Here is a 72089-nt window from a genome sequence, read left to right as displayed (position 1 = left end):
GATTTATAAAGTTAAAAATGAATAAATTAAAATTAATTAACTATATTATTATAAAGTTACTCATACATTTATAATAGAGAATGATAATTTTGAAAAATACCAGTTAACATATTCTACTATAAAATATAGGCGAGTGAAAAATAAAAATAAAATATATAAAACTTAACATATGAGTTTTGGTCTAGTTTTCCCATATTTTTATATTTTTTTTAATAATACTTTTTTTCATGTGATGACAAATGATTGTTGTTACTTGACGTGTTAGTCTAACTAAGATCTCAAGTTGCATAGTGATGCCAACATGGAAGCTTTTATTTTTAAAAAAATATTTTTATCATTACAAGAAAATCATTAAATAGAAACTAATACTAGAGACAAAAAATAATTAATTGTTATAATGACTAAATTAGATATCATTATAGAGACTAAAAATTTATTGGTTTCTAAATTAATTTATATTATTTATAAACAGTTTCTAAATTGGTATCGATCTAATTAGCTACCAAGTTTTTTGCTACCAAATTTAGAATTTAAATAATTGGTAGTTAAAACCTTTATAGCTAATTAGATACCAATCTAAAAACGGTTTATTAATAATAGAAACCAATACTTTTTTTAGTTTATAAAATGATCTCTAATTTTTTTTAAAATAAAAGTTTTCATGTTAGGCATCACTATGCAACCTAAGATCTCAGATAGATTGACACTTCAACTAACAACAATCATTTGTCATCACATGAAAAAAGTATTATTGAAAAAAGAAAAAAAAAGAAAATACAAATGATCTCTAATTTAGTTATTATAATAACTAATTATTTTTGTCTATAAAATTGATTTCTATTTAATGATGTTATTGTATTGGATTATCTAAAAAGAAAAATATAATTTCTTACTTCGTAATCTAAACTTTGCCTTCCTACAAATTACCCAAACCAAAGTATAGATTTGGAAAAAAACTTAAAAGAAACACCTAAAAACTAAAAACAAATATTATTTTGAAAGGGGCCATAACAAACAAACCCATATATCATGAGAAAGATGTGTTAGTGTCAACGTATTAAAAATAATTAATTAAGAGGTGTGGACCTAAGTGTGCACAGAAAAGATAAGGGTGTAATTAATAAATAAATATATTTATTATTATTATCATGTGTGGTGGGGATAGCAATGTGATGTGGAAACAAAACCTCATAATTATTAATATTAAAAATACATATAGTTTTAATTGTTACAGAAAAGAATTAAATTTGAGAGAAACACATTAATGACAAATTTAAAAAAAAAATGCACTTCATTGAAGTTGAAAACGTTTCTGAGTTGATTAATTTTGTCATTTTCTCAAGTTATAGAAGGCAGATCCTTGATATGCTATACTTTAACGTTCCCGTTGAAACTAATTTCTCTCTCTATCTTTAATATTTAGCAGATGGGAAGGGAAAAAGTGGGGTGCAGAAAGAAATTACAGCCAAGAACTGGGTGGCTATGGAAAGCATGTGTGATTTGCATGCATTGCAACCCTTCTCACTTCTCTTTAAATTTCACACTTTCTCTTTCTCTCTTTCATAATTATCACTCTTTTCTTTCCTTCTTCACCTCTCTCAGGTGAACTTAGCCATTTTTCCAAGGTTAGTTTCTTATTTTTCATGCTTCACCATCTTTTCAATTTTATTTTTCTTCAATTCTCTTTGTCATTCATCTTTTTCTTTCCATTTCCCATGGTTTTTGTAAACATGCACATTTTTCACAATCCCATTTCTTATTTTATTCTCTGATTTTGTTGACCAAGATCAATTGTTTCTGTCAGTTTTTTCTCTTTCTTTAATTACCTGTTATAATCCACTCCATGGTCAAAGGGGTGGATTTTATGTTTCTTCCATTACGATTTTTTGCAAAAGTTTCAGCCTTTAGAATACTCAGTATTAGATTCACAGCATCTCTTTTGTAAGAATGTTCATATGAATTTTTTTAAAAAAATTGTAAATTGATGTTTTTTTTTACTAGAAAGTAACAATTTTTTTTAAAAAAAAAACAAATAATTCTTTCCTACATGCTAAATCAATTTTTTTTACTACTTTTTGTCTTCACTCTTTATCCGTCTATTTTTTTTCTTAGATGTTAATCGGAAGATCTATCAAATCTCGACTAAATTAAATTTGAGTCAACTTATTTTTATCCGTACATAATTTTATTTATACAAATATATATATTCGATTGGACCATCTTTTAATAATATTTTTTTTTCTCTTAGATCTTAATCGGAAGATCTGTCTAATCTCGACTAAATTATATTTGAGTCAACTTATTTTCATCCGTACATAATTTTATTTATACAAATATATATATATATATATATATATATATATATATATATATACGATTGGATCATCTTTTAATAATCGGAAGATCTCACCTATTATGTTGAGATCTATCAACTCGTGTGTGACTATATATTTATGGATGATTTGATAGCAGTCAGACAACGGATAATTTCATAAATACAATAAACTCTCGTTAAAATATACTATAAATATCTCTTATATCATCTTAGGAAATAAAATTTAAGTTTAATTCAATCTTAAAAATCTTATCGAGATTTATACTTACTTATAATATAAAATATCTTTATTTCTAATAGATTTTATAACAATAAAGCTAAATTATTTTCAAAAATATATAATTTTTCATTCTTTTTCCATTTTAAATTTTGGAAATAATTCTAATTAACATGAAAAGTGATTCTATGTGTAAACATTTCTAGAATATTCGCTTATTGTAAATATTTTCTAAAAAAATATATTTGAATGTCATAGTATTGCATTTCACTCTTTAAAAACTACACTATTCCGAAGATTTTATAATATATTAGATTTTTTTTTTACTATAAAGTAATAATTTTTTTAAAAAAAACACATCATTCTTTCCTAAATCAATTTTTTTACTACTTGTTGGTCTTCACTCTTCATCAGTGTATTTTTTTTCTTAGATCTTAATTTGAGGATCCGTTAAATCTCGACTAATTAAATTTGAGTAAACTTATTTTCATCCGTACATAATTTTATTTATAATATATATATATATATATAATTAATTGACCACCTTTTAATTTTTACTATTCATTTTATTAAAACATTATAGTAACTGTGTTATGAGCTTTATATTGTATTAATATATTATTGATCGATTGATTACTCCAACATATACAATTTGTTGTCATGATTTGAGTCTTTGATTTGTACATAAACAGTGAGTTTATTAAGGATGAAATCGAGTAATCTCCGAAAGAAAAATGTTGTTGAAGACACATCTTCAAAATCAGAAGCTAGTAAGAGCAGTGTTGATTCAGACAAGGTAGAGAATACAGTAAGCTTCGTTTTGCCTTTTCATTCTCCCCTATGGGCTTATTATTTATATGCTAATTTTTTACATTACTGCTCAAGATTATTTGTTAATTCATGAAGGTCATAGCCTAGCAGATCTGCAGATAAATAATAAAAAATTATCAATTATATATTTAAAGAATCAATTTATAATAATTTTTTTTTTTTTTTACTTGGTGAAGATGATGCTTATTCTTGATTTAAGTTCACCTAAAAATGCTGTACAATGAATTTGGAAGAAAATCAGATGAACCCTAATCTAGATACAAGAAAACGTAATAAGAGGGTGGGAAGAAAAGTCGTAACAGAGAGAAAGAAAATAATCCCCCATTAATCAAATAAACACCGTACCTAAATTGTATAAAAGCACACATAAATTGTATAGAGGGTATGTATATATGAAAAAGGGACTGCCTAAGTGGCAGAAAAAGGATTAATGGACCTATACATTAAGACTGACCCAATCTTACATAAAACAGAAAAAGAAAGCATAATTTAACATTTTTCATTTTTTATTAGAATTAAAGATATGAAAATGTTATTTTAACAACGCTATATTAAAAACATCAATTTACAATTGTAATTTAATTAATATAATTTTAAAATATTTTTTTAATAAAAAAAAATATTTTTTCGTTCTAATATAATAGAGGGTTATCAACTTATATCACTCTTAAAAATAATTGTTGAAAAAATATATGCATTGTTAGAAAATTTGGGAGGATACTTTGATAAACTAACTGCATATTCTAAATACATAATATCAATGATCTTTCAAATACTAGTGGTTAAATAAGAACAATGTCCCTTAATACATTTAAATTAATATTTCCCCTTATTTACAAAATCCTCATTAAATTTCATTAAATTTTATGTATGCTTACCGACTTTTGTTCTAGATCTTTATACTTAAAAACCCTAATGAATGTATCCCAAAATTGATCTTGTGTTTCACATGAAATAACTTCACATCTTGTCTTGACATATTAAAATTGTCGAGCTTCAATTGTTTCACCATCCTCAAGAAGTTTTGATTACTCCTAAGTATCATTTTTTTCCTAATGACTTTGATTTCTTCCTTTGACAAACTTGCTATATGGATTATGTTCATTTTTTTATTTAGGTATTATAAGAGTTTTTTGTAACTTTTTTTTTTTATGTAATAGTATTATAATTTCTTTTAATAAAGTTAGATTGTTCTCAAAATATTTTTCATTAATTCATATTTTTACCGATAAAAAATAATAAATAATAGGTAATCCTTAATTAGTAAATAAGCATTCAATATCCTAAATAGTCAATACACATTAACATCCAGTGGTTATATAAAAATAATGTCTCTTTAAACATATTAACTGAATTTTTTATTTTCTTACCTAAAAAAACCCTTTACTTTTCTAATTATTTTATGTTCTTCAATTACTTAACTTCTACATTTCATACCATGCTTTAATATATATATTTTTGGAAAGTTTCATAATTCATACAGAGGGTCGGTTGTTTAATAATTAGTTGCCATGACTTATCGCAATTATAATCAAACTTATTATGATACCTGAAATATTTTATTTATCTCTTAAGTAAACAGTTATATGTTATATCACACATTATATAAACCATTTGATCACGAGTGTAGCATTCTCAATATTACCTCGTAATTATGCTAAAGAAATCATGAATGAGTACTATATTAAAATGGTTTTCAATTTTTTTTGAACTGGTTTTTTTCTAGAAGAATAATGATAATCAAAACTCTCTGGGGTTGCATATAAATAATTTTCAGAAAAACATGTTATTATAACTTCTAAAGTTACCCTTCATTTCCATTCATATCAACCAGCATAATCAATATTTGTCAAAATAACAGAATGTTTTAGAAATGTTACTAGCATACTTGAAATGCTTGTGAATATTATTGTTATGGGCAAAATTAGTTTTGATTTCTTGAAAATATATACTTGCTTTTATTTGTTTCATTTGAAGCCTATTCCTGATGGAGAAAAAAGTGAAGATCTTCCAAAGTCATCAGAGAAATTCGAGAGAACTAAGAAGCAAAAAGGTTCCTCCTCCAGGCATTCCAAATATGCAACAGACAGAAAGAAATTAAAATTGTCTAAAGATGAAGCTGCTGAGTCAGAGTCCTCCAATTTCACCTCAGTTGATGAGGTATGCTTTTAGTATCAAATTTCTTTAACCATTTTTCTTTAACACTGGTCAACATAGTTTGCACCCTCTTTTACTTGAGTTTTGATTTATATTTTTTCTGTTTATTGTTTTGCACTTATCACTGGAGAAAATTTTGTTTTACAATTCCACTTCGCACATTGTTATATAATTTGTGTTTGAAAATAAGTTAGAAAAGTTACTGGACTAAACAAAAACTTAAGACAACACAAACAAAGAATTAATATTAAGAGAAATGAAACCTTAATCATCTATATAGAAATTATCATTATTTTTAGAAAATCTCCCTGATAAAGAAAGCTCATATTTAAGCAAGCAATAGCAAAGTTATTCATGACTAGAATGGAAATTAAAATGAGAGAAATCTTAAGTCTTCAATTCAATTTTTCGTGCTTTCACATTAAGTTTTATGGTTATTAATAGTATCATGAAAGTGTTTACATATATATTTTCCATTGATAATATTTGTTCCTGCTATGCCATTTAATGATTTTTATGCTCCACAATCGCAAGCTGGATGAACCAAGTGAAGTTGGAAAAAAAGGGGGAACTTCCGACGAAAACAACATTTCGGAACCTCTTCTGCTTAGGTACTAATTTCCCTTCTTTCAGTAATCTGTAGCTTGGTTTATTTAGTGTTTTTTAGTTTTTATTCTTTGGTTGCTCTCTCAAATATTTGTTTTCTTTCATAATTTATGTCAGACCACTTCCTTATTTAGCCATGTCAATACCTTTTACCATGTCCTCTACTCAGATTGTTTGAGAAACTTATGTTAGAAAATCATGCACAGACACTCATGTCGTATCCGTGTAATGTCTGTGGTGCATAGATATAGAACCCGTTGCTTATTTTGTGGAAAAAATAGTAAAGTTTGGTATTCCATGAATCAATCAACAGGCCTACCAACTCAGAGGAGAAAAGAAATGTATCAACTATTGCTGATCAATGTCTTATACACTCTTCGTCACAAATTCAACCGCATGGAGCTGAAATGGATCGAACAGAAGCAGCATCTGATGAAGACGAGCAGAACAAAACAAGGAAACTGTAAGTCTACTACCTAAGGGTTTGTTTTGTTTGTGCTAAATAAAATACTGCCTTAAGTCTAAAATATGTTGCAGCAGTGATAAGCTACCTATAAGAGGGGGGAAAAAACTGTCTTGGATGAACACAAAGGAGCCCATCGAGAGTTCAGGTTTAACTTCACCGAATCAAACTACAAAAGGGAAAGAAAAAATGAGTTCGATGAACATAGCCCTTACAAGTTCAGAATCAGCTGTACCTAATCAAACTACAAAAGGGAAAGAGGTATTGATTAACGCAACCCTTCGAACTTCAGGACCAGCTTTAAATAATCTCTATGACTTTGAGACAATTATCCGCAATAAACTTGGTGCAGTGAATAATGCTTCTGCGTCTTGGAAAGGTAAGGAATTAACACTTTGACATGATAAAAGCTAAATCAAATCCAGTGATATCATCTTAAAACTGGGCACTAACTAAGCGGAATTTTCCTTTCTAGGTGCAAGTATTCAATGTTCATCTCCATTGCCAAAAGACACTTTCAACTCTTCATCGAAATTAGAGGTACTGTGATCTTTACACCTATTTTAAATCTCTTTACAAAGATTACTTCTTATTGTGGAAACCTTTCATCATCAAGCTAACTAGACCAAGCTCTTGATTTCTTTCAGAAAGGTCTCGCTCTAGGTTCTGCATATTCTGGAAACTTTGGCGCTAAAACCTCAAGCACATATTCATCGTTTATTAATTACAAAGACATTGATGATGATTGGTCTGAGATGGAACTTGAGGCTTTGTTGAGTTTTGTCAAAAAATATGGTCTAAATAACTGGAATGTCAAATTTGAAGATCCAGATTTGCAATTTATAAGGAACAAAACTGGAAGAGAATTAGCTGAGAAGTGGGAAATGGTGGGTTCTAAAATGTTACCATATCTTCCAAACAGCTATATGCCTGCAGACACAGCTGACAGATCAGAACTTCTTGCATCAAAGGGACATCGATTTCAGTCAGTCTACAAGACCCCCGCATTTCAGTTTCCAAGTGCCCAATCTCCAATTCATAGGCCTAGTCCTAGATTTGACATTCCTCCCTTTCATGTTCAGAAGGGTAATCAAGCTCTCAACTGGGGAAGGATCAACCCATCCTCAAATGGTATCTTTGGTCCTCAGTTTCAAGGCTCTTCAACGGGAGCTTTTAACTCACTTCACCCCTTGGCCAGTGCTCTTCCAAGGGAACTGAGTGCCAACTTGAACTCAATGAATGCACAACTTATGGCTCAACTTCAGAATGAGAGGGCTAATCAGCTGGCTCAAAACTTCAGGCCAACCAATGTTCAGACCCCACAAACTCCACCATTATCTCTCAGTGAAACAACAATTTCTTCTCCACCCAATGTTGGAACTGAAGCTCGCTCTCAGTTTCGGTTCGGTGGTGTCCGTCTTCCGAACAACGTGAGACTGAACGAAAATGGTGGTCATGACCCCGACAATAGAAAGTGAAATCCTTTTGGGATTGAAGAAGAGGGTAAAGGTTCCTTTCAAAACTGCATGTCTAATAAGGTTTCTGAATATCCTAAGTGGCTCTTTGTTCTTTAGCAAAAACCGCCTTAGGTCAAAATCATAGTTACTTTAAACTATTTCTATTTCTATTTCTATTTCTAGTTGCGTGGTAGTTGTTTCCATTACAATAATGACTGATTATTGGAGAAATAAACGGTTGCTTTCTTCATACATTTTTTTGTTAATTCTATTATCTAGCAGCAATAGATCTTCTGCTGCACAAATTCCTCACTGTCTTGAATTAGTAGTAAATATTTTCCTCTTAGTTTATAACGTTAATGAGCCTTAGGTCAAACTCATAGTATGTGATTAAAAAAGTTAACAATTTTTATAAATTATGTATATTTTATAAGCATTGAAATAGTTTTTTGGAAAAATAAATCTTGTTGATAACTCAAATATATATGTCAGAATTTAAGAACCCAAAAAAATAAAATATAGTTTTCGTAAAGACAATCACATGTAAAGTTTGTTATACGCACTCTAATCCAAAATCAACCTGATTTTGCTTTTTTTTATTATCAATATTATGAAAATTTTAATGTTTATGCCATTAACTGGATGCTACATATTATAATTTTTGCTTTATAAACAGTTTTACTATAAATTTTAATATTTTATGTTAGTATTTACCTGTTAAAGAATAACATTGAAAATATTATGAAAATTTTAATGTTATGCCATTAACTGAATGCTACATATTATAATTTTTGCTTTATAAACAGTTTTATTATAAATTTTAATATTTTTATGTTAGTATTTACCTGTTAAAGAATAACATTGAAAATATTATGAAAATTTTAATGTTTATGCCATTAACTGGATGCTACATATTATAATTTTTGCTTTATAAACAGTTTTATTATAAATTTTAATATTTTTTATGTTAGTATTTACCTGTTAAAGAATAACATTGAAAATTTTAATGTTTATGACATTAACTGGATGCTACATATTATAATTTTTGCTTTATAAACAGTTTTATTATAAATTTTAATATTTTTATGTTATTATTTACCTGTTAAAGAATAACATTGAGCAAGAAGTGGACATAAGATTATTATTATTATTATTATTATTATTATTATGAAATATTCATTTTATATTATTAAAGCTCAACATGTTAAGAACTTTTGACAGATTTCATTAATAAAAAATATTGATTATAACTAGTATATAAATTACTAATAATTATCTCCTATTCTCATTTAATTTACTTATTAGATTATAAACTCAAGTATTTTTTTTTTTACTTTTGGTTATGAATTTAAAGTTATTACATTACAAGAAAATAATAAATTAGAATTAAAAAAAAAAATATGCAAAGAGGTAAGAACCAACGCTTATATATTGATAATGTTTAATTTTTTTTGAGGAATGCTAAAAGTGTGTAAGCTATTAAACTTACCTAGTGACAGGATAAAAAACTGATGTAAATAGCGTGCACCAAACCTACGCTAAACATAGAATATTATAATATTTTATATTTAGTATGGTTGCACCAAAAGCAAAAGGAAGAAAAAAAACAATAGCATCCACGATGCAAGTTAAGAATTTTTTTTTTAAATTTTTTGGTTAAAAAAATGTTAAGTCGCATATTGTATCAAAAAAACATTACAATTTGGAGCAAATCAACTAATATAAAAAAATCTTAAACAATCCAAATTTTAATTTCGACCCATCAATTGTCAATTTTAAACTATCCAATTTTCCATTTTAAACCATTAGCTAATCATGAATTCAATCATCCGTATTTAAATTTTTAATTGTAATACAAAATCTAATAATAACTTACAATTCAAAATTCAAATTTAACTATAAAATTGTAGTAAATGAGGCTTCAAAACACTAAAAAAATTGATTTTTCAAGACGTGAGTAATCACTACGGTAAGGACTTATCCGCAGTGTATTGCACAAGTCTATCAGGATACAACAAGAACTTTCCAAAAAATTTCGAGGATCGCAAGTTACTATGAAAAGAGTAATAATCCAATAAACCCGGAAATAGTATAATAAAGTAAAATATTAAATGATGAGAGAGAAAGAGAAAAAGGAGAAAAGGTAATAGGAAGAAGAAAGGTTCCACAGTGGTGGGTGAAGAAGATGAAGAAGGTGAGTGCGAGAGATACATCTCCAGAAGCAAATGGATGCGGTATTTATAGATGGAGAAATCACAACTACCGCACTTTCAAACCCTAATTGAGCGTAACTATTCCATGGTCATGGCTGTCGGAAACAGAGCAACCGCCGATGATGGAGGAAGACCCGCGTGAATGGAGGAACCAACCACCCAAGACTTGCAACGTTTTCCGAACTGCTCGAGAAAGAAGGGAAGTTGAGCGTAACTCCCTTCCGTTTCTTCTTCATTTTCGCAAATGTGGTTTTAGGGTTCAAACCCCTTTTGTAATATCTTCATAGTGCCGTTCGTTTTACAACAATCCCCCACATATTGCAAAAGATAAAACATAGAGATAAAGAAAGAAAAAAAAAATTGGGTTCATCTAAGATGTAATGCATTAAAGCTGGTATAGCAAGCTATATGAACCAGTCTTAGATTGATGAACTTAACACATAGTGTAGTTGGTATAACAAGTTATATGAACCAAGACACTTAGTATGTGTTAAAAGTTTATCAATCACAATACACCCCCACATTACTTGTTGTTATCATTGTGTTGCGCTACTAGCCATGCGTGTGCCCGGTATTCATGAGTTCTATAGAGTAGATCTTGCCAAGATCTCATGCAAGCGGCCCCACTTGACACTCATATAGGTGATTTCATCAAGCGTATGCTGCAAATCATACACCACCAATAAGGGATATGAAAATCATTAAAAACTTTGTAGATTGTTAAAACTTTTTTACCTCAGAATTTTAACCACAAAGTTTATCCTCTCGATAATGCAGTATCAAACACTTTCACACACACCATAGGAATGGAGAAAATTGATTTTAAATTAATATTAGTGCTAGCAGAACTAACAAGTGACTTGTTTTTACACATATGAACTTTATTCATGGGATCTCCAATCACAAAGGTTGGGTTTCCATCACTTGTTTGTTTGCAAGTGACTTAAGTCTCATTCCCCTTGATGTTTCTAAAATCATTTTTCTCCCTAGGGGTTTTGTTAGAGGATCTGCCAGATTTCGTTCTGACTTGACATAGTCAATAGAAATCGTTCCATTCTTTAACAGCTGCTTCACCAAATTATGTCTCAATTGTATATGTCTATTTTTTCCATTGTAACTTTTATTTTTAGCTATAGTTATTGCCGATTGGCAATCACAATGCATTGATACAAATGGGGTTGGTTTCATTCCTAAAGGAATGTTTACTAAGAAGTTTTTCAACCACTCAGCTTCACTACCAGCCATCTCGAGAGCAACAAACTCATATTCCATTATTGATCTTGCAATAATAGTTTTCCTTATTGATCTCCATGTAACTGCACCACCCCCAAGTGTAAATACATAACCACTAGTGGATTTTGTCTCATCTGAATCAGAGATCCAGTTAACATCATTGTACCCTTCTAGCACAACGAGAAATTCACTATATTTAATGGCATAATCAATTGTACCTCTCAAGTATTTCATGAGTCTCACAAGTGCATCCCAATGATCCTGACTAGGACATTGAGTGTATCTACTCAGTCTACCTACTGCATAAGCAATATCTGGTATAGAAAAGATCATTAAATGCAATAAGCTCCAAATTATCTGGGCATACTGAGTATAAGAAATAGATTTTCCTCTATTCTTTTTTAATTTAAAGCTAGCATCATAAGTGGTGCTCCTTGACTTAAAGTCATTGTAACCAAACTTCTTAAGAAGTTTCTCAGTGTATTTTTCTTGGGATAGTAATATGTTATCTCCCTTCCTTATGATTTTAACTCCTAGAATCACACTTGCTTCATCCATGTCTTTCATCTCAAACTTAGATCCAAGAAACAATTTTGTTTTAAAAACAATATCATTGCATGTACCAAAAATTAACATGTCATCCACCTACAAACATATAATAACACATTCATCATTTTCAAATCTAGAATACACACATTTATCAGCATCTTTGGTAGAAAAATCTTCACAAAGTAAAACATTATTAAGTTTTTCATGTCATTGTTTTGATGCTTGTTTCAAACCATACAAATATTTTAAGAGTTTGCATACTTTTTCCTTTTGACCTAGAACTACACATCCTTTAGGTTGAGTCATATAAATTTCCTCTTCTAGTTCACCATTCAGAAAGGTTGTTTTAACATCCATTTGGTGAATTACAAACTTATGGATAGATGTTAAGGCTAGCAACACACAGATTGAGGAAATTTATAAAATCACAAAAATATGTTACGATTGATAATTATAAATCACAAATCTTTAGACTAAGTTGTCATGTTATTACCTTTTAAATGGGTACATCCACCTATACTAGATTGTTCCACCAAGTCTCCCTTCATCTACTAGATGGACATCGAGATGTTCCATAGAATTGAAGAATGTGTTAGGAAACATTGCTTCCAATTTCAAGAGAATGATTAGAATGCTTTGTTTCATCCTAGTAAGCTCATCCTCCTTTAGGGTGTGTTTGGATTTGGGAGTGGAAGTGTAAGAATGTGAGAGAGTGGATGTGTGAGGATTTGATAGGAAAGTGTAAAGAAAGTGAGTGTGTTTGGATTGAGATATGTTAAATTGACTATGTGAGAAAAGTTTATTGGAGTTTGTGAGTGATGTGATGATTGATAGAGGATTTATAATTTTTTTAAAATGTAAAATGTAACTTTACAAGTTTACCCTTGTAATAAAAAATATATAAATAATAACGAATTTGTGTGTATATTTAAGTTAATCATAATTTTATAAATTATTTTCAATACATGTAATAATTATTTCCAGAAAAGCATGAATTCTTTATCATTCTCATAACATAAATTCTTTTCATAAAAATAAATTTATGATTAATGTGATTGAAATTTTAAATTTTTTTAATTAATAAAAAAATAAGATTACAAATTTCTCCTTATATATAAAATTAATTAATTAATTTATATTATTTTTTTATGATTAATAATAATAATATTATTACTTAAATTTATTTTTTATATAAATAATTATATTTATTTTTATTATTATTAATTATTATAATTATTTTTATTTATTTTATTAATAATATTATTAAATATTTGATAAAAATAAAAGAAAATAACAGTAAAAATTATTAATAATGTTATTATTTAATAAATTTATTTACTTATTACTAAATTTATATTTATTATCATTATTTTTAAAATTTATTTTAATTAATATTATTATTTATAATATTATTATTGTTTTATAAATTAATTTTAAAAAATATTATTATTTTAATATTTATATTACTAATATTAATAATATTTATTATTATTATAAATATATTTATATTATTATTATATATTTTATTATTATATTATATTATATTTTTATTATAAATTATATTATAAAATTAAAATACATATTATCTATATTATATAATCGATTATGTATAGAAATCGGTAACATGATCAATTATATAATATAGATAATCGATTATGTATTTTAATTTTATGTTATAAATATTTTTTATTTTCATTAATATGAGATCATATTGGCATTATGTATATATATTTTTTTTCACAAAAATGAAAAATGTGATGTGTGGTTTTCAGTTTACTTCTCTGCATATATTCTCTGCATATATCATATGTATGTGAGGAGAAGATTTCAATTCTCTCAACACCTTTCCACGCCTTTAAATTTGTAGATTTTTCGTTGATCCTGACATGAACAATTTCGTAATTCGATTGTTGATAATAATAAAAACATTTTTAAACATAGACTCGACATAAATCTTTGAAAAAAATATTTATTTTGATATCGAAATTTAGAACATAAGTTGGTAATAAATTGAATGCTATAGGAGGTAAGCATTCGATGAATATTATGACAATCATGGTTTTTCATCTTTCTTGTTCACATCATCATATCTTATCAAGTTAGAAGAATATCCATTAGACATCTTAAGATCTTTTAACCGACGAAACATGTTTTATGTGCTCAGATTTAAGTGTGTAATATATTTTTACTTGAATAATTTTCTATTAGGATGTGACTTCGGCTCTAGATCTCTTCACCTACAATACAAACTTCCTTATAACTTCAGTTCTAAGTCTATTTCGACTTGATGCATTATTATCTTGCAGAATAAACATATGTATATGTAAAAAGTTGTTTCACGTAAATTTATTTATTCTATTTGAAGTGAAATCTCATTGTACATGGAAGGAAGCTTATCATGAGTTTTTTTTCCATAACCACTCTTAAGAAAAAAAATCAAATCAGTTTCTTTATAGCATGAAACACCTTATGCAAGTTCTCTCGAATATTTTCTTTAAATTCTTCTAACTTGTGCTTATGGACAAAGTTGTTAAAAAAGTCCTCAGTTTTTAAAGTTTTATTGTCCAAAAAGAAAGGAATGTGATATAATCTATTACTATGATTGCTATAATGATCTCGAAAAAGGTCCTCTACACCTTAGGCTAGTCTTTAGTGGTTGAAGTTTTTTTCCATACCCTTATACAAGAACAACAAATCAAAAACATAGTTCAACTCCTACTTATTTTACTTCCCCTTTATATTGAGGTCAAGGTACCAATCTAAATTTTCCTAAACTATTGGAATTGCATCTTAATACCATGCTTTGGTACTCTTGGTTTAAGATTGGCTAATCCTTACAAAATACTATTGAATCAAGAGTGGATGCACCCTTACTTTCTTACTTTACACAACATCACTTTCGAGGACTTTAATTTGATTAGAAAACATGTTTTACATACTAGTTTAACATTTCAAGTAACATCATCTACTTTGTTAATTTTTTTTCTTCTATTTTTTTTATAAAAAAAAACAAATAAATAATTGAGGTATTCTAGGGACACCTCAACCCTTATACAAGCAAGTCAACCTAAGGCTTCAAACTCTCTAGCACATAAGACAGAGTTGCAAATCAAAACAACCACCCAAGTCTTTCACTACCCCACCAAATACTTTTTTGATAGATTTCATGCAAACTAGAGGTTCAAGACACCGGTCAGAGTAAGAAAAACTAGCTAAACGAACTTTAGACCAAACCCACAACCATACCTTTAATTTCACTATTGTGAAGATTTCAATGTGATCTATCATTTCATTCCTAAAAATCTTCTGATTTATATGTCTCCACAATTCACTAACTACTGTTATCCACACGCAAGCCCAAATTTGATTCACAACCTTATTGACCCTAATGATCTTAAAATTTGAAAAGTGTTTTTTTGGCTCCCGATGGTCTGTCGAAACCAATCACACCCACTCGTATCTTAGACCACACCCGCCAAACTATTTTACACGTACAAAAAAGATGTGACATTGTTTCCTCTACCTCCCCACATAAACCACACGTATTGCTTCCTGAACTTATCCCCTTCTCTCTAGATTTGCTTTAGATGCAATCTTATCTTCCATGACCCTCTATGCTGTGAAATGAGATGATGGTTGTGTTTTTATCCTCCAAAAACATTCAAACTCAGGTACCTCGTCCCCCTGAGCTTCCTCTTTAAGTATTCTGTAAGCATATTTAACTGTGAAATCCTTTGTCCCGCTTTCTTTCCAAACCCATTTGTCCACCCTATCCACCTTTAAACTCTTCTCTTCCAGAAGACGAACCAACTGTTGCTTCTGATTCCTTTCCCATTCAAACAGACTCCTCCTCCATCCTATCTTCCAGGACACTCTAGATTATTATTCCACTCCCCTCCTTGCCACAATTTGACTTCCTTATCAAAGAAAATTGAGAAAAACCTCAGAAAATTGTCATTGAGACTCACGTCTCCCACCCATAGATCCTCCCATAAACTTATGTCCCTCCCATTCCCGACCTCCCATTTGAAATTATCCTCAAACTTGTCTTTCCAACCCTCAAACTTCCATACTTCCTTCAAATCTCTCCACCAAAATGAATCTGCCCTATTATGTTTTTGAGTCTTGAAATCCCTCCAGCCTCCGTACTTCGATTCTAACACCTCTTTCCATATATCCATCTTGTCATTACCCAATTGCCGTATTGATTTTCCTAAAATAGCCATATTGAACCGTATGTAAGAAAATGACCTAGCATTTGTGATTGGATGACCTCATTGGAAAATGAAGCTAAGAATATTGTTCCTAGAAATCAAAGGGTATGTGTTACATTATGTCTGCAATATGGAGGACCAACTTTTTAGTTCATTCTCATTCCTAACTTTTTATCAAATTGAATGAGTTCGATTCAAATTATGCAAACTTTCATTCATTCAAAGAGAAACTAGTGTTGGATGTAGGTTAAAGGTGCTGGTAGTGGTTTTGGTTTTTTCATTTTAAAAGGTGCTCAAAGGCCCTCTAAAGCCCAATAAGATAAAATGGGTGTTGTTTTATTTTTTTCAGGTCTGGTAAGAGAGGCAGCAAATGTGTTGGCTAACAAGCTTTGGTTAGCTAGCCTTTATACAACTGAACCAGAAGCAGCCAAAGTAGAAGCAGCCTATCTGTTTTCTATGTTGAGTTTTAGTAGGAAGAAGTTTGATCATGTTGGCAGTTTGGAAACAGCTTTTGAAGCATTTTGTGTAAGTATACAGCTGATTTCTGGTCAAAGGAACAGCCAGGAAGAGGAGGTGCAGATTAGTAGGGTACTTTGGTGTTTTTTTTAAGGTTGCTACATAATTATGCAGCAATAGCTGTATTTCAAAAAAAATCTAGTTTTGTTGCCGGTACAATTTGAGCAGATGCTGATTTTTTTTATAATGATTGAGACACCTCTAAAATGTCCTAGTTTAATTAAATTTATTCTTTGTCGATAAAAAAATGTTAGGTTTCTAACCCTTAAATGAGCTTAAGTTCAGTTTTAACAAGTTGATCACACTTCATCACTATAGTAAGAATGATATCAATCACATAAAAAACAAATTAATTCCTTGATTATGAGACCTGGTAAGGTTACTTCCTTGACACTTTGAAGGTTGCAAGTTATATTAATCAATCTCTTAGGTTCTTTGGGTAGGGTTGTATATATATGTTTATCCTCTAACCCTAAGTCATTCTTCTTAAGAATCAACGTTCAATTAGAGTCATTTTAATAAAATTATTACATGATCCACGTACCTACACTTAGATTTAGGTGTTTTTATCAATAAAAAATAAATAAAATTAAAAAAACACATATTCTATCCTTATACAAAATTTGATACCACATTCACCCACAAAATCACCTAAAGGCTGGTTGACCTTAATTAGTAGAGACCGTAGCTCAACGTTGCAGGAAGATTTCCTCACTGAGTAGAAAAAATCTACTTATAAATTAATAAAGTTACTCGCAATATTTAATGTAAATAATACCCTTAAACAACTAGATGAATGTCCAACCAATATAAAGGTAAAGAAGCATCTTTTTGTATGCAGGCGTAGTTGTTCATGTTGAAGATGGTTGCTGCCCCTTCAAGATTGTGTTTGATGAAGACTTGTATGTTGTGTTTGATGAAGACATTTATGTACTTTCCATGTATTTGTGCTTTGCTTTAAGTGTGTCTTAGTTAGTGCTTGAGGTTGTCTAAGAGTAGCTTTTTGCTGAGTAACTCACCTCATAACCACTGGCCATGTGTTAAGAACAAGCATGAGTTTTCTAAAACTGTTTTTCACATGTTTTACACAAAAACACAGTTTACTGCATAAAAATAAATCTGTTCTTTTCTAAATAAACAGATTCATTTTCTTCACTGATGCCTTGGCTAAAGTCTTGTAAAAATTTGATTTTGTGCATCAGGTATTTTGACTGAGTCTTCTTCTTTTCAAAACGACTGAGTTTCAAATAGTTAATCTTCCTCTGTTTTCGTTTTGAAAAATAAATTTGTTCATCTGTAAATAAATAGATTCTTTTTTTACCTCTGGTGCCATATCATACTTAAACGTTTTTTCAGTTTTATCTCAGCACCAGAATGGTTGACTAAGTCTTCTCACTTACAAGATTCTCTAACTGCTTTTGAAAATAAATCAGTTTATTTTATTTTCAATCTGTTCATTTTATAACAGCTTTAACTGTTTTTCAAAATTCTGTTATAAGCTGGCTTTCTATAAAATGCAAACTTGTTTTCTGAGTTTAACAACAATTCAAACAGTTCATACATTTGCAAAAAACAAGTTTTAACAGCAGAGAGTTAAGTGTTTTCAAGGATTAGCATTTGTTCTTCAAAGATTTCAAAAATCACAAAGTGCTTGTTCTTGGTTTGGTTCCAAAAGCTTGGTGTGAGGTGCAGCTACTGTTCTAGCAATCTTGCCTACTGGTTTAAGGCAGATCTTTGTTACCTCAATCAGGTGTAGTCGTTTCACTTCTTATTGCTTGTAATAGTTTGGTTGAATCCTCTTCTTGATAGGTGTTCTTGGAGAGTGGATGTGTGTGTATGAGTGCTGAAATAGGTTTTTTCAGCAAGAGTACCTAAGTTCTTGTAGGTTTCAAGAACAGTGGGAAGTGTACTTGATTGTACTGTGTGTTAGTGAATTCCACCTGTTGTTGGTGAAGACTGGATGTAGCTCAGGTTGAGTGAACCAGTATAATTGTTTGTGTTCATTCTCTACCTCACTCTGCAATTTCGTTTCTGCATAATTGATAAAACAGCAAAGAAATAAATCTGTTCAATTGAAAATAAATCTGTTCTTTCTGGGCACTTTGCATACTGTTCTTGATTTCTGAAAAAGGTATTTGAATCTGATAAGAACATACATAATCTGCTAAAACCTTTGGAACAGATTGATTGTGATAGGCTGTTCAAGAAACTGTCAATGCTATTAATTGAACCTTAAACAAATTGCTTAAAGTTGAAGCTTGCTGTTTTGTGATTCATTGTTCTTAATTTCTGGAAAATTTCTTGACATCAAGAAGAACACTCATAGTCTGTTAAAAGTCACAGGAACAGCTTGTTTGCAAAGGTTACTCAAGTAACTAGCATACTATCAATTGAACCTTAATCACTTGCTTGAAATTGAAGCTTGCTGTTTTTGTGTTTCACTGTTTTTCAAATCTGATATCTGTGTGTGCTGCTGGAAATCCTCACTGCATAGTCTGGTGATTAGCTCTGCTGTATTAAAAGCGTTTCAAACAGAAAAACAGTGCTGAAATAAATCTGTTCATTTTTACATAAATCGATTTATTTTCTGTAAAACTGGGTTAAACACTGTTTCTGCGAAGAAGTTTTAAAAGGTCAATTCACCCCCCCTCTTGAACTTTGGCACTATTAAACCCAACAGTTCAAATTAAAGGTAAATCTAGGGTTTTCAAATTTGGGAATTTATACAAAGAAGAATCCAAAGTGGATTTAGAATCATAAACATAAATAGATTGATGTAAACACAAAAGAGGATAAACAAAAAGCAGAAACTGGCTGATATGAACGATCGTGTGTAGAAGCGTCTAGGTCCTCTCGTAAGAGATTTCGAAGAACGATTAGGCTTTGGACAAAGGGAACCTTTAGGTGGCTTCCGATTATACCAAGAACAAGAACAATGATAGAGAATTGAGAAAAGGAAACAAACTGCATATTCATATCTCAAATAATAGTTCAATACTCTATTTATAGAGTACTAAAGATTATAAATCCTAATAAAATCCTAACTATTTAAATAAATGATAAAATCCTAATAAAATCCTAACTAATTAAATAAAATCCTAACTAATTAAATAAATGATAAAATCCTAATAAAATCCTAACTAATTAAATCTTAACAACCCAACAATAATATTAATCAAATCCCAAAACTTTAGGATATAACAATGCCCTCTCCTCAACAACATTCTTGCCCTCAAGAATGGAACAATGGGTACTTCGTCTTCAAATGAAATTATCCTTCTTAAGCATATCAGGTGTAGCAATGACGTCATACCACGGACAAATCCTCTATAATAACCAGTTAAGCCCAAAAACCCTCTTAATTGTTTTAAGGTTTGTGGTAGAGCCCAGCTTACCATGACATTCAAATGGGCAATCGTATCAATTATGCACCCATATTATTTTATCCATGTATCTAAGAAATTAGGAGTGCTTGATGATATCCAACTATTCTCATAGTTCTGAACCCAACCACTATGGTTAATGCGTTGACTGAGATTTGTGACTCCTTCCTTTGCAATAATTCATTCACATCACTGGGAGGACTATCATATGAGTCATCTTCCTCCATCTCCATGACGTTTGGTTTGGGTTTAGGGGCCACATTGATTGAAGCAGACGACGAGACCCAAGACTCCCTTGTGGAATTTGGCCATCGAATTGCTTGAATTAGCTCCTTCATACGTCCTGGCCAAGGTAAACGCATGTTGTAGAGACTGAGGTCGGAACATTCTTACCATCATCTGGATTTCTTTCTTTAATCCACCAAGGAAGCATCTTACAATATGATCATCAAATAACTTCAATCTCATAATGATTAAATTGAACTCTTCATGGTAGGCATCAACTGAAGTCTTTTGTCGTATACGCAACAACTCAACCATGGGATCATCGCCAATTGCACCAAACCCCATGTTGTCATTGGAGAGGCCATGGGGCCCTTCTCCTTGAGATTGAGTAAGTAATTCCTGCATGGTGTCTTTTATAGAAAGAGTCAAGGTTTCCTTCAACGTATTCGCGAGTTCCAGAAACCTATTATCCATCCTTTGGGAGATTCGATCTTCCATCTCGTTAGCAGCTTGAGCGGAGCGTGTTGAATCTGCCATTGAGAGTACTGGAAGGTCCTAGCTGATACCAATTGATATGAACGATCGTGTGTAGAAGCGTCTAGGTCCTCTCGTAAGAGATTTCGAAGAACGATTAGGCTTTGGACAAAGGGAACCTTTAGGTGGCTTCCGATTATACCAAGAACAAGAACAATGATAGAGAATTGAGAAAAGGAAACAAACTGCATATATTATTCATATCTCAAATAATAGTTCAATACTCTATTTATAGAGTACTAAAGATTATAAATCCTAATAAAATCCTAACTAATTAAATAAATGATAAAATCCTAATAAAATCCTAACTAATTAAATAAATGATAAAATCCTAATAAAATTCTAACTAATTAAATCTTAACAACCCAACAATAATATTAATCAAATCCCAAAACTTTAGGATATAACACTGGCGTACCTCTACATAAACAACAAAGTTATCTCCTAATGAAATATTGTTAGTGATGACCACTTCAGAGGAACTTTGAATCCCCTCAAACGAATCAACTTAACATACCTTTCTCACAGGTTCAATCGCAAGGTCGTTAGATCAAAGTTTTTTTTATTAGAAATAAATAAATAAAATAAAATGAACCACGTGCTCCAACTCTTATAAACAAAACAAAACCAGTTTTCTTGCACCCAACCAATTAAGAATCCACCACAACTTATACCACATTATCCAAAATTACAATCCAAAACAAGAAACAAAGTTCACAATAACATCAACTCACCCGTCAAACACACCCTGATAGACAGAGAATCCAATACTTAAACCGTGGTTTTGTCCGGGGTCTAACATATGCGAAAACCTAATTGTAAAAAAAAAAAAAAACTAACATGGTGATTAGGTCATTGATCAAGTAACCACCATTTACATAATTTATATAAAATTTGTATGTAACTTGTTTTAATTCTTTGCCTTCTAATGTTTATTGTATTTAAAAAAAAATCGTTTTAGACATCTAGAATTTAGTTTTATAAATTATTTTCTCTGCATGAGTCTCGATTTAATTTATGCTCTGTGTATTTAGCATGTGTGATAGGGAGTTTGAATATACTGATAATTTATTTCTTATGCGTAATGAATATGTAAAAATATGGAATATAATTACTAACTCATTGGGTTTTATGGCAGTACATCATGTATTTTTTTTAAGGGGTCTACTTTGCATTTTTGGCTTAGTGTTGTGTTGGACCTAATTTTCACGCACTTTTTTGTTTTTTAAAAAATGATTGAAACATTCTTAGTATTTCACTTTATTTATTGATTCTTTATCGTTAATAAAAAAATTATTTGCTTTTCTTGTTTTTATAAAGTTTTGATTTATTAGATTTTTTTATCAGTAAAAAATAAATAAAATTATAAAAAACACTTTAAAGATTTGTAACCCTTATACAATATTAAAACAAATATGTCAAAATCCCTCTCTACTAATACCAAAAGGACTTCAAAATTCCTTCTTGTACCTGTTAACCTGCATTCAAAATCACACCTCCTTTCCAACCCTTATTATCATTTCATATAACACAACAACCATAATTCAGCATTGTAGCTTAAATAAAATGTAAGCAAAAATGTGTTTCCTTCAATCTGCAGAAAATATATAGATTTTATACTATCTATTATGCTTCAGACGTTTCCAGCTATGTTAAACTATTACTATTGGCAGCAAATCCACCAACTCTTTCTTCCTTTTGCTCTCTTTGTTATTTCCTCTTCATTGTTTCTCCTTGCTCTGTGCCATTATAGCCTTATGTCAAGCTGCCACTTCACTTTCTTGAACCTGTGTACCCACATCAAGGACACCACCTTTCCAACCCTTATGCTTATTCTTTCACATTAGACACAAGTGAAACCGCCAAAATACTGTGAAGTGCACAAGTTTTGATTGTATATGATAAACAAATCTATATTGCAATCGTCAAAACTCCATATTTTCCTTTTCACCCTAGGTTAAATATGTGAGACTATGACACTTCTCTTAAATGATGTGTCTCTGACGGACACCTGTATTAGGTTTTTTGACCATGACGAGGCAACTTTTTTTTTGTTTTTACCAAAATGGGATTCGTTTAAAAAAAATTACAAATTTAGGCAAGTCGTGCCTAATTGGGACAACTTCATATGCAGAAGTCGTACCAATTAGGCACGACTTCTACCATGTCATACTAAAGTCGTGCCAACTTGGCACGACTTCTGCCCTATCATACTGAAGTTGTGCCAACTTGGCACGACTTCTGCGTCCCGTCATACAGAAGTCGTGCCAACATGTCATAATTTTTTTTTTAATTTGATTGTTTATATATTGGGTAGTAAGTTATGTAATGTTAAAAATTAATTTGATACATAATTTTCTAAGAGTGTTAGTTTTAAGGAAAAAAAACAGGTTTAAGAAAAATGTATTATTTGATTTGTGATAAAAATAAATTATTAGTTCAGACAAAAAAAAATCATAATTTATGATTTGTTTATAATTTTGTTATTTGTGATTTGCTGCATTAGTCAAATTATTTATATTATTTGACTTATTTAAAAAATATATAATTATTTATAAATTATTTAATTATTTCAAAATAATTATGGTATTATTTTACTTATTTAAAATATATATAATTATTTACAATTAATTAATTATTTGAAAATAATTACAGTAATTATAGAAGCATTTTTTATGGCATCCAGATGTCATCTACCTTGTGATATGTCTCTATTGCGCCTTCAAAATAAGCATGTTACTAAATTCATTTGGGAGGGTAACGAATGATTATCCAATTTTTTGTTCCTTAAAACTAACACTCTTAGAAAATTATGTATCAAATTAATTTTTAACATTACATAACTTACTACCCAATATATAAACAATAAAATTAAAAAATAATAATAATAATTATGACGTGGCAAAAGTCGTGCCAAGTTGGCACGACTTCAATATGACGGGGCAGAAGTCGTGCCAAGTTGGCACAACTTCAGTATGACAGGGCAGAAGTCGTGCCAAGTTGGCGCGACTTTAATATGACATGGCAGAAATCGTGCCTAATTGGTACGACTTCTGCATATGAAGTCGTCCCAATTAGGTACGACTTGTCTAAATTTGTAATTTTTTTTAAACGGACCCCATTTTGGTAAAAAAAAAAAAAAAAAAAACCTCATCATGGTCAAAAAAAACCCATGTATTAGACACCGACACTCGTATAACACTCTTATGATAATATTGTTGAAGTGTCAAATTCAAAAAATATTTGTTGGGTTTCTGACAATTATAACCGTTTCTAACACAATTTTAAAAAGAAAAAATACATTAATTTTCTAAAAACTCAAATTTAAATTTATTGTATAAATTTTTATTATGATTATAAAAATAAGGAATAAATTTTTTTGACTCAGTCATGAAAAATATTTTTCTGCTAAAAAAAGTCTGAAACATGAGCACATAAATTTTTATTTTCAATTTACATAATTATATAATATATAGATTTGTGTTTCGTATCCTAATTTTAGAAATTATATGTGTCCATGTCCGTGTTATATAGTGTGAGATAGTTTTTTTTTTTATCGGCAATAACAAATGAATAAAATAGAAGCACTTTAGGGGTGGTTCAATCCTTATACACCTAAACTCAACACCAATTCCCGCTATAGACCACCAAAACTAACTAAACAAAGCCTTGCCCTTACTAAACCTAAATAAACTTTAGGAAACTAACCTCATACACTCCATTGGTTCCAAACACCAATCTGACAAGGAGAAAGAAACTAACTGGGAATTTGTAGAGACCCAGGACTAAACTTTTACTTGTACCAACGCAAAAACTTCAGACACATCAGTCACTCCTCTTTTGAAAATTATGCGATTCCTGTGACTCCAGATTTCACTAACTACCCCTACTCAGATTGTGTTCCAAACGATACGAACCGACTCAGAAGGTAGATTCAACCTAAATTGATCGAAGTTAAACCTCGGCTCAATGTGAGACACAAACAAAACCCCAAGCCATCTGTAACATAAACTCCAAACTCGCCAAGCGAAACTGCACCTGAAGAACAAATGACTACAAGACTCTTCCTCCTTCCCACACAAAACACACCTCAAGCTTTCAATCTGAACCCTCTTCTACTTAGATTTAGCTTTAGTGTGAGATAGTACTTAAATGATTGTTATTAATTACTTTTTAACCATATTAAGCAGAGTTCCAAACACCAGCTAAAGTCTTCCATTGTTAAAGACTTCAGATTTCTCATATAATTGCTACGCACATGCAACCCATGTCTTATTTTCGAATTCTGAAACTGAAGATAATCTGAATTGTTCAAAGTGGGTTTTCACATTGTTACGTTGTTCTTTGGTTTTCTAGCATATTATTGATGAAATTTTAATATGTAAACCTAACTCAGGTGTTAAAGTTTTATAATAATATAACATGATTTTATAAAAAGAAATATAGAAAGGTGAAGTATATATTTGTGTATCGTGTAATTGCACAGGGATAATTATGCATGAAAAAGTAATATTTTTTACTATTTAAGAGATGACTATAATAATAAAATATAAATATAACTCTATAAACATTAATAAAAAAAATAAGGTAATCGTACACTGTACACGCGATGCATTAATTTCACAAGCTTATATATTTTCAATATATTCTAATTAACATGGTATAATTTTTATGTTAATATGATTTTATTTTAAATGGATAAAATGCAAAATGTATATTATTTTAATTCGTTGTATAAAAAATCCATATTTTTAAATGTTCTTACAACAAGGACCAAGAACACTAGAATAAGGTTGATAAGATCAACTCCTTTACAAATCTTCCAAACTTGGGCTGGACTCTCTCGGCTTCTCCTCGAGTTGGGCTCTCGGCTTCTTCTCGGGTTGGGCTCTTGCGGCTTCTTCTCGAGTCGGGCTTTCAGCTTCTTCTCGGGTTGGGCTCTCGCGACTCCTACTCGAGTTTGGCTCTCGGCTTCTTCTCGGGTTGGGCTCTCGCGACTCCTACTCGAGTTTGGCTCTCGGCTTCTTCTCGGGTTGGGCTCTCGGCTTCTTCTCCTCACAGGTGGGTGTGTGTACCTGCAAGGCGCTCCGATGCCAAAGTCAGATATAGTTTTATGTTCATCAGATCAATTGAATCTTCCTTACCTCTTGAGTTGAACCTCTATTTATAAGGCTCTCTTATTGGGCTTAAGAGTTACTTGGGTCTTTTCTTTTTGCACCTAACATTTTGAAAACACACACCTGTATATTTGGGCCCATCTTATGGGCTTTGCTATAATCACTAATTTAATTTTACTTATTTACTTTTTATATTTAACCTTTCGGTTGAGACTTTCGGTACAACCTTTCGGTCGAGACTTTTGGTACAACCTTTCGGTTGACCTTTCGGCCTAGACAGTACACTAGCCCCCCAGGCATGAGGATTTGAAAAAGACGTTATGCCTAATGAAAAGGACAAATTTTGTATTTAATACCTTTCGTATTAAAGTATTGCCTTGTTTCGTATACTTTTCTTGATTATGCCGATTGACATGACGAGTTATAATTGTGATATCGTAACGCTTCGTTTGGAAGGGTTTTTTGTTTTTATTGATTCAGAAAGATTGAACTGAATACTCTCAAAAGGTATAATGTCTTCTTCAAGCTCTGTTTCTATTTCTGATGAATTTACAGAATTTTTGGACATGAGTAACGAGGCTATCAGGAAAGTAATTGAGATGAATGAGGATATTCATTCAATTATTTCATCTGCCATCATTTCTGTTGTGAAGAATAAAGCTAGTAGTGATATGAGTTCAAGTGAAGAAGCTATAGATCTTGAAGCTGAATAAAGAGTTGGTTGAATCTAGTAAGAGTCTTGAATAACATAATTTTTTCTTTTTTTGAAGATGTTTACCTTTCGGATTTCCTTTCGGTCAACCTTTCGGCCTATAACTTATTGAAAATTGATAACAATTGTTTGAAGCCGTTTACCTTTCGGATTTCCTTTCGGCCTATAACTTGTTGAAAATTGATAATATTTGAAGTCGTGTTTACCTTTCGGATTTCCTTTCGGCCTATAACTTGTTGAAAATTGATAACAATTGTTTGAAGGCGTTTACCTTTCGGATTTCCTTTCGGTCAACCTTTCGGCCTATAACTTATTGAAAATTGATAACAATTGTTTGAAGCCGTTTACCTTTCGGATTTCCTTTCGGCCTATAACTTGTTGAAAATTGATAATATTTGAAGTCGTGTTTACCTTTCGGATTTCCTTTCGACCTATAACTTGTTGAAAATTGATAACAATTGTTTGAAGGCGTTTACCTTTCGGATTTCCTTTCGGCCAACTTTTCGGCCTATAACTTTCGGATTTTGTGCATACTAGTCCCAATGCTTCTTCTCGTGACATGTTCTCGTAGGCTACTATTCCTTCTCTTACAAATTCGGTGATTGAGCTTGCTAGTCGGACTTTACTAATTGGCAAAGCAATAAGACAAGAGACTAAGGATGTTGTTTCTTCTTTTGAACTTGAAAAATTGAAAAAGGAAGCAACTGAATCAAATGAGAAGATCAGATCCTTAACTTCCCAAGTTGAAGAGTTGTCTAAGGCTAAGGATTGTTATGAAGCCGAGAAAGAGTCTAAAGGATGAGATTACTGAGTTAACGGCTCATAAGTTATCCCTTGACGAGGAGATTCAACGTTTGAAAGGAAACTTCGCTGATCTTTCTGCTGCGAAGAAAGTTGAAGCTGATAATAATCTTCGTTTAGAATCTGTGATAAACCAGTTGAATTCAAGGGTTACTCAAGCTGAGGGTTATTTTGTTCAGCAACACAAGTTGGGTTTTGAAAAACCTCTCCAGCAAGTCGAGTATTTTTACAAGATTCCATTGGATGCTGGAAATTTCGACATGGGCAAAGATTTTTACAATGACGAACTGATGCCCATCAGTGAAATTCCTTATGATGAAGATGAAGATGAAGATGGTGGTGCTGATGATGATAGGCATGCCGACGCCGAATAGCTTGTTTTAGTTTGTTGTTTTGTAAGAACTCCCAAGTAAAGTTCCAGGGTTCTTTAACATGTTTTGTCCCAGCCACTTGATGGTTATTTTGGATGTATAACATCAAGTTATATATAATATTCTATTTACTTTGCACGTATCCCAATTATTTGCTAGTGAATAATCTTTATTTATCACAAATGTGCATGAAAGATAAAGTGAAGATGTGATTGTTCACGTTCACCGCACCATATATCACCTAATATAACCAACGTGTCGGATCCCAGCTTTCGGTTTTAGTATTTTTCCAACCTAAAATAAATACATCTCACCTTTTCGGTTTCAGTATCCGGCTTAGTATTTGGCTAACTATGCTTAAAAGATATATCTTAGTTTAACTCATCTAATATAACAAACATGTTCGACCTCATCTTTTGGCATCATCAGTATTCGACATTAGTTTTCGATAATTTTCTATGCACTTTGCCCAACTAAAAAAAAAAAACATCTTTGACCACGAGAACTACATATAATATTCTTTGGAAAAAAGTTTAAGTAAAAGTAGTTTATGCCGAAAGATTTACATGAAATAGTTCCTTTTGGAAAGTTTTAGGTTCGTCGTGAAACCACCTTTTGAACTTAATATAATTGTTTATTGTTTTCTTTTAATTCGAGCCATTTTTTGTTACCAATTAAATATCACTTTAGACCTCTCGGCCTAACCAACTTGTTATTTGTTTGAAATATTTAATGTTATTTTTCGGTTACCCATAAATATTCAGAATTCTTAATCTTGTTCTTTCGGTTATGTGATCCGATTGATTAATTTTGTTTTTCGGTTACGAGCAAATGCTATCATAGAATTCTCGATTTTGTCTTAAGACCTCTCGGTTTTGCATTGGAACCTTTCGGTTTTTTCGATAAGACCTCTGGGTTTTTTTTTTTTGTGCCATGCAAAAAATGAGACCTCTCGGTTTTTGTAATAGAACCTTTCGGTTTTTTATAAGACCTCTCGGTTTTGTATTGGAACCTTTCGGTTTTTTGAGAAGACCTCTCGGTTTTTCTTTTGTGCCATGCAAAAAATGAGACATTTCGGTTTTGTATTATAACCTTTCGGTTTTTTATAAGACCTCTCGGTTTTTGTTTTCTGTCATGCAAAAAATGAAACCTCTCGGTTTTGTATTGGAACCTTTCGGTTTTTTGATAAGACCTCTCGGTTTTGTATTGGAACCTTTCGGTTTTTTGAGAAGGCCTCTCGGTTTTTGTTTTCTAACATGCAAAAAATGAGACCTCTCGGTTTTTGTAATAGAACCTTTCGGTTTTTTATAAGACCTCTCGGTTCTGTATTGGAACCTTTCGGTTTTTTTATAAGACCTCTCGGTTTTGTTTCGGTTTTTTGAGAAGACCTCTCGGTTTTTGTTTTCTGACATGCAAAAAATGAGACCTCTCGGTTTTTGTAATAGAACCTTTCGGTTTTTTATAAGACCTCTCGGTTTTGTATTGGAACCTTTCGGTTTTTTGAGAAGGCCTCTCGGTTTTTGTTTTCTGACATGCAAAAAATGAGACCTCTCAGTTTTGTATTGGAACCTTTCGGTTTTTTGATAAGACCTCTCGGTTTTGTATTGGAACCTTTCGGTTTTTTGAGAAGGCCTCTCGGTTTTTGTTTTCTGACATGCAAAAAATGAGACCTCTCGGTTTTTGTAATAGAACCTTTCGGTTTTTTATAAGACCTCTCGGTTTTGTATTGGAACCTTTCGGTTTTTTGAGAAGACCTCTCGGAAGGGATTTCACCTGGAGTGAAAACATCTTGATCCGAGAGGCTTGAAGTACGAGATACACTCTCGGGAGGGATTTCACCTGAAGTGAAAACATCCTAGACCGAGAGGTTTGAAGTACGAGATACACTATCGGAAGGGATTTCACCTGGAGTGAAATCATCTTGATCCGAGAGGCTTGAAGTACGAGATACACTCTCGGGAGGGATTTCACTTGAAGTGAAAGCATCCAGGACCGAGAGGTTTGAAGTAGGAGATACACTCGGGAGGGATTTCACTTGAAGTGAAAGCATCCAGGACCGAGAGGTTTGAAGTATACGAAGCATTGATGAATTTAACAGTTTGACTCTTCATATGAATTTCTTCATTAAGTGTTTCAATCTTGAATAAGACTTTCTTTATACATGAAAAATCATCCTTGACCGAAAGGTTTTACATACAACGATGAGTGTTTAACTGCCTTGGACTTTGTCTGCTCCTTATCCCTCCATCTCTAACAAAGCGTTTCAACTGCCCAACTTGAATCAATTCTTCAATTCTATTTTTCAAAGCTACACATTCTTCTGTATGACGACCATGATTCTTGTGGTATTGGTAATGTTTACGCTGATATGCTCTTTTTGAAGTTCTTTCCTTCTTTGGTGGTGGGATTATCTTTACTGCCATTGCTTATTGTAAGATTCTTGCTCCATTACTACTCAACAGTGTATATTGCTGAAACTTTCGGCTACGAAATTATTCTCTTCCTTTTCTAAACGAATGTCATCCTTCCTTTTCACTTATCTTCTTATCATTTCCATCCGCCCTCGAAATTCTCTCAACTCTTCCATCTGCATAAACTTTGATGCATGTTGTCTTAACTCATCAAGATTGGTTGCCAGTTTTTTGCAAAGACTGTCGGCAAATGGTCCCGGTTTCAGTGTTGTAATCATATGATGCATTGTGACTTTCGAACTGAGATTGCGGATACTTAGTGCTACCTTTCCAAAGCGCTCCATAAATGTTCTTAGGGATTCTCCCTTTTCTTGCCTTATATTCACTAAGGCAATTGATGTCAGATGATGTGGTCAGCTTGTAGCAAAATGGGCTCCAAACTTTTTTACTAAAGTGTTGAAACAATCAATGGATAACGGTGGCAACTGAGTAAACCAACTCAGAGCCCTTCCCTTCAAATCTTTTCTCATTATGTACCCTTTGGTGGATATGTGTTCTTGGTTGAACAGTTTCAAATGATGTGTTTAAAATCGTCTCTTCATTCAACTTCCTTTTCATGTACGCATTCTCCGCCCTTAACATACTTAACTTTTCTTCATTTCTTTTCTTTAGTGTTTCGAACTCTCTTTGTAACTGCATGAGCATAGCCATTGACATGGAATTTTGATTATCTCTCTGCTCCCCAGATTGCTCTCCACCTTTTTCTTCTCTTTGATTCATCTTGTCTTCAACCTTTTTCAGCTACTTCTCGGCCCCACGGTGGGCGCCAAAATGTTCTTACAACAAGGACCAAGAACACTAGAATAAGGTTGATAAGATCAACTCCTTTACAAATCTTCCGAACTTGGGCTGGACTCTCTCGGCTTCTCCTCGAGTTGGGCTCTCGGCTTCTTCTCGGGTTGGGCTCTTGCGGCTTCTTCTCGAGTCGGGCTTTCAGCTTCTTCTCGGGTTGGGCTCTCGCGACTCCTACTCGAGTTTGGCTCTCGGCTTCTTCTCGGGTTGGGCCCTCGCGACTCCTACTCGAGTTTGGCTCTCGGCTTCTTCTCGGGTTGGGCTCTCGGCTTCTTCTCCTCACAGGTGGGTGTGTGTACCTGCAAGGCGCTCCGATGCCAAAGTCAGATATAGTTTTATGTTCATCATATCAATTGAATCTTCCTTACCTCTTGAGTTGAACCTCTATTTATAAGGCTCTCTTATTGGGCTTAAGAGTTACTTGGGTCTTTTCTTTTTGCACCTAACATTTTGAAAACACACACCTGTATATTTGGGCCCATCTTATGGGCTTTGCTATAATCACTAATTTAATTTTACTTATTTACTTTTTATATTTAACTTTTCGGTTGAGACTTTCGGTACAACCTTTCGGTCGAGACTTTTGGTACAACCTTTCGGTTGACCTTTCGGCCTAGACAGTACATTAAACCTATCAGTCGTATGTATACTTTTATCTTTCTATTAATAAACAAATATTGGATTGCATACATACATATCAACAAATTTCATTAACCTGATAAATATTGTATTGCATTGTTTGAATGATTTCAATGCAAAAAATAAATAAAAAATAAACATCTTCCATAAAATATGTGTGGAGGAGTAATATTTTGAAAATTAAATTTAGAACTTACAAAAAATAACAAGAAATAAACATCTTTCATAAAAATTAATGACATCACAACAGAAATTTGTTTTAGCTTTTCGTGGTCAAGCAACCTCTCAATATATTTATCATCTCAAATTTCTCTTATTTTTCTAAATCCTCTCATAACTATTTTTTTTTTTATAACGTCGATGATATAGTTAGAAATAAATCAAAATTTAAAAAACAGCAGCAGAAGAAAAATCAGAATAAAACAATAGAATTTGATATATCATTTAACTCTGATGGTTAAGTGAAACAAAAAAAGAATTACAATAATTCATGTTTAATTACTTTTATACTTTTTTAAATAATAAAAAGGTGATAAATAAATGTATCATTTGATCATTCTCACTTTCCTATTTGTTTGTAACATGGAAAAATAAGAAATTTAGGGTTGATGGTTTAGAAGTTTTTTTCCTCTACAAGTATTTATAGAAATATGTATAAAAAACATATCCATTAATTAACTATATCCTGAGAAAGTAAAAGGAGAGATAATTCACTGTGGAAATAGCATTATGTTCAAATAATTAATTTGCACAGCCCGTTTATGTGGTTTTCACACACATTTACATGTTCTGATATTCTCAACAATCAACAACAAAATGAGCAGGACCAGAAAACTACAATACAAACAATTATTGTTGGCCCTTATACATACATATACATATACATATATATAGCTATTTTGGAGCATAATCAAGTGAACTATATATGGGAATCAGATCAAATATGTTGATTTTCATTTAGATGCCTTGTGGAGCTGTCCTTTGTTCTGAATAGCAGCTGCAGACATCACACGCAAACGGCGAGCAATTTCTGTGAAGGATGGCCTAACTGCAGGATTGGGTGCCCAACACTGCTCCATTAGTGTTTTCCATTCAAGATCACAGTAACTTGGGATTGTAGGTCTCAATGTGTTATTCACAATACCTCCTGCATGTAGTGTGCAAGAAAGTGAGAAAAATTTCTTTAGGATAGGGGGTGATTTCTTTAATGATTTGTATGTCAGTTCTGATACTTGTATGACACACTAATAGAATGAGTTTTTTCCTTTTCAAAAAAGTTTGTTTTCCAGTTCCAGAAGAATTAAAAAATTCATAGATGCTAGAAGTTTGCATGCATGCAAGGGCAATGTAATTTTATGTATACCATATGATACTGCAACTCAGAATTTAAAAATAAATCTCAGCTGTTCTTAAAATTATACATATTAGCAAAATCATTTGTCTTCTATAATTTTCTCATCAACAATGTGAGATGTCTTTGCAAACTTATAGAAACAACATATCTCTAGAAACTTACATTTCAAGGAAGGAATGGAGAAAATATTGAAATTATAATGTTGTAATAAACAAGATTTTTAGCTTGTGCAATGAGTTTCTGCTATCCTGATTGTTTTTCCTTCAGATTGTGTAAGCTTGTTTTGTAAGGAAGTATAGATAACTTTAATTTAAACATGAAATGAATATCTCCATAAGTTAAAATTGCCTTATCAAGAAGTTAAAAAAGTAAAAATCTAAACAGGTCAGAGCTTCCACTAATTAGTTTATTATAAGCTAATTTTAACTTAGCAAGTCACATTTTGTCTTCATATTTTTTCTCTCCTAGAAGTCTTTATGGTTGCAGACATGTCCTTATTTTGGTTTAGCTATATTGGCCTTTTAATCTTGATTAATAATTTTCATAATCTAACTGGGCCTTCAGGTTTTGCACATTTGATCTGTTTTATAATAGTTAAATTTTCACAGCTTAGCCTGATTATTGTGAGATTTTAATAGATTTATCAATTTTATGTAAGTACTCAATTGATACAAACTAGTACCTCAGAAAGGTGAAAGACTATTAGAGTCTATACAACAGGAAACAAGGTTCCAAAGAAAAGAGAAAAGGACCTCACCAATAATTGCACCATAGTGCATATTAGCATATGGCTCTTCACCAGTAAGAATCTCCCATAAGACAATGCCGAAAGAGAAGACATCAACCTAAAGATAGATGTAAGAGCATTAATAATCAATGCTTCTCAAACAATAGAGGTAGAAGAGACAATAAAGGACAATATAATCCACTAAATAGTGTAATTTGTTTCTTCTTTTCAGTGTTAAATTTGTGAGACAAATTGGAAAAAAAGTCTTAAAAACATAGGGAGGTGCAGGTGCCAATTGAACTACAACCTTGTTGGTGACAATTTCAATATGGTTTAGAAGGAATATACAAAATCAACTTGTTGGGTATTTTCATATTCCTTGTAACTAACCGTGATTTTAATTTCCACTGATCATAGAAAATTTACCTTTTCTGAGACCTTATTGCTGCTACCGTTTAGAAGCTCTGGTGCCATCCAAGGTAGAGTTCCACGAACACCACCAGACACCAGGGTGTTTCTCTTAATTTTTGATAGGCCAAAATCACCAACCTGGTAAAAAGCAAGTTTCTTAGCTTTGTCACAGTGAAGAAAAAATTATAATAGAATGAATAATCCCCAACTTTAATAGATACCTTGCATATTGGCCGTAAAGGATCCTTCAAGTTCACAAGCAAATTGTCACATTTCAAGTCAAAATGCACGATATCTTTTGAGTGTAAATATTCCATTCCAAAAGCTGCATCCATGGCTATTATCAACCTCTTACGGCGATCAAGATATCTGAAATAACAATGAGATCATGCAAATCTCTGACCATTTTTCTTCATAAAACAGTTAGTGGTATCTAAGAATTATAGTAACTAGAAAAATGCCAGGGCTTTCATTGAAAAATAATTGCAACTTCGTAGAAATGCAATCAATTACTATGATGGTAATGGATACTCTCATGTAAACTTTCATTTGACCTTGTTGTATGGAAATTCTGTCTCTCTTTATAAATATTCACCAATTTTGATAAGGCACAACATATTTACTGTTTATTAAGATAGCGAGAGAGAGAGAGAGAGAGATCTTTTACATGATTAAATCATGTGAATTTTGATATGAGAGGGTCCCTTCCCATGGAGAATGGATACATTACCTATCCTTACGAAGCAAAACAGTCCTGAGAGAACCATCCACCATGTACTCAGTGACAGTCGCTAATGTTGCTCCTGGTCCATCCTGAACTACACCATAAAATGCCACCACATTTGGATGGTGAAGCTTGGAAAGTATGTCAGCTTCACGCCAGAATTCTATGGTCTGTGAGTGGCAATGAATACCATCAATATAAGCCTCTTTAATATAAGAGTGAGTGGGAAAACATGTGGGCAAAAGGCAATAATTGTGGAATTATTTTCCTTGAATCCAAAACAAAACAGTACATGGGCATTTAAAGATAATCCTACTAAAGGAAATAAAGACTCTAAACTAGGAGCAAATCTACCAAATAAGCTTCCTTAATTTTAGGGGATTACCTATAACTAAATCTACATTTATTATACAGCAAATGCACAATATTTACATCCATATTTTCGACATCCCCTTCAGGCTGAGGAATAGATATCTTCGAGATTGTGGAAGCTTGAGCTATTCAGTCCTTTTATTAGCACATTAGCCACCTGCTACCGGGACAGAATATATGACATGCAGACTAGACCTTCTTCTAATTTTTCTTTAATGAATTTCAATATGTTTTATGCTATCATGCTAAATGGGATTATGTCTAATGTCTATTGTTGACTTATTATCACAGTCAAGCTTCATAGGACCCTCCAAATTAGAAGTCAATTAGAGTCTATTCTTAAAGTCAACTACTTCAATCCTTATGGAGTAGTTCAATCTTCCAATCTCTTGGTGAATAGGAGCAAATTTACCGAATAAACTCATAATCCCCATCCTTTAATTTTAAGGATTTCCTACTACCAAATCTAAATTTATTATACAATAAATGTAAAATATTTACATCCATATTTTGACAGAGTGACCTGACAAAAGTACGTGAAAAAAGAATCTAAAACATGGACAGAAGAAACAGAATCACTCATAAGCAAATTACCAGTCTCTCTTGTTCTGAAGATCGACCAGCGAAACAGCTTTTCTTTATTCTTTTAATAGCAACATCCGATCCCCTCCACTTTCCATGGTATACAGTCCCAAAGGTACCAGAACCCAGCTCTCGCAGCTCTTCAAGATCATCATTCTTTATGAACTGCCACGGGCATTATAAATATATCTATTAAACTCAATGTTAGTAAATCTTATGAACTCATTCTATAATTTCAATATACAAAGCAACGAAGCCATCATCTAGTATAGATGTTCTTCTGGTTAACATTACAGAAACAAATTTATATTGTCATCATCTCACTAGAGAATGCATGATACAGGGAAAACAGATTGAAATGGTTGTGGATTAATGAGACAATTAACACCAAGGTTAGCCAAGAGTGACATTTTACTTTTCAAGAATAAACTTAGATGTAGCATCAAAGTAATTATGCAAGGTATAATAAATATCCAGCCAGAACATATTTTCACCTATAAAATTTCATATTAGTTAATATTATAAGTTTTGGAGCATATGTTATAAAATAATTCATTTGAGACAAGATGGAAATTGAACTCAATTTCTGAAGTGGGCAATAGAAAGGTAGACTAAAATTATATTCTCTGCAGAAATGGCAGGCAGGTACGAGACATCAACGCAAACAAAATAATACATCCAAGCATAATACCTGCACAGTACTGTCAAAATCCCCTGCTAAACCCACATTCCTTGCTTCATTCTTGTCATCCTAAATTCAATCCATTACAAGCAAGATTTGTCACCAAAAAGAGAAAATTTGTGCAGCCTCTTAATATAAAAGAACAGTTAATATCATACCTCCTGGTATTCAGATTCCTGTGGTCTTATATTTTCTGTTATGGCATCTATGTTCTTATTTTCATTGCCCTTTAGTTGGGAATGCTCATATTTTTGTTGAAAGAGAGTTGATTCTGTTTTAGTTGTTGCCGGTACATTTTTCTGATTTTCGCCACCACCGAAATTTAGGCGGGATTCCTTGTGTCCTGCCAAAGCACCATCTGCCAGTAGAGCAGCAGACTGCTGAGATTTACTATCCCCATCTTGAACTTTCCTCACTGCAGACGAAAAACCAAGATTGTCCTGATCAATTAGAGAAACATTATCAAACCCCTCTTGGGCAAAGTTCTGAAAATATGACCAACTTTTAGGCTCATGATTGTCCATGTTTAAGCTCAAACCTGCTCTATCTGTTGGTAACGGACCAATACTTGAGGAATCTTCGGAAAGTATTTCTTTGGAGAACATACCATAAAGGATATCACGGGGAAACCTGTCCTCAATATCAATAAGAATGTCTCCCTGAGTAGTAGATCTTGGTTTAACTTCTGGGGGGAAATTTTGAGAAACATCTTGGCCTGTGTTTCCAGTTGAAGGAAAAGGCAGAGCTTGAACCTTGGTACCGTTATCCAATTCCCTGGTAGAAACTTCAACCAAATTGAGGTCTGCAGGTTTCGATACTAGATTCAGATTTTCAACGGGAAGAACCTGGTGAAATGCTAGATGTCCAGTACCTTTGGTTTCATCAACTAAGAGGATGTTATGGTTGTCTTTGGAGCGATTGGTATTGTTTTCAGAATAAAGGACCTGGTCCTCAATTCTAGAAAGTTTATTATCTGCTGACACTTGCTTCAACTCAGAATTCACATGCAGTGAAAACTTTGAATTCAACTTATTTGTTGTATCAGGCCATTTTTTGTATATTGGTGGTGGGGCAAATCCATCATCAGTGGTATTACCATCTGCTTGTAAAGGCTTTGATGCTGAACTAGACATAATGTTCAGATTTGACATATTCCCATTGTGCGATATGTCGTTGGATTCTGTTTCTGAATTCTTCTGGCTGAAGTCAGAAAGCAAATCTGACATGAGTAAGTGAGAACCATGCGCATCATCTGACTTTGTAGATCGATTCAGCAAATCTTCCTGCTCCCTTGGAATTCTCTCTGAATAATAGACTCTGTTGGGAAGTGGAGGTGGTTCAAGGCTACCGAAATCAATCACATTGGACTCAGCATCAACCTGAGGACGGCTGAATGCATCAATGGGTGTAGTATAGAAATCATCTTCACCAGACTTAGGAGTCTGTGTGGGATTCATACTACCGATTAATGAATGGGCATCGTCAGACTGCTGGTGCTTACTCTTGTTCTTTGATGGCAGTGCAGGATGAAGGCCTTCTGATATAGCAGCGGTAAATGGTGCCTCTGGTAAATTAGCATGTAAATTCCCCTCAAATGGCTGCAAAGCAATAGGATATGGTGCTTCTAAGGGGAAAACTTTTCCTGTATCATTGCCTGTATGAATGAAATTATCACCCTTTCTTTTTACCAACATGTCTGGCACAGCTGAAATTTGTACCTGCAACTCACTAGATGTTTGTCCATCATTCATGATCCCTTGGTTAACAAGATTATGAATAGGCATAGAAACTGGAATCTCTCCAAGATTGCGAGCGGAGTTGTTAGAAGGACCAAGACCGTGCTGTAGTGGATATTGACTAGCTTCCCCTTGGTGAATAACTTGGTCATCATAAAACAATGGATGGGTATCATAAGCATTAGAGGAGATTGGAAGCATTTGTTGTGAAGATTGAATAGTCAATGATGATTTAACATTCTCAGCCAAAGATGAGCTACTAACACCAAATGAGTCCATCAAAACTCTGTTGGTCTCCCTCTCATTATTTTGTTCATTCAATTCATGCAAGTTATTGGTAGAGCCACTTGCAGCATGAAGGATTGAGTTGTTTCTTGAATCCATGTTCATGCCATTGACAGCAACTACATACTGGATTTCAGAATCACCGTCAATGCTTCCTATGCCAAACTGAGTATCATCCAAATCATTTATAGAGAACAGAAACATCCTAAGCTTTGTTGATCCTCGTTCGCCTTGTAAATCATGACATTCCTCCATCATATTCCGCAGATCCTCATCAGAAGATACTGAAACTAACGCATCAAGATCTTCTCCAGGGAGCTGATACTTTATCACGTGAGCTTCACTATAAATTAATGATGTTTTCTGCATAAGCTCCTGAAAACGTATGTCTCTTCTTATAGTAATAATACGCGTTTCACCCCCAACATATCTAAGCTTTCCATCACCAGGCCTTGGCAATATTCTACCCCCAAAGCTGCATAGAACCTTCATCTTCACGGATGAAATTTCAGATGCACTGGAAGAGGCAGTACCATGAAGGACTCGGTAACTTTCTTGATTAGATGAAGTTCTAGGAATTGATCGAGCTGAACCATAATTAGTTCTGTCCTGGTGTTGAGAAGAGTTCCTCCTGTCAAACTCTTTTGGACCCTTCTCAGTCTTTGTGAGCACAGATATATCAGATCCACTCTCAGATCCTGTATGTCCCAAAATGCCTTTCAATTCCATATAGCCTGTCGAATAGTTGGGATCACCCACAACATTTGGAAAGGGAGGTTTCCTCAGATTCACCCTATCTCTCATAAACTCAAAAGCAAATTCCTCACCTGTCTGTATGGAATAATTAAGCACAGGTTTATTTTCTGACATGTTATAAGCTGGAGGTCGTGCATTGATATGCATGCCTTCACGAAGGTCTTGCGGGACCAATTGCGATGCAGAATGAAATTCCTCATTTCTAGATTCCATGGAATTGTATTGATGTTTCTGCATCCTTGGCAGTCTAGTCAAAGCCTCATTTGTAAAGCTAAATGCCTGGATTTACTGTAATGCCGTAGTACTGGGAAGACACTTAACATCATGTAGAAATAATGCACCAAACACTGTAAATTCAAATTTCCAAATCTCAGAAACAGGACTGATAACAACTCCAACAGTTTGAAATCTTGACCCACGGCAATGGGTCAGAAAGAAGATTTACCAATGCTCAAGTTTGTTACCATAATCAACACATGAAGAAGCTTCCGCAATCTTAAGAATTCTTAACACTAGGTACTTCCTTCAAAGATCAAACTACCTTCCGAATATGTCACCCTGTGTGCATGATGAAACTTAGAAACTGCTGAGCATGTAAGATGTAGCAAGATACAGAAACAAGTACATAATGGGACGAATTATACCAATTAAAATCAATTAGAAAACATATCAACATGTCAAAAAATTCAACTTACTGTAAACTCATACTTAGCAATTTATTTAACTGCCACAGACGAGAAATAAAATTTTGTCTTGACCTCTTACAGTTGTTTGAAGAACGCAAAATCTCAAAAACTATATCTTACAATCTGAAAGTCTAGGATACTATGAATCTAAGGTTGATTTTTCTTCATTCCCTACTCCATTCCTTAATCACTCCTCCTTACTTACACTAACTACATAAAAAAGAGAAAAAAGAATTATAAAGTGGAAATTGTCGTAAAATTCAATGACTTTGTTTTCTAATACCAATAGGAGGATCAAAACCCAACAACAACAGCTGAAAAATGGGGGAAAATATATTACCCATCTTTTTTTAGCAAAACAAATGGAAAAATATGTTAATAAAATATTTAGGTCATCTAACAAGAGACCTGTATATTAGATCACTTCTTCTCAACTCACCCATGATCATATATAATTCACCAATTATGAAACTTGACTCTTAATTTAACCTTTCCCAGTCAAAACACAGCATGCAGGATCATAAGAATACAAATCAAGTTTGACTCAATTAACAGCAGAAGACATTACTGATCATAATAAAACACGGTCGGAAAAAGGATGGAACAGATCAACTAAATACCTGACTGATGATTTTTTGAGCTTGATAAAGGTATGGCTCAAGAAGGTTTCAGATGAAGAGCCATGGCAGGTATCGGGGGGGAAACTGAAATCAAATGAAAAGGTATATATGGGAAAGAAACCAAAAAGAATCCAGCTTTGTCTACCCCATCTTTTGATCTACCTTTTCTTCTTTTGGGTTCAAAAACAGTCTGAATCTACTTCTACTTCAATGATCCCTTTGGAACAAAATGACAGCACACACTATCTCTTCTTTCTCTCTCTATTTCTCTTCAATTTTGGAATAAATTAAGCTTTTTGGTGTCAGCAAAACAGTCAAAGGAGTGAAGAAACAGTTATGTCCAAAAACTTCCACCTTTTTTTTATTATTCTTACTGCAATAGTTCGTTAATAGTTAGCCACGTGTTGGTTTTATAAGGACAGAAATTAACGTTATTATTATTATATTATCATATGCAATGAAAAATATAATTAAAAAAAAGTTTTATGAACAACTTGTTGAAAAACGTTAGAATTGCCGAAGGTGAACCTTCATAAAAGCATATAATAAAAACCTGTTGATGACAGAAGAAAATAATTGCATAAACTATGTTTGTATAACTAGAAAAAACTTTTTTAAACTGTTATACACTAAGTTCATATTATAACGAGTAAACTTACTGTAAATGCTAATTATGTAAATATTTCTAAATATGAATATGTAATTTATTTTTAAATTCTGATTTATTTGGTCAAATTTTTCAATTTTCTGTATATGCAATTTTTGGAATTCTGTTTTTTAAACGGAACTTGTTGAAATATTGAAGTCTCTTGTTTTTCTTTTATAAAATGATGAATCAATTGTCTTTTCTTTATTTTAAAAAAAAATGTATTTTCCTTATTTTCTCTTTGTCTAGATATAAAGATATGAAAGTTTTAATTATCTTTTCCTGTACCTGGATATTGCTATATACGTTTTTATCAAACTAAAATGGTGCATAAACATGAAAAAAAAAACTATATCACGTGAATTATTATTCTAGTAATCGTTTGAATAAAACCAAATGAAACTAATTTTACTATCAAATTTGAGTTATTCTGTGTCATTGAGCACCAACATAAGAATGTACTATAATGGAGAGAATTGAAATAGAAAAGAAATGAGTTGATAAAATAAAAAAGAGTAAAATTAAAACTGAATATTTAGTTATTTAATAAAGTTCAAATAAATGAGAAGCAGAAAAAAGTATTGTGAAATTTTTATAATTTAGTTCATTTGATAAGAAGTAAAAAAGATAAATAGAAATATATGAAAAAGAGTATAGCTTTTTCTAACCTGTTTTATCTCCCACTAAAATATATTAACTCTCTCCCCCATATTGCTCCTGTCCTGTACATCTTTGTACAAAAGATGTACAGCATAATGAGGGAAAAAGAAGTTTAAATCCTAAAATTGGTTGTTCTCGATGCTAATGAAAAATAAAGATTTGTTTAAAAAAAATTATTAAAAATCTCCCATCGATTAAAGATCTCATATCAACTAGAAATAAGAATATTTTATAGTACGACTAGCTAGAAATAAGAATGTTTCATAGTACGAACTTCAATCTTATAAACCGATTATATAAGATTAAATTAAACTTTAATATTTAAGAAGATATATCTTCCTGAAATTTTAACCAAATTATAATATATATATATATATAGATATAAACTTAATCTATATAGCAGATTTTGAAAAGTTAAATTAGATCTAAATTTTCAAGAGTTTCTAATTAGTAGAATTCAGAATGAAAAAGAAAAAGAAAAAAAAAAACACAATCAAGGAGCTGAATAGAAATTAAAATGGGAAGTTTAAATTTGTACTAATGTGGTTGAATGTACAACAATTTAATCAGGCAACAATGAATGATCGAAAAAATATACCAACCAGATAGCATTTCCCCTGGTAATGAAATACAAGTCTGAAGTGCCATTGAATGAATAAACTCAGCAGTATCCATTTTAACCAAGAAAAAGCATGAATGACAACATTGGTATAAGAACAAGCATCAGCATCATTTAGATGTCTTTTGGCCAGATGATTTAGCTGCTGCAGACATTATGCGCAATCGACTGGCTATTTCTGTGAAGGAGGGCCTAGCTGCAGGATTGGGTGCCCAACACTGCTCCATCAGTTTTCTCCATTCAGAGTCACAATGATTTGGTATTGTTGGCCTTAATGTGTTATTCACAATCCCACCTGCATAAGCAGAAAGCAATTAGAATGAAGTGATACTTTAATGATTCATTGGAATGGTCCATTTAATCCATCCATATTTCAAACAATCCATAAAATGGAACATTGCATTATTCTATGATCACATATCATCTTTAAAACGTAGTTGTGTTACACATTTTAGTATGATGCACAGAGTCCTAGGTGTAAACTTTCTCCTCCTTTTCACCTTCTGTAATCTGATATATTGCACATTTTCATTGAAAGTGGTGGTTCTTTTGAAAGCCAACCCTCCCCAGTTCTCCAACCTTAATTCTCAACTTTGATTACTAATGTCACATAGGCTGGTGTGCTCACTGTTTTAAGAAACAATCGAAGAAGCTTTCCAAATATTTTTACTTCAATTACAAGAAGAAACCAATTTCAGGAGGATACTGCAAGAATGTAATTGCACAGAAATGAAAAAGAACATAAGAAAAAGATCATACCTATGATTGCACCATAGTGCATATTGGCATATGGCTCCTCACCGGTTAGAATCTCCCATAATACTATGCCAAAGGAGAACACGTCAACCTACAAATAAAAAATCAATTTCAGCAATCAATAGCTCCAAGCGACAAGGTGAATCTAAACAGAAATAGAGGTGAAATAAAAACATTGTAAAACTCCTATTCCCTTAGGGAAAAGATTTCCAGAAGTACAATATAAACAGAAAATTTTGTATGTTTAAAATGTTCAAAGACAAATAATTTTACTTAAATTTATACTACAATGCAAAGTTATCAATCTTGCATAGCAACACATAGCAAGATGGCCTATATTCAGACATTTTTCATAGAAATTAAATAATTTATAGAATATATATAAATGCTCGAAAATTAATAACTGCACAAAAATTTGGGACAGAGGTTATTCATAATTCAATTAGTTTTTTTTCAAGTTATAGAAAGTGGTAGAGAAACTTCAACTTTGCCCCTAAAATACACCCCAAAATGATGCTGTTTTGAGGTCAAAAAAATAGCTTTTTTCTGAAACCCCTCACTCTAGTGCTGCTAAAGGCCAGATTGTGGCATAGACAGCTACAATACAAATTGACACACTCAACCATTCAAACTTCGTAGCAATCTGCATCCACTACAGCACTCAATCAATAACTACCACTGACAAATGAGAGGAAGAACATAATCCAAAATACAGTGATCTAATAAACAGACTTTTGCCACTATTTTATCATCTAGAAGAGAGACCAACACAACTCAGCTGCTTAGTTAAATGTGACCATAGAAGAAGCATTTCATTCAAACAGATACGAAGTCTACCTTTTCTGAGACCTTGTTGCTGCTACCATTCAGAAGCTCTGGTGCCATCCAAGGAAGAGTCCCTCTCACACCACCAGAAACCAGGGTATTTCTTTTAATTTTTGACAATCCAAAATCCCCAACCTGGAAAAGCAAATGTCTTAGTCTTCTCAACCTTTATTAAATACAGAAAACTTCATGTTCATAGAAAACTATTAAAGGATATGGATATAAAGAGTTCTAGAAGAAAACAACATTAATTGTATTTTTTCTGTTTTTCTTTATTTTGTCTTTTCTGATTCTAGTCTTTGTTGATTGACTCTTTTTTTTCATTCTTTCTTTTTAGCTAGACCTAGAATGAGTGTACTGTTTGTATATATTCAGACCATTTACTTAGATTTCAACAAAAGAATAGAAGAGATATTCTTTCTCATATCATTTGTCTTCTTTTTTTCTCTTTTGTTCATCTCTGTTCTATTTTATAATAAAAACTGAAGAAAAAGTCCTGCAGGTTAGATACCTTGCATATAGGCCGCATAGGATCTTTCATGTTCACCAACAAATTGTCACATTTTAAGTCAAAGTGTACAATATTTTGTGAGTGTAAATATTCCATTCCAAAAGCTGTGTCCATCGCAATTATCAATCTTTTACGAAAATCAAGATACCTGCAACAAAATCCAAATCCTTTTCAGAAAAATACATGTATTATCATTCATTTCGTATGAGAAAGGAATTTTTATTGTTTTATGCAATGACTTTCAATTCAAATAAGAGGCCGTAGTAAGCCTTGGGCTGATAAAATAGCACCATACTGGTTATTTTCTAAATAAAATTATCCGAAATAAAAATCAACATTTTAGGAAAAATTGGTTAATAAAACTAAATAACAAAAATGTTTTTCTAGGTGTGTTACCTATCCTTGCGAAGTAACACGTGCCTAAGAGAACCATCCACCATGTACTCTGTAACAGTAGCCATTGTTCCTCCTGGTCCATCCTGCACTACACCATAAAATGCCACCACATTAGGATGATGAAGCTTGGAAAGAATATCAGCTTCCCGCCAGAATTCTACAGTCTGAAAAAATAACATCTGTTAGTGATAAGGACTTTCATGTAAATATAGTGAGAAGGAAAAAAAGAATACAAGTTAGGACATAAGCTAAAATGGAAAGAGATAGTGCATGCCTTCAAACATAAATTAAATTATAACTTACCAGTCTCTCTTGCTCAGATGATCGACCAGTGAAGCATATTTTCTTTATTCTTTTGATGGCAACATCTGTTCCTCGCCATTTTCCATGATACACTGTCCCAAAGGTACCAGAACCCAGTTCCTTCAGCTCTTCAAGATCGTCATTCATTATGACCTGCAATTTGCACCCCAATAAAGACAAGAATGGATTAAAGATTTTCAGGCCAGTGATCAAGCAAGAAAATGAATCTGAAGCCCATGAATACTTGTGAAGGCAAAAAAAAAATAGCTAGTTGGTTAGAAGCATACACTTTACAAGGTCAAATGAGGGAAGAAAAAAGGTCGAAGACAGATACTAAAACCAAGAACGTTATTGACAAGCACATAAAATGCATTGTTAGTCTACATGATATAGATCATGTCAAATGAACATGCTACCAAATAATTTGAATAGTTAAATAGAAAATATCAATAACTTTAATAACTTCTACTTCCCAATAACACCCTTGAAGCTCCACTAGATGAAAGTAACAGAGACACACACTACCTCTTGTTGAAATTGGTGAAATTTAATAATCTAATCTGATTCAATTATTTTGGGAAGTTTCTGATCTCATCAGTGGTTACCCCAAGTAAAGTGTCGTAAGTTTTCTTTTGAAGTAATTTCAGAAGGTAAAGTTAGCAGGAAAGAACTATTAGGAAGTACAGAGATAACCGAATGAGCAGTAGTTGACACTTGACAAAGAATTTGATTATTTACTTACTCTAGATAGAAACCTATTTTTCATCAAATTTTTGGTCCGGTAAAGCACACACCTTTTCATCAAAAGAAGAACCACCAAAATTATTAACATACTGTATAGATTATTGAAGCCTCAGTACTTAGTACAAGCAAGTAGCACTTAACAACTAAAGAAAGACAAAGACTGCCTAACTATCTATGATCAGTAAGTTCAAAAGACATATTTAAACTGTATTGTATCATGATCAATGCAAAATATAAAGAAATCTTAGAGCTAATTCCTCTTGAGAATGTTGTAAGACAAACAGCAAGCAACTGCAATCCACATAAAGAAATGTCTTAGTCTCCACACATTGTGTTAGGATGTGAGAAGGAGAAATCAGTTAAGATCGTTAGAATATTAATAAGTTAATTAGTTACTTGAGACATTACTTAAATATAAATAGGGGAAGAAGGATAGGAAAGGGGGGTATTCATTTTGTAGATTGAGCATTAGCTCTTTGTGAAAGGAGAAATCTTTTTGTGAAGGGAAGGATTTTTCCTTTCACAAAATGAATATCCCATCCTTCTTCCCCTATTTATATCTAACTGACCTATTCTAATTATCTTAACTGATTTCTCCTTTCTCAATTTTAGGAATAATCTATGATATTTTATTTTATGAGATGCATCAGATTTATATATATACAGGAACCTGCAGATAATTTTAAGAAATAGGAAAAACTTATTCTAAGGGACAAATCCATGTGATTATGGATTGTTTACATATACAATCCTAGTATTAATTGCAAGATACTCTAATGATATAGAACAAAAATACAGTAAGGCTAACATATAAAACTTCCTAAAATGTATCAGCAACAGTCTATATAATAACACATTGTCAATTCTAGCCTCATATTAACAATTTTTTCCAGTATATCCAGCTTTATCCTCTCTTTTGGTTCTATGTAACAGAAGGAATCAACAACTACTGATGCAATTAGAAACTGAAAAGACAATGACCATTGGTGATTGGTTAGTCATGGGTTTGAATACTGTTGGAGATATCATATCAACTAAAGATAAGGTCAATTTACAGTAACAAAGTGGAGGCAATTCTTACCTTACAAGTCGGTTTTGTGAGATTGAATTAGACATGAACCAGTTTTTAATATTGTATCAAAGTCTATCCTAGCAAGCAATGTTGTTAAACTCGAGGATCGTAGGAGGATCAGAAAGGAGATAAAAGATCATAACTCAAAACCTATCGTGTCACTCACTTTCCAGACCACTTGCTATCAGACAGATATCGGACCACCCACAAATATCTAATCTCATACATGTCTCGGCGTAAGAGGTGTGTTGGAGACCCACATCGACAAGAGATAAGGCCAATTTACATATATAAATGAGGGCATTCCTCAACTTGCAAGCCAGTTTTCTGAGATTGAATTAGGCACAGACTTACTTCCTAATATATACAAAATCAACCTCATGGCATAAACAAGGGTAGGGCTGCATAAACAATCCTCCCCCATACCATCACCTAGTGAGGAACCTTCTGGTACCAATGTACATTAGTATTTTATACATGCTTAAGGAATTTAAACCATTCTTCTAAATATAGGAGGTTGGAAGTAGAAAGAAACAAAGTTGGATTTTGTAATTATTGCAATTTCTGTGACATGAGAATTTAAATGGAAAAACAAGGGTATGAATAGATTAACATGATTAGGTCATGTTCATCACTAAAATACAAGCCTCCTAATTTACTGCAGAGTGCAAACTAAAATTTTTAACCCAACCTAATCAACCCTTGATAATTAAATGAATAGTTAAGAATCAGACCAGGAAAATATGCATTCTCATTGTTATTCTAAGTAGCATCAATTTATACACAAGACAACAATCCATGTAAAGATAACCAGTAATGAACTTTCTTTTGCAAAATCCTCTTTAGTTCCCATACCCACAATTGCAAACACAAGAATATTTCACACGCATGAATAAGCATCTTACCTGTAAAGAACTCGTATCAAGAGGATGTACATTGCCATTCCTTTTTTCAAACATCCCAACCTAAGTGATAAGAACTTTTGTAAGCATATAAACATATTTATATACATAGTCCAAAACCAAAAATAGTTAAAATCATACCTCACATTCTGACTCTTGAGCTCTAATGTTTTCCATCATGGCGGAAAATTGCATACTTTCAGTGTCATTCACTTGGGAATGATCATAGTTAGATTTCGTTTCTGCTCCAATCCTTCCAAGCAAATTTTCTTCTACAAAATTGAGGTGGGAGTCGGCATGGTTCAGAGAAACTTCATCAGTTGTTAAAGGTGTAACATGTTGAGTCCTATCATCTCCAACCACTTTTCCTATCGCAGGTGCAAAACCAAGATGATCTTGATCAATAAGAGACACACTATCAATCCCTGCTTGAGCCAATTTTTGAAAATAAGACCATCGTTTAGGTTCACAATTTTCCATGTTTACACTTAAGCCCACTCCATTTGAGGTTAATGGATGGAAACTAGAGGGATCTTCTTCAAGAACTACTTTAGAGAATATATCAGTAAAAAATTCACGAGGAAACCGATCATTAATATCAATAAGGATGTCAACATGTGCTTGTTTTGAAACGACATCAGAAGGAAATTCTTCAAAATCATCATCTATATTCCCATTTCGAGATACAGCTAAGGCTTGCACATTAGTATTGTCATTAGACTCCTTCACAGAGGTATCACCCCAATCAACCTCTGGAAGATTGGATGCAGGATCATCAAGGTTCTTACCAGAAGAAACCTGGGGCAAATTATGCAAGTCAAGTTTATTGGCTTTTGTCTCATCAATCAGGGGTTTGTTATAGCTATTATTACTATAAATTTCCATTTCCAACCCAACAACATTATCTTTATTTAACACATTTGTGTGTCCTTCATTGTCCGGTAATGCCTGCCTTAGCTCAGGATTCACATGCTCTGTTAGCTTTGATTTTATCTGAGTGCTTGTATCAGGCAGCTGTTTGTATATTTGATTATTCGCAGTCCCATTATCAACAGCAAAGACATTTGCATGTAATGGATTTTCTGTGATGCTTAATTCCTCATTTAGATTAGGCAGATTTCCATCACGCAACTTGTTAACTGATTCTCTAACTGAATCTGGTGGGTTGACATCAGAGAGTAAATCTGAAACATGAAACTGAGAGTTGTGTGTATCATCGGATTTTGAGGACCGGTTCAGCAACTCTACTTCTTCCCGTGGAATTCTCTCCGAATAGTAAACTCTCTTTGGAAGAGGAGGAGGATGAAGAGAACTCAAGTCAGATGCATTGGAGTGGGAATCAACATATGTAGGACCAAATGCACTGCTACATGTAGAAGAAGTCTCTTCATAATCTTGGTGCTTGTCCATGTTTGGAGGATGCAATGAAAACCCCTCTGGTGCAGTAACTACAACAGATGCTTCAGGAAAATTATTTTTAATGTAACCATTAAGCAGTTGAGTAGGAGGGGGTGATGGTAATTCTGAGGCCAAAACTTTCCCAGGGTCACTTACTTGTGGAATTGAACTAATAACCATCTTGTTTGCAAATGTTGTTGGTATTTCTGAATTTTGTACTTGTATTCCTCGAGGCGGAAGACCTTCATTCAAAATCCCTTGTTGATTGACAAGCATATGGGGAGGCATAATCATCGGAGTCTCTCCAGTAACAGGTTTATGAGAAGGAACAAGGCCATGATTAATAAAGTATTGATTACTATTACTAAGCTCCCCATGCCACATCATTTGATCACCATAAAACAGTGGATATTTTTCGTAAGAATTCGAGGAAGTTGGTAGCACTGATGGTGAAGATTGAGAAGCCAATGATGAGTCAAAATTGTTAGTTGGGGGAGGATTTCCTTGTACAATAGATTCTATACCAACTCCATTATTAGTCTCCCTGTCAATACTTTGCCTGTCCAATTCATTTATGTCATTTGCAGAAACGCTGACACCAATCATGGTAGTGTTTTTTCTTGATCCCAAGTCCATGCCATTAACAGCAACAACATACTGAATCTCAGAATCATCACCCATACTGCTGAGACCAAATTGAGCATCCTCCAAATCACTCATTGAGAACAAAAACATCCTAGGCTTTTGTGATCCTTCCCTATCTTGTAGATGATTACATTCCTCCATCATATTCTGCAAATCCTCATCAGATGACACAGATACCAAAGCATCAAGATCTTCCCCAGGAAGCTGATACTTGATTGCATAAACCTGACTATAGATTTGTAATGCTGTCTGCATGAGCTCCAGCCAAGATATGTCCTTTCTTATTCGAAGAATACGTGTTTGGCCTCCAACATACCTTAGATGTCCATCGCATGGTCGTGGCAATATTCTACCCCCAAAGCTGCAAAGAAACTTCATAATCATTGATCTATCATAAGCTCCGAAAGAGCCATACCCAGGCACAAATTGTCTATTGTCCTGATTCAATGAAGTTCTTGGCATTGACCTGATAGACCCATAGTTGATTCTTTCTCCAGGTAATAATGTACTCGTTCTATCAAATTCTTTTGGATATTTCTCAGCCATTGAGAGCATAGAGATATCAGATCCACTTTCTGATCCTGCATGGCTGATGCCTAAAATGCCTTTCAGTTCCATATAACCTGGGGTATAATTTGAATCACTGACATCTGATAATACAGGCTTCCTCATATTCACCTTATCTCTTATAAACTCAAGAGCAAATTCTTCACCTGTCTGTATAGAGTAATTAAGTACAGGTTTAACTTCTGATGTATTAAGGTCAACTGGTCTTCTACGGGTATGTGTGCCATCCAGATTGTCCTGCATCACTGGCTGTGATCCAGACTGGTGCCATTCATCAAATCTAGTTTCCATGTTATTGTATGAAATCGTGTTTTCAAATCTTGATTGTTCAATCACACCATTTTTCTCCTTTTTATACTAGAAAATGCATTAAAAAATTGAGTGAAAATTGAAGCACTACACTTTTAGTAACTGAGCAGTTTTAATCACCGTCTAAAAATTTGAAGAAGTATCTGCAATCTTGAAAACTGTCAAGAACTGTTGTAGTTTTTCTCCCAAATCACAAATTAAATATAAAGGAAACTCCCTGCAAACAAAATTGAATCAAGACAAGTTCCAGAAATTAATTAACATGAAATAAGATGTCACAATAGATGAAAACAAATACATGACCTGCCTGCAGAAAACAATATATGCTAAGCTACAAATAACTATAAAAAGGGTCAGCACAACGGCCGTACCTTGTGCTAAATCAACATTAACAAATTCTAATGCAATAAATAACTTTGGTACTAAATGATGAATTTAGAGGTAACGAAAAGCGAATCTATTTAGTGGACAACTTTAACTGCATTTCCATGGCTAAAAGCTGTTATGTCATTGGAGCATGATTTCAATGAGTACAAATCAAAGAGACAACGCCAGCTTGCAAATGTCTCAGTAAGTTCTCAAATATACTGCAAAGATGACACTGAAATCGGCATCTTATATAAGCTCTTCAGTCAACTGATCTAAAATGTGTAGGTAGGTATTGAATTCCCCTAAATGTCTTAAAGCTTTTGGTCATCTTTTAAGCATAAAAACTGCCAAAACGATTGCGTTCCAGGTGTAAAGCATCCAATATTCAAGTATTAAGAAAGAGACCGTTACCATCACCAATCAAAAAAATGACAATCTAGACGAAAACAATTTTGGTTACAAGTATTTCAAGTATTCAAACACTAATGAACAAAAACAGAACAACTTAAACATAACAATTTTGGTTACACAAGCTAGACGCCACCAGAACACAGTCAGAACCTTTCAACTCCATCTCAATCCCCAACCCAAGTTAACCAATCTAGGGTTCTGCCTACAATGCTTGAGCTTCACAATGAGACAAAAAAAAACTACAAAAAAACCAACAAAGAGAATCCCAAACACAGCAAAATACCGACAGAACATGAAACTGAATCTAGCCACCCAATGAGGCAAAAAAGCTAATAGAAAACAAAACTTTGTCTTACCCATTGCTCTCAGCTCAAAAGATGCAGCCAGGGGCCAAGAAGGGATCACAGTAAAGACCAAATTTTGCATCCAAAAACAGAGGCTTGAGAGGAAAATGAGATGAACCCACTTGTATTTTTCTCCTCTGAGTGTGTCACCAGTAACGTTTGTTTCACACAACAGCTTGAATCAACTTGTACTTCAAGTTGTTGAACTCCTTTCTGCAGTAAAGGACGGTTCTTTTTCTCTCTCTACCAGTTGCACCCACCGTCCTTTCCGTTTTCGTTAATGCCGAAATTAGTTTTATAATTATTTATTTATATTTATTTCTGGGTTTAGTCAAACGAGACAAAATCAATATAGCTCCATCCTTAGAGATAAATACAGAAGGAACAACGTGACCAATTCTCTGCAACTAACTTCTTTTTGTTAAATCATGTGTATTGATATTCAAAAAATAATAGGTACATTTAATGATGAACATATGATGCAAGATAGATTGGTTTTTATTATATAATAACTAGTGGTTGTGCATTTTCTCTATGATAATAAACTATATAATACAAAATATATTATTTAAATAAAATTAATAAAAAGATATTATTCAAATTTATATTAAAAAATAAAATTATGTAAAATATATTTATAGAAATAAATCCTTTTATTAATTTTATCATTTTATATCATAGAAGCATTTGTAATTTTTTATTAAAATAAAATAACATTATAATAAAATATATATATATATATAAATACACACTATTTTTTTAATTAATATAATTATATAATAAAATACTTTCTCTTTGCCACACGACTTCTCTTTTCGGTATGGGCTAATAAATAGAAAACTAAAAAAGACAAAAGAGATAAAATAATCTGCACAAAAATAATTATAAAATTTAATCTTTATTATTAATTTTATTATAAATAAAACTTTAAATTATAATTCATTGATATTATTATTAATTGTTGATATAGACAAAAGAAGCAAAATGTTGGATGTATAAAATATTCAAAATATCATAAATTTAAACTTTTTTTTTTAGAATATTATAAAGAGTATGTTATAGAAATGAAAATGGGATGTTCTTAACATTGAGGAAACTAACTATATATACACATACTTTCTTTGTAGAATATTATAAAGAGTATGTTATACAAATGAAAATGGGATGTTTTTAACATTGAGGAAACTAACTATATATACACATAAATTATTTATAACTTATTAATATACAATATTTATTTCTTGTTCATATTGATAATTGGTGGTATTTTTTCTATGTATCTATAATTTTTATTTTCTTTTAGTAACATTTTGTTAGATAATGTGTAATTATCTAATGTAATATATTATTTTTTGTGAGACTTTTTTTTTGTTTTTTTTTTTGAACATTTCTATGAATAGTTCGTTAAATCATATGTTTTTTATAATAAATTTTTTGAATAATACAAATTTTTGGTTTAAAATTTAATTTCTCTAAAAGAAAGTTAGGTTGTTGTATTAAAATGTAATATCATTAACTCATCTTTACGTACTTGGGGATAACCATTGGTGGTAATGAAAGGAGGGCAAGCTTCTTCGAAGGTATCGTAGCGAAGTTTCAGAAAAGACTGGATTCTTGGAAATGAAAGTTTTGTCTTTGGCAAGAAGGATATGTATGATTAAATTGGTTCTTACCTCACTTCCCTTGTTCTATTTCTCCTTCTTTAAGATTCTTTTGTCGATGATCAACTCCTTTAAGAAGATCCATAGAAGGTTCTTGTGAGGCTGGGGAAGGAAGGTAAGAAGATAGCATGGGTTGCTTGGGACAAAGTTAGCCTATAGAGGAGTGGGGCCTAGGTATCAAAGACCTAAGGTTGTTCAACGAGGCACTCCTTGCCAAGTGGGTTTGGAGGTTAAAAGTAAAGAAGACAAGCTTACAGGGAGATATCATTAAATCCAAGTACAGAGGGTGGAAAGGCCTAAAAGTTTTAAGCAGTAGCAATAAGGAGTCTCTTTGGTGGAAGGATTTAAAAAGGGTCTAGTCGTCTGAGGAATGGGGAAATAACTTTGAGGATAAGGTCACAAGGGCCTTAGGCGATGGGAAGATTATTAGGTTTTGGGAGGACTCTTGGTCAAATGACGTGTGTTAAATGAGAGGTTCCTAAGGCTCTTCTCGGTTTCTTTGTCTAGCCAAGCAACTCTACACCAAATAGGGGTTTGGGTAGGATAAGAATGAAGATGGTTTTGGACTGGAGGATAGTCTTATTCGAGTGGGAAGCGGAGGATTTAAGTTGGTTAATGCAACAGATATAGGGCTTGTCGTTGGTCAAGGAATCTGAGCACCAATGGGTTTGGAAGAAATATGCTTCGTCTGGGTTTATAGTCAACTTTGCATATAGGACTCTTATAAATGACCTAAGTAGGGAACTTTCTCCCCTGTTTGGTCTCTTCTGGAGCTTTCAGGTGTTACCGTCAGCGTAGGTTGTAACATAGCGAGTGCTACAAAATAAAATGGTAACTAGGGACAACTTGGAAAGGAGAGGATTGGTATTGGAAAGCAATAGGTGTGTCTAGTGCGATATGGAGGAGGAGATGGTTAACCATGTCTTTTTTAACTGTAAAATAGCGTGGTTGGTTTGGTGTTTGTGCAGCCAGTGGATTGCGGAAGAGTCTGTGTACCACCACGAAGCCAAAGAACACCTTCTGAGGTTTAGTCAATCCTGGGAAAATCAGCAGATGAACAGAATATAGGGTTGTGTGTGGATTACAGTGGTAGGGAAGATTTGGAAGGGCAAAACAAAGTTATGTTTGATAAAGGTAAAGTTGATCACATTGAGATCTTCACGTTAGCTCAATTAAAAGCTTGGTCTTGGGTGACGAGTAAGGAAATACTAGCAATGTTTACCTATGCTCAGTGGTGTATTGATCCTAAGTTTTGCCTGAAGTCTTGTGGTGTGGGAAGGTATGGGTAGGTGCCTATTTAGTGGGCACAGTTCATGGAAGGAGTTGGGAAAACATTGTAAGAAGTTAAAGGAGAAGTAGCTTTTTGGTTGGGGTTTTAAACCATAGTAGTTTAGCCTTGGGTCGGTGTACCATAGTGTCTGGTTTTGAGAGATTGTACTTTCTTTTTTTGGTTTTTGTTGGTTACAGTTTGATGGTTCAGCAGATGAACAAAATATGAGGTTGTGTGTAGATTGCAGTGGTAGGAAAGATCTGGAAGTGCATAAACAGAGTTATGTTTGAGAAAGGTAAAGTTGATCACATTGAGATCTTCACGTTAGCTCAATTAAAAGTTTGGTCTTGGGTGACGAGTAAGGAAAGACTAGCAGTGTTTACCTATGCTCAATGGTGTATTGATCCTAAGTTCTGTTTGAAGTCTTGTAGTGTGGGAAGGTATGGGTAGGTGCTTGTTTAGTGGGCATAGTTCATGGAAGGACTTGGGAAGACGCTATAAGAAGTTAAATGAGAAGTAGCTTTTTGGTTGGGGTTTTAAACCGTAGTGGTTTAGCCTTGGGTCGGTGTACCATAGTGTCTGGTTTTGAGAGACTGTACTTTCTTTTTTTGGTGTTTGTTGGTTACAGTTTGAACCCCTTTTTTGGTGGTGGGGTTTTTGCTTTGCTTTATAGGGAAGATTTGATGGTCATTTACAACTTTTGTATAAGGGTTAGGGCACCCTTCAGGTGCTTTTTTTTTATTAAATTCATTCTTTGCCGATTAAAAAAAAACTCTTGTTATTAGATCAATTTGAAAGTTGTTTGTGTTGAGGCCTAAACAATATATTTTTGTCACTATATGATCCTTCTTCAAATCTTCATTCAAGGATAAGATTCATTAAATAAGTTAACTCCGATTGCTTTCACAATATATTCATGAACCTTCTAATGTGTGTTTTATGAAGTTGTTGTACCATTCGACCTTCTAAAGGTCATATGGTTTGTTAAGGAAAAAGTACAAACACCATATGATTTTAATTAAGTGTTAAAACTACTTATGTGTAAAACATGGTCATACTTATGTAAGATCGTGACTTTGTGAAAAATAATAGATCATGTCAGACACAAGTGTTTCATCTGAATGACAATATAAAACTATGCAGTATTTTCTTAAGTCTGATAAGCTTTTATAATATAAGATGAAACATGCATAAAACATTCGATGATATTCATATAGTATAAGCTAACCTCAAATGTCAATAAATACATATATGCTTATTCTATGTTGCAGGGAATGTTCGTCTATCAAAGAATTCCGTTAAAAGTTTAAGTCATAATCAACATCAAAACAATTAACTGTAAATATATTATGAATTACGTAATTCATAATACACTTATGAATCCACAATGCATTCCAACTTGTGCAATCTAAAATCCAATTTGAAATACACTTTTAGATCTAAAAATGCATTATAGATTATACAATGTAAAATATAACACCCAATTGAAAACACTATAGATGAAGACCGATAATGATATCCAAATTATATAATTCATAAATTTTATGAATCAACTAAAAACAGAAAACTAAGAAAAAGATGAAGAAACTCACTTTTTAATAAAGAATGAGAATGTCAAGTAAGGTTTTACATCGCAACATAACTACTAAAGGAGTTGCAACGATAATAGTGACTCAGACTTTGTTTGGGTGAGGACGGGAGTGGAAAGGGAAGGAAATGAGCGGGGAAAAAGTGGAAAGTGAGGTTGTTTTGATGTAGAGAAAGTGAGCTGAAAGTGAATGAAAATTAGTAGAAAATTTGTAGATGATGTGATTAATGGGACTGAAATACAAATAAGATTTAATTGTATACTTTAATGATTTACAAAAATACCACTGTTTTAAAATGTTAAGGTTAATATATTTTTATTTAAAACAAATCACACACATAAATATTTAATTCCCATTAATAATAATCATAATAAAAATAATTATTTGAAATAATAATAATAATTGTAAAAATCAAAATAATAAACAATACTTTCAGTAATTAATAATATACATTCTAAATGTTCTAACATTATTTAAATTTTGATTATAAAAATAAATAAAAAATTCTACATTTTGTCATCCATTTTTTGAAATAATTTTTTTAACACATCTCTATGTTTGTATCAATGAAGTCAATTTGTTTGTAATTTTGTTGTCATATAAAATTTTAAGCCTTAATCTCCGTCTAAACCATGTATCATAATTAATAACTTTTTTGAAATATGAGGTTCATAAAGTACATTATATTTTCTTCACTTCTTAAGCATTGAAATTGTTCAACCCCATATCAAAAAGCAAATGTAACATTCAAAGTGAAATTGTTAATGACTTAATAAATATAAAAATAACATCATATCAAAAGGAAAATGAGTCATCCGAAGTTAAATTGTTAATGACTTCATAAATATGAAAATAGCACGCATGAAATGACCATGTGTATGAACAAAATGACTATAATCGATTATGTATGAGAGTATAATCAATTATGCCACATCATGTAATCAATTATGTCCCAACATGTAATTGATTATGCATTCACATATAATCGATTACATATTGAAGCATAATCGATTATTACCAATCATGCTCAAATTTTGGATAAATAAAATTCACCCTTATATCACCAAACAAAGACCAATCAATTCATGCAAGTCAAAAAATAAGTCAAACATCACAAAATTATGCATCTACATTACGAAACAACATACTAAACTAACCTACATTAATCCAGCATGCTCTTTAAGCCAAATACATAATCATGACTTGGTCTTAACCTTGTCTATATACGTCCAACATATGTTAGTGCACAAAGTGCCCATAATTGAGAATGCCATGAGGGCTAACCAATTATTCAGAAGCACCTAATCGGTTATGATCAATTTTCAACCACTATACCATGCATGTTTCAAAGCTTGACGAGGCCAACAATATTGACAATTATCAACTATGACGTACACTATCTATAACCATGCAAGGATAAATGTGTAAATCTAGCACCTCATACCCATTTTAGATGGAGTACTTCTTTCTTGCCCCCTTCCACTTCCATTATTCCATTTCCTTGTAAATCAGCTAAACCAAATATGAACATAATCTTACTTTCTCTGCTTCCATTTACGCTTGAAAATGACATCACCCATTCCAAACACAATGTTAGAGATGATATGAGATACTTTATGATTGCAATGGAGTGTACAGAGATACAAAAATATAAGTTAAAATTGTTATTCAAAGATAGGAATATTTTATCTTTTAACACACATAAATGAGATAAATAATAGTGATACCTAACATGAAAATTTTTTATAAAAAAAATAGATAAGTAATAGTCTTAATTTTGATAAGTTAGACCAATATTAAAGTTGTATTTTCCGTCAACAAAATGTTAAAGAGAGAATAATTTCCTTTTCAAGTTATTGTTTAGAAGATAAATTAAATACAAATTCTATCTTCTTCTCTTTTCTCAAACTGATTTCCGAACCCTAGAAAAATTGGAAGAGTGAGAAATAAAAGTATCTAGTTATTTTTTACTTCCCTTAATATATATGTTTATATTTAATGAATATGGTGTTATTATTAGTAATAACATATAACATTAAATTTCTTATCACAATATTTTTTTAACTAATTTTACTTTATTAACAATAAAAAAAATAAACAAATGATCAATATATTTTTATTTTTTATGCATAATCTTCTTATCATTTGAAGGTGCAACGCTACGTTTTAGTTACAATGTTAAATATAATGATCACTAAATACTAGAGAAAGGTACATAAACCATGTGTGGTGCACAGGGTAGCATGAATATAAATAAGTCTACAAGTTTTATTTTAGAATTTTAATTTTTATCTTTTAAAACTTGAATCAATTTAATCCTTTATTTTACTAGGTTAAAAAAAAGCCATAAATTACTGCACAATTGTGAAAGATAAAAAGACTTGAGTTTTTTTTTTTAAGATAAAAGACTAAATTGAATGTAATTCATTTTTTTTAAATGAAGTAAAAAGTATAACCTAGTAAAAAATTATTAAGAAGGGAGAAGAAGTGTATTTAAAAATATAGACATGTGCAACAAAACACCATATGTTTTTTTTTCAACTACATGATACTATTGATTGTGTTCTAATCAGCAGATGTTGTCTCTGAGGCTGTGGTCCTTTTCTTTAGCCACTCACAGCACCCTTTCATGTTCTTGGCGAAGAACCTTGTTTTTAGTTCCTCCTCAAAAACTCAACAACACCCTAAGCAACTGTTCCAAAAATCTTAGTTGCTACTGTGGGGAACCCAATAAGAAAAATGGGTTTTTCCCAGTGGCCAGTGACCTCCAATCTTCTTCTTCCTCCCCCAAAGATTCTCCCTTTTCTGGTACCCATTTCCCTTTTTCTTTAACCTAAAAAATGTTATCTTTGAGGCAGTAGAACAAACCCGTGTGCATAATCTATTACGAATGTTGAAATGCCCATACCTTGTTTTTCAGGTTTGGAGGATGCGTTGGTGAGTTATCTCTTTGGGAAGAAGAGGGCAACTGACATTGCTCACATGTATGTACTACTGGTTTATCATATTGTGTCCTGAAAATTTAAATGCTTCAGCTTCAAAGAATTCTGCTTGCTTTTTCCAATTTAAGCTTAGTATTTGAGGGATAAGTTAGTTGTTCTCCAGGGCTTGTGTTCTTAATACGTCAGTGACTGAATCTTCTACTTTTGATTCTCTACAAAAAAGCACTCTCATGTTTTCGGCCTTTAAGTTTTCAATTTTGAGTCCTATTGTTTCTTCTTATAAAGTGGCAGATTAAAATTTCAAAATTCTGTACATGCTGTGTATTTCTCTCATCCATGCTGATATTCTATTCTAGAACTGTTTTGTCTGTTTTATTTGTTGCCTCAAATAGTAATAGAGACAGTTTTTTTAAGGTATGCATAGGAACTTCTATGAGTACGATACTAGAAAATTACATTGCATGTGCAATATTATTTACATGGATGTTCCACTTGGATGATCTCATGCTACATTTGTTTCACAGACAGAGGCTAAGCTATTAATTTTCTTGGGATGTCCTAAGTCCTAATAATTTGTGACAAAATTCTCTGATTCTTTGTCATATAATTTGGGGAACTTCTCTTACATATTTATTTCAGTTTCCATGCTTTTAAAAGGATTTTGGATGAGTTAAAAGTGAATATGTTTCATGTTTGTTACAGAACACTATTTGGCAACCTTCTGCATTGAAGTTTACGAGATATATTTTGCTACTTATTTATACTTGTCATTATTCTCATATTTATCTATATATGCTATGTTTGGACAGACTTCCTCATAGACACTTCTAAATTAGAAAAATAAGGAAAAATTAAATTGAACTTCTAGATCAGCTAAATTTAGCTTAAGCATAAGTTAAATAGGAATTTTGAAAAATTATATTAGAATTTTTTTATAAATTAGATTATAGATTAGTAAATTTTAGTTTATGGAGAAACTCATTTAATTTTTTCTTTAGAAATGCTTTTGGTGAAACTTGCTAATTTTCATGGTAGTAAAGCCTTGATAAGAAGTAAGTATATTTCTTATCCTTACCAGGGTGTGGAAACAGGTTGTCCAGAAAGGAGACACTGTCATTGATGCTACTTGTGGCAATGGTTTTGACACCTTAGCAATGCTTAATTTAGTTGCTGATGATTATCATGACGGTTATGTATATGCATTAGACATTCAAGAAGATGCTTTGGATAACACTTCACTCTTGCTGGAAAAGTCTCTTAATTCTAATGAGGTTAGTACCATATACGAGCAAATAGTTTCAACTTTCAATCGGTGAAAAATATTGCATAAAACAGTCTTGTGTTATATAGCCATTGAAAAATGTTCTAGGATGACACTCAAACCTGCTATCGTCTAAGAAGTTGAGCTGGCCTCGATCTTTTAGTTTGGTGTAGTGAATTTGACAATAATTAAGAACTTTCATGTCACCAACTAAAATTTCAAAATACATGCAGAGACAACTTGTCAAGCTCTTCAATATCTGCCATAGTAAAATGGAGAATGTTGTTCCAAGGAATGCCTCAGTTAGGTACTTGTTTCATGTTCCCCTGTTCCTACTTCTTGTTTAGAAGCTGATGATAATAAATAACTGGTGTAGTTATTTTCATCAGTAAACCCTTGTCTTTGAAATTGTAAGCATTCATCACTTTAGTACTTGAGTTTATAAAATTATTGCTGTAGTTCCTAACTTTGCACCCTTTACTTCTTTATTCATGTGAAATAAAATTGGAAAGTAAGGGGAGAAAAGGACTCAAATCATTACCTTTTGCGATTGATTGATACTCATAAAGTTAGAGACTAGGATTGAGGTATAATTTAGTTAGTTATAACACTGAAATGAAATCTATTGTATTCTTCATTTTTATAGATTTCTTGAAAAGTTAATTATAATTTCAGTCTTTATTCCTACTTGGCCTCATTGCATGAATCTTTTCCAAGGCTGAACAGAAATGTCTCAAATTTTAAACAATAAATTAACATGCCATTCCATATGCACACTCAGGCTCTAAAAGCTGATTTGATTTTAGACTTAGAACTTCTGGGCTCAAGTCCACTAAAATAGCACGTGTCACAGTTTTGCCTTCAAATATTGTATGGTTTGAAACTCGACGGTTTTTTCTTTAAAATGTATATGATATGTCGATGGAGTTAAGGAATGAGACTTGGGACTTGTGATCTCAAGTCCACTAAAATAGCACGTGTCACAGTTTTGCCTTCAAATATTGTATGGTTTGAAGTTCGACGTTTTTGTCTTTAAAATGTGTCTAATGTGTCGATAAAGTTAAGGAAAGAAAGAGAGAGTGTACAAAAGTTACCATTTACTTCAACTCCTTAACCATATGGGATTTTTGGATGTATGGGGAGCACCATCAAAACTATTCTTAAATAATAAGATAGCCTAACAATACTAATTTTGAGTGTAGATTTCATAAATTTTGATACAACCCTGGGTTTAAAGATAATCAATATTAGCTGTAACCCTGAATAATGATTGCATTAATGTATTTCTTATTATAAAACTACATGTCATGGTGAGTTGCTTCCTATGGATACAATTTATTGAACATGCTTATCTATCTTGATATTCTGCATAGGCTGGTTGCATTCAACTTAGGCTATCTTCCTGGAGGTGACAAAGAGATAATAACAGCATCAGAAACAACATCACTGGCATTGGAAGCTGCCAAGAGAATTCTGATGCCAGGTGGGCTCATCAGCATAGTGGTGTATGTGGGGCACCCTGGGGGAAGGTGATATATTTCTGACCCTTTACTTTGTGTCACTAACAGATCTTTGAATGTCCAAATATGCTAATTTTCCATCAATGTTTTGAATTATCTATGACTTTTTGAAGCTTCACTTGCTTCAGTGAAGACTTGAGTATCCCAATTATTCCTTCCATTTCTAATTATAGGACTGTTTTGAAATTACAGTCCCTTTTTATTAGATTTTGTTCTAATTGTGTGTCGAAATAATTGTTTTTGACCAACATTCTCATGATGAATATGCCACTATTATTACTCTCTAATTAATTATTAAGGTGAAAAGTAATGAAGTTAAAAAAATGATATGGACAATCCCAAAACTTTTAAGGGTGTTTTAGGAAAAACTATTATAAATAGAGACATGTTTATTGCTATCAACTAAATTAACCAAAGCTTTTTAATGTGTGAATTAGTTAAAATATTTCGACATATTTTCTTGAAAAAAAATCAGGGTTGATCTACATTTGTGATTATTTAATATTTATGGTTTATTTCCAGGGAAGAATTGGAAGCTGTTGAATCTTTTGCAACTAAATTGTGTGTTGAGAATTGGATCTGCTGCAAGCTCCAGATGTTAAACCGTCCATTTGGTCCAATACCAATTTTCTTTTACCGAAGATGATGTAAATTAATTTAATACTGCTTTTGCTTCTGGGTTGAAAGTCTTTATCAAGGTTCTGCTAGAGTTGTATTCACCCTGTTACTAGGATTTGCTAATTATTTCTGGTTGAATTAATATTTTTTTAATACTCCTAGTTCCAAATTTATCTATTACTTATCATCCAAATAAAGCAATTAGTTATGGAAAATAATGTGGCTCTTGTATTTGTTTGTTTATTTTCTTCATAAGAACTTCCATTCTTCCGAACATATTCTCTACATTTTCACCATTTATTGTGAAAAACTGATACCGACGAGAGAGAGAGTGATATAGCTTTTTGAAGTTGTAAGTCTTCATTGCCCTCGTAGTTAATGATAATCCGGGAGTCCCATATATTTTGTTGTTGTTATTTTAACTTGCAAATATTTTTATATTCATTTTTAGATAAGGCATGTGTACCTTGTTTTGTTCAATTGCATCTTGTTTTGTTGTTCAATTGCATCTAGTTGAGATGTTTATATAATCTTTTGTGATGATTTGCCACATTTGATAATTTGTGAACTTTACATACATTTGTTTCTAATAAGAAAAGTCTTCTCCTGGGAATGAGAAAGAAGTTCCCTTTGTGATGAGATATGGTTCCATGTGTGCAATGTTGAATCTTTTCCTCTAGCTAAGTTAAGATGCTCAATCTGTAGAGGTTGAGCTTTGATTACTAATTGTGAAAAATAAGAAAAATACAATGATGGAAAAACACCATTCTTCCAAAGCAACCAAATACTAAAAATTCTTAAAACTTTCAAAGTTCTTTGAAGAATTTAGATTTTATTCTTCCAAGAAAGGTTTCTTGGAGAGAATGAGAAGAAGATTACTTCGATTTAAGACCTTAAGAGAAGAAGAAAGACAAACATTTAACAAATTAATTCTCATTCAATTAAGAAGTGAATGTACAAAAGGTCTTCTTTATAGATGCATAAGTTCCTTACACTTCATATAAGTTAAAGAATGTGAGACTAAAAACAAGCAAAGTGACATCCCAAGGGTTGAACCATGGAGTGAAATCAACATCCAAATTATCCTCGAAAAGACATCTTTCATATGGTGTGGGACCTTATGTTTCCAAGCTCTCTTCTCCCTCTTTTAGTCGAATTTTGACCATGTTTTCCAGGGTTCTTGGATGTCTTTTTCAAGTTCAAATCAAGGCCCAAAATGTACTCATGTCTCTACAAAATCCTAAAAGAATTTACACCTATACAATTTGTACAAGACTAAGAAGAAAGAAGAAAATCCTATTATTTTACTCTTTAAGTGTTTCATCTTCCATCCTTTTAACCAATGATTTTGAGGTTGCATGGTTTTAGTGCAACAATTACAATATGTAATATAAAAAGGTTAAGGAAGGAAAAAAATATTAGTAAAAATATTCTTATATTGGTTAATCTAATAACACAAACTAGTTCAATTCTTAATCAACTAAATAGATTTCACTATGTAGACTATTGCTGCAAGATACAAATGAGTATTTTTTTTTTCAGGTCGTAATCACTCCTGGCTAACACAAGTATTGTTTAACAAAAAGTCATTATTGGCTAACATGGGTATTGTTTAACAACAAGTCACTATTGGATAAGACAAAGAAATTGTTTGGGTTGTGATCTAAAGATCATGAGGTTGCTCACTAGAGAGGGGTTGCATCTTTTGATGTTTACAAGATTACACACTATTTTCTAGTTTTCTAAACAAACACAACAATGTTCATTTTAGGGAACAAAAGGATTTTAACAACAATTTAGCACTTTTTCAATAACAAAAAATATTTTCTTCTTCTTGATGAAAGGATTTATATAGGTCTAAAAGAAAAGAGTCGTTGCAAATTATTTTTTAGTCGTTGAGAAGTTTCACACTCATTTTAATGTCTTGTTTGCATATGATGAGCTTGGACATAGAAGATGCACTATATGTGCTCCATTCATGCATTAAATGTTCTTCTCATCTTTAAGCAACATCCCAATAACTAGATGTACTTATCTCTTCTTGGACAAGATGCCTTCACTTGAACTTGTGAAAAGTATAGAGTTGTACTTAGCAGATAGACTTTTCTAGGTTGACAAAGCAAATACTTGAGAGTTGTTGAAACAAAATATCTTTAACTCATGTTCCAAGGTATTGTTGATGCGATGTAATTTTTTTTTGAATCGTTTTGGTCAAACGTAAGGATATAAATATTTTTGAAATACTACATTAGCTTAAGACTATATGTGTATCGTCTGAGCATCACAATGCTTATCAGATGTAAAAATAAATTTGCAAAGTGTTATATCGTTTGATAGGAGAAACATTTGCGTCTTACATGATCTGTTGTTTGAAGAAACACTTGCATCTTTAAAATAAATTATGACAATGTTTTATGTTTTGTTGTTTTTAACACTTCATCAAAATCACGAGTTTGGACTTTTCTCTAACAAACTATAAATTTATATGCTTTTGAACATGATCTCTAGTGAAATGATGCTTGATTTCCATGTACTTAGCCCTAGAATGCAATATAGGATTTTAAACAAATTAATAACAACATTATTATCATATAGAATAAGAATGTTACTTTTATAGATGTTGTAGTTTTTTAGTTGGTTCTTTATCTATAACAATTGTGAACAACAACTAGCAACTAATATGCATTAAGATTTTTTGTGTGGATAATGTTAAGACCCCTTACTTGCTCATCCAAGATATTAAGTTTCCTTCTATAAAGTGGTATTTTCCACTAGTTTTGTTCTTTTCTACCTTGTCTCCAACATAGTCAATATCACAAAAGTCCTACAATTTGAAACTTTCTCCGCATTTACAACACAAACCAAGATTAATGGTGCTTTTTAAGTATCTAAATATATGTTTAATAACAATTAAGTGAACTTCTCTTAGTTCTTATTATAAATGAGCACACAAGCAAACATTGTACATGACGTCAGATCTAGATCCAACCATCTAACAATATTTTATTGCCTACTAGATTAGATTTTTTTTACAAACCAAGAGACAATGTTGGATGCATGGAGGTACTCATTGATAACTCTCGGTTTTGTTATATTTTTCTAAGCTAGTTTCCTTTTTCTTAGGATTCCTTTTGTTCTTATTTTCTATTTTTAGTTTAAATTTGTATTTTTTTGTATAAAATTAGGAATTTTACAAAAAACATAATAAAAATTACATTTTTCAACTTAAATTTTGATTGAATCGCTTAACAGTTATTTCAGATCTTTTGAAGGAACATTTTCGAACTACACTTTGACATAAAGAGCTTAAATAAAAAAAATTATACTATAAAGAGTAGAAGAAGTCAAGTTTAGAGAGCAAAAATATGTCAACCAATCAATAGACGATCAAAGGTCCATGGTCAATGGGCACTAGATAGTCAATAAAGAGCTTAAAAAGGAAGATGAAGTTAGTTAATATAGTTTTAGAACTGATTTTGTGGGTTCAATGTCGGTTGGAACCAAGGTCCATCCATTTGTAAAGCTTCAAAAATCTATAAACAAATATTAGTGGAAGATATAAAGAGAAACAACTTAGATGGTGAGTAGATTAGACACTTAGGTGCATTAGTAGTTTTGTTTAGTTTTCTGTTTTTTTTAACAGTTTCACATTTCAAGTTCTATGAAAGTTTTTCATTTTTCTTCATTATCTCTCGTGATTCTTATTCTCTTTACTCTTTACATTCTACATTTGTTCATTCAAAGTGAATTTTACTTTTGGAAATGGGTAATAACAAAGCAAAAATCATGTATGTTTTAGTGTTTTCTTCTTCAAAATCTTTTCAAAACCCTGTTTTTAATAAGATGCTCAACCCTTTAGAGGTCGAGTTATGATACCAACTATGAAAAATAAGTCAAATACACAAGAAGGAAGGGTTGAATTATGTATCAAAACTTTACAAAAAAATTCCAAGTTATTGATGAAACAAATTTTAAAGGCACATGTATAACTTTACTATACATTGAAAGCAATTTTCACATGTTTTATTTTCAATTTTTAGTCTATTTCTTTTTAATAGTGATAAATTGGATTCATTGTACATATTTACTTTAATTTTGTATCTTTAGCTCATATGATCTTTACTCATTATTTTGCCTATAACATATTTTGTAGATACTATATTTGACTAATTGTAGCTGCATTAGATTCTACATTTCTAAGGATTTAAATTAGACATATGGTTTACTGAATTGAAATTTTTTTACCACTTTCTATGATTTTTTTTTTTTTAAGTTGAGGTACATTTGTTGAACTTTTTTAAAGCAATCCATGCGGATTAAATTTCTTTATATTAGCTTAAACTTGTTTAGTTGGGCTTATGGACCTAATTAGAGCCCACATTTAGGACCATGTTTACTACAAATTTCAGAGCATTTAAATAGCTTAAATGTGCTATAAATTCATACACAAAAATCATTTACTAAATTTTGAGTTATAGGAATTGTCTCTTCATCTTCTTTTCTTTCAATTTTTCGTTTTTTAGTTTTCCTATTCTTTTCTCTTCTTCTCTAAAATTTGTTTGGTGTTCTTCATCTATGGAAAACTAAATTATGAGGATCAATTCATGAATCAAGATCAGACAAGTCGAGTTGAGTTTTTGATGGTTTAATGCTCTAAGTTTGTTATTCTTTTCTCTAATTTCAGTTTTTCTCTTTGTGATTTGTTGTGTTTATGGTTTTATAATCAAATTAGTTATTGATTGAATCTTGATTTGATGATTAACTACAAATTAGATTGAATGATATTTTGATTTAATTCAAATAATCAATTTAATTGATTAATTAAATTTGTTAATCGTTCAAACTTTGATATAAATCTTTAGAGAATTATCATAAGTTTGGTTCTTGAATATGTGGATTAATCTCTTTTCATTTTCTTGATTTTCGCTTTTGATTATTGTTTGCATTTTGAATTTGTGTTTCAAGGTTTGAAATTCTTAAACCCTTAATTTTAATTTGTACAAAACAATACTAAAATTGAATATAAAGAATGTGTCTTCTGATAATTGATCTAGGTTGTGCTTTATATTGAAAAATTTAGATAAACTTAGTATACTTGATTTCAAGAACGAAATTGCAAATGAGTGATGTCAGACGAAAACTTCTAAATTGATAGATGATTTGTCAAAAACATTTTTAAAAACTTAGTTTTAAAGAACTCTCTCTCTCTTTTGTTAGGACAAATTTAATAACATGCAACTTAAACAAGCTTAAAGAAAAGAAAGATATACATGATATCTTTTTATACTAGTTTATCTGTAAATGCGCCAGTTCTTGATCAAATTTTGCTAGGTAGACTAATACTACAACACCACAACAAAGCATTATTTGGACCAATCACTTTTGGTTAGATAACATGAGTATTGTTTGAACACTCTTGTATAGCAACCCAAAGTATTTTTTGGAACACATCCGCTCTTGGCTAAGACTTGAGTATTATTTGGAATGTAACTACTCCTTGCTAAAAGGGGTTTACAAGAAAGGGTGATCCAAACAATCACAAGGTCTTGCTTACAAGACAAAAATAATGTCTCTTGACGGATACAAGATTAATACACTCTTCTGATTTGCTAAAAGAATACAAACAATGTTGTGGTTAAGATTAAGGCACAAAAAGCTTTTAACAAGATAACTTTTAACCACTTGTTCTTATTCTTCAACTAGGATGAGTACTTTATATAGAGTTGAGAAAAAGAGTCGTTCTAAATCCTTTTCTTCCTACTAAGAAATTTCAATTCATGTCTTCATATTCAAGCTTTAGTTTGTCCACACAATGATGTAGAGTGTATTAGATGCACTCTATGCAACATTAAATGTTTTTCTCTTCTTAAAGCAACATCTTGATAACTGGCATGACTTATTAGGTTTATGTCAGAGCTTTCACTGAAATTGGGGTAAAGCATAGGATTGTACATGACATGTAGCCTTTCCAGAGTTTATATAAGGCGTATCATGATGTATGTTGGCATAGAATAAATAGCATGTCTTTCAAGATATATTTGATATAAACATATCTTTTTTATAGATGCGAAGATGAAAACATTTCTAGCAATACAAAATAAGCTTATAAAGAATTTTGTGATGTGCAACATTAACTTGGTTGTATGTGTATCGTCTAACAAAGATTTTACTTATCAGACAAAGCAAGAGAGCACAATGTGCTAACGGAGGACTTGCGTTTCATATGGTTTGTATGCAAACTATTATCTTATAAATGAAGCATATTAATGATTGTACTTTGTTGTTTAACAACAACCAAAGTCATCAAGAGTTTGTTGGACTTTACTCTAACACAAACAATGTCTTGAAAGGTTTAGTGATATTAATGCATCAAGTGGGTTTTGTTTTGATGTTCCTACACGACTGGACTTAACTTTTTTAATGTTTAAGTATGCTCTTAAATATCAATGTGCTTTAAGAATTATGTATTTGATATGAATATATAAATATTTTCTTTTGTAGGAAAAGTGTGAGAACATTGAAAAAATATGTTTTTTTTCTTATTTTTTATCATCATTACCTTGATTTATGTTATAAGTTGTGTTACTTTCAACTTGTTTTTCATAAGTTTAAAAAAGTTAATATTTGTTAATAAAAAATGTGAAAAATGATGATAAATTGTGAAAATAAGATTCTAAAAATATTAAAATAAATATAGTGTTGTATTTTTACTTTATTCAGTTTTAGACCAAGGATAAAGTGGAATATATGGAGATTTTACTATAAAAAAAGTTATCCACTTATCTAGAAGCTAAAATTGAAAAAGAAAAAAAAAATTGTTTACAAACTTTTTTTGCCCAATATTCTATTTAAAAGTATAGCAATGAAATCTTTTTATCCTCGTTTACGTTTAGACCAAGCTTCTTTATATATATAAGTTTATTACTTTAATCTACTTTAATTATTATTTTTAGTTTTAATTACATTTGTTCATTATATATCTTACTAACTTATATCATAATAGTAACTAAAAATAAAAATTAAAAATATACAAGTTTTAAGAAACTAATAAAACTAGAATGAGACAATTTGACAAGTATTTAGATAAACTAATTTTGGATTTTGATTTTTTTAAATAAATAGATTTTAGAATGATGAAAAGATAATGGTCAATGTTTTGCATTTCTATTAGCACAGTTGCATTTGAATATGAATTATAAGAATTATCTGTTACCTAAAATCGTAAAAGCAATATTTGTAATTCTAATTGGAAGTATGGATTTTCTAAAAACAATTTAAGTAACTTAATTAATATTTTCCTTTAAAATTCATTTATTGCCATTATTAAAATGTATTTTGATGATAATAAAAAATAATATAATTTATTTTAGTATTACATCCAATGTTACTAAATGAAAAATTAACAATATTTTAAAGTTAAAATAAAAGACGATGATTAATTATTACATTTTATAAGTAGAATAATATTTTTAAAGTCAGGATAATAGAAGCAAAAAATATTAAAATAAAATATTTTACCGAAATTAAAAATTACACACACACACACACACATATATATATATATATATATATATATATATTATATTTCCCATTTTCTTCTTACAGAGAAAAGAAATGGATTTGGGTCAAGAGTAGAGACTCACTTCAATTCAACAGATTCAGGTACAAACAAACTATTTTTAACATTTGACTCCCTAAAACTAAATCAACCATCACACCAATCATGAAGAGATCTCATACAATCACAAATGAGTGCAAAAATCCTCAAACAATCTGTTGCCTTCTTAAATGCATAACACTAAAGTAGTGCTGAAAGGCATTAAGTAAATTTGTAATCAAAAGATGCATGGTACTTTCCAAACCTAATTGAATTGCACATAATAATCATGAATCTGTTTGTTGTTGGGGTGAATGCTGTGGCTGGGGTTGTGTATGGGGCCATGGCATGAAAGCCATGGGAGGTCGAGGCTGCTGTGTAGAATATAGTGCTGCTTGATCAACTGGCTTCCCCATGATCATCCCAGGAGGTCCCACAGGATGCTGTGGAGGGACATAGTAATAGGGAATATCAGCAGGTGAACCCACTAATGGAATAGTAGCCTTGGTTATTCCAAGTCCTTCCTCTTTCAATTCATCTCTTGGAATAATATCAACCAAGAAATCAAAAACATCATTTCTTGAAATAGCAGCTGCTATATCATTCTTCTGTAAGGTTCTCCTCTTGTTCTCTTCTGTGTGAATCCAAGAACGTAATGTCAACTCTAGTATGAACATTTCACATGCTTTTGCAAATATGACTGGAGCTTCTGCTGAAATCATTCGGACATCTTCATCAGCTTTCATTATCTTTTTTATTCGAGCAAGAGGGAGACTGTGGTTTTTAAAGTCAATTGTTTGCTCGATTTCTTGCATTTGATCTGACCAGAACATTTGCAGCTGCTGTTGTTGGTGCTGCTGCTGTTGATGGTGAAAATGCTGTGCTTGCTGGTAAGCAAGTTGGTGAGCAGAACTAGAGAAGGCACCAGGAGCCTGTGTTTGAGAAGGCACAGCTACAGCAGGTGTGCCGGCAGCCACCATGGGAGCAGTCTGGTAGTGAGAATAGGCCATTTGGCTAGCACCTGCAGCAACTCCCATCACATGCTGCTGCTGTTGTTGCTGCTGCCGCTGTGGAGTCACTTCTGATTTATCCATGATGATTTGCTGCTTTAAGATTTTACCTTCAAACAACCCCCTCTATAGTTCTATAATAAAAATAAAACAGAAAACCTCATCATATGATATTAAATTGCAAGGATACAGGATTTATACAGAGGTCTAACTAATCATTAAAACAGTAGATTATTTTAGAATGCAAAAAATAGTCTGAGATCAAACCTTTATTGATTCAATATTACACAGAGTTACACAAAACCATACCAGTATTAAGTGAAAACAGAAGAGCAGTACAAAGTCGGAATTTTTTTATTTAAATCATTGACTA

The 72089-nt window shown here is 32.1% G+C and overlaps 4 protein-coding genes across 9 annotated transcripts in view; 1 reads left to right on the top strand and 3 right to left on the bottom strand.

Moving 5' to 3' along the window:
• Positions 1 to 32545: 32545 nt before the first annotated feature.
• On the bottom strand, positions 32546 to 41156 carry LOC137834989 (uncharacterized). Of its 6 annotated transcripts, none has more exons than XM_068643278.1 (11): positions 40772 to 41151; positions 39911 to 40023; positions 37227 to 39812; positions 36847 to 37103; positions 36698 to 36757; positions 36019 to 36171; positions 35059 to 35222; positions 34550 to 34697; positions 34344 to 34466; positions 33948 to 34035; positions 32546 to 32983 (listed from the first exon to the last, which is right to left on the bottom strand). In XM_068643278.1, exons 3-11 carry the CDS (start codon positions 39700 to 39702, stop codon positions 32790 to 32792), a joined length of 3663 nt encoding a protein of 1220 aa, XP_068499379.1. In that variant the 5' UTR covers positions 39703 to 39812; positions 39911 to 40023; positions 40772 to 41151; the 3' UTR covers positions 32546 to 32789. The 6 variants fall into 6 exon arrangements, with proteins under 6 accessions (XP_068499379.1, XP_068499380.1, XP_068499378.1 ...); XM_068643279.1 differs by having other exon boundaries at positions 39930 to 40023; XM_068643277.1 differs by having other exon boundaries at positions 37227 to 40023; positions 40772 to 41156.
• Positions 41157 to 42579: 1423 nt separating this feature from the next.
• On the bottom strand, positions 42580 to 52715 carry LOC137834988 (uncharacterized). Its single transcript, XM_068643273.1, has 9 exons — positions 52261 to 52715; positions 48347 to 51341; positions 48209 to 48268; positions 45488 to 45640; positions 45185 to 45348; positions 44789 to 44936; positions 44290 to 44412; positions 43456 to 43543; positions 42580 to 42991 (listed from the first exon to the last, which is right to left on the bottom strand). The coding sequence occupies exons 2-9, from the start codon at positions 51104 to 51106 to the stop codon at positions 42807 to 42809; spliced, it is 3681 nt and encodes a 1226-aa protein (XP_068499374.1). The 5' UTR covers positions 51107 to 51341; positions 52261 to 52715; the 3' UTR covers positions 42580 to 42806.
• A 6579-nt stretch (positions 52716 to 59294) lies between these two features.
• Positions 59295 to 63327, top strand: LOC137834987 (tRNA (mnm(5)s(2)U34)-methyltransferase, chloroplastic). The gene is made up of 6 exons (XM_068643272.1): positions 59295 to 59576; positions 59689 to 59752; positions 60789 to 60981; positions 61205 to 61278; positions 62345 to 62500; positions 63014 to 63327. The coding sequence occupies exons 1-6, from the start codon at positions 59345 to 59347 to the stop codon at positions 63135 to 63137; spliced, it is 843 nt and encodes a 280-aa protein (XP_068499373.1). The 5' UTR covers positions 59295 to 59344; the 3' UTR covers positions 63138 to 63327.
• A 7401-nt stretch (positions 63328 to 70728) lies between these two features.
• Positions 70729 to 72089, bottom strand: part of LOC137834986 (nuclear transcription factor Y subunit C-2) — a 2636-nt gene continuing 1275 nt past the window's right edge. Inside the window, exon 2 of the mRNA XM_068643271.1 lies at positions 70729 to 71850. Coding sequence (XP_068499372.1) covers positions 70994 to 71800 — 807 coding nt within the window. The 5' untranslated portion in view covers positions 71801 to 71850 and the 3' untranslated portion in view covers positions 70729 to 70993. The remainder of the gene's footprint in view (positions 71851 to 72089) is intronic.

This window comes from Phaseolus vulgaris, chromosome 5 (genome assembly GCF_000499845.2).
Source record: "Phaseolus vulgaris cultivar G19833 chromosome 5, P. vulgaris v2.0, whole genome shotgun sequence".
In the NCBI taxonomy this organism is placed as follows: domain Eukaryota; kingdom Viridiplantae; phylum Streptophyta; class Magnoliopsida; order Fabales; family Fabaceae; genus Phaseolus; species Phaseolus vulgaris.
This window is presented reverse-complemented; position numbering and strand designations above follow the sequence as displayed.

Coding starts and splice junctions, on each gene's coding strand:
- LOC137834987 (XM_068643272.1), top strand. CDS start 59,345: ATGTTGTCTCTGAGGCTGTGGTCCTTTTCTTTAGCCACTCACAGCACC. Junction 59,753..60,788: donor GCAACTGACATTGCTCACAT/GTATGTACTACT, acceptor TATCCTTACCAG/GGTGTGGAAACAGGTTGTCC. Junction 60,982..61,204: donor AGTCTCTTAATTCTAATGAG/GTTAGTACCATA, acceptor AAATACATGCAG/AGACAACTTGTCAAGCTCTT.
- LOC137834989 (XM_068643276.1), bottom strand. CDS start 39,702: ATGCAGAAACATCAATACAATTCCATGGAATCTAGAAATGAGGAATTT. Junction 36,172..36,697: donor ATTTTGACAGTACTGTGCAG/GTATTATGCTTG, acceptor TGCCCGTGGCAG/TTCATAAAGAATGATGATCT. Junction 34,467..34,549: donor CTTTACGGCCAATATGCAAG/GTATCTATTAAA, acceptor GCTTTTTACCAG/GTTGGTGATTTTGGCCTATC.
- LOC137834988 (XM_068643273.1), bottom strand. CDS start 51,106: ATGGAAACTAGATTTGATGAATGGCACCAGTCTGGATCACAGCCAGTG. Junction 44,413..44,788: donor CTATGCGGCCTATATGCAAG/GTATCTAACCTG, acceptor TTGCTTTTCCAG/GTTGGGGATTTTGGATTGTC. Junction 43,544..44,289: donor GCAACAAGGTCTCAGAAAAG/GTAGACTTCGTA, acceptor TTTTATTTGTAG/GTTGACGTGTTCTCCTTTGG.